General features: G+C 27.6%; 5 protein-coding genes across 7 annotated transcripts; 3 read left to right on the top strand and 2 right to left on the bottom strand.

The window, feature by feature from the left end:
• The first annotated feature begins 19,338 nt into the window (after window positions 1-19,338).
• On the top strand, window positions 19,339-37,067 carry LOC113552900 (SEC14-like protein 2). Its single transcript, XM_026955916.1, has 9 exons — window positions 19,339-19,572; window positions 28,924-28,996; window positions 30,835-30,878; window positions 31,428-31,755; window positions 33,138-33,218; window positions 33,355-33,554; window positions 34,506-34,654; window positions 35,548-35,699; window positions 36,004-37,067. The coding sequence occupies exons 1-9, from the start codon at window positions 19,516-19,518 to the stop codon at window positions 36,132-36,134; spliced, it is 1,215 nt and encodes a 404-aa protein (XP_026811717.1). The 5' UTR covers window positions 19,339-19,515; the 3' UTR covers window positions 36,135-37,067.
• Window positions 37,068-41,031: 3,964 nt separating this feature from the next.
• Window positions 41,032-44,821, top strand: LOC113552899 (probable cytochrome P450 6a13). Its single transcript, XM_026955915.1, has 4 exons — window positions 41,032-42,002; window positions 42,072-42,296; window positions 44,182-44,433; window positions 44,576-44,821. Exons 1-4 carry the CDS (start codon window positions 41,111-41,113, stop codon window positions 44,746-44,748), a joined length of 1,542 nt encoding a protein of 513 aa, XP_026811716.1. The 5' UTR covers window positions 41,032-41,110; the 3' UTR covers window positions 44,749-44,821.
• A 2,221-nt stretch (window positions 44,822-47,042) lies between these two features.
• LOC113551353 (probable cytochrome P450 6a13) lies at window positions 47,043-51,472 on the bottom strand. The gene is made up of 4 exons (XM_026953554.1): window positions 49,380-51,472; window positions 47,812-48,036; window positions 47,423-47,674; window positions 47,043-47,360 (listed from the first exon to the last, which is right to left on the bottom strand). The coding sequence occupies exons 1-4, from the start codon at window positions 50,269-50,271 to the stop codon at window positions 47,191-47,193; spliced, it is 1,539 nt and encodes a 512-aa protein (XP_026809355.1). The 5' UTR covers window positions 50,272-51,472; the 3' UTR covers window positions 47,043-47,190.
• A 1,069-nt stretch (window positions 51,473-52,541) lies between these two features.
• Window positions 52,542-54,472, bottom strand: LOC113553465 (thioredoxin domain-containing protein 17-like). The gene is made up of 3 exons (XM_026956802.1): window positions 54,074-54,472; window positions 53,863-53,953; window positions 52,542-52,800 (listed from the first exon to the last, which is right to left on the bottom strand). Exons 1-3 carry the CDS (start codon window positions 54,216-54,218, stop codon window positions 52,635-52,637), a joined length of 402 nt encoding a protein of 133 aa, XP_026812603.1. The 5' UTR covers window positions 54,219-54,472; the 3' UTR covers window positions 52,542-52,634.
• Window positions 54,473-54,729: 257 nt separating this feature from the next.
• On the top strand, window positions 54,730-57,538 carry LOC113553464 (calcium release-activated calcium channel protein 1). Of its 3 annotated transcripts, XM_026956799.1 has the most exons (5): window positions 54,730-54,918; window positions 54,998-55,148; window positions 55,258-55,477; window positions 56,133-56,282; window positions 56,346-57,538. In XM_026956799.1, exons 3-5 carry the CDS (start codon window positions 55,364-55,366, stop codon window positions 56,868-56,870), a joined length of 789 nt encoding a protein of 262 aa, XP_026812600.1. In that variant the 5' UTR covers window positions 54,730-54,918; window positions 54,998-55,148; window positions 55,258-55,363; the 3' UTR covers window positions 56,871-57,538. The 3 variants fall into 3 exon arrangements, with proteins under 3 accessions (XP_026812600.1, XP_026812602.1, XP_026812601.1); XM_026956801.1 differs by lacking the exon at window positions 55,258-55,477 and having other exon boundaries at window positions 56,346-57,537; XM_026956800.1 differs by lacking the exons at window positions 54,998-55,148; window positions 55,258-55,477 and having other exon boundaries at window positions 56,346-57,537.
• The last annotated feature ends 1,741 nt before the right edge of the window (window positions 57,539-59,279 follow it).

The following is a 59,279-nucleotide window of genomic DNA, read 5'->3' as shown; positions in this document are numbered from 1 at the left end:
TACTAAATTATTTTTAATTTTATTAACTTTTTTTAACAACAAAAATAGTTTTTTTGAAAAAATTCAAAGTAAAATGTATAAATATTTACAAATATTGGCATTTTTATAAACAAATACAAAATATGGCTCAAGGGTTCAGACAATATTTCAGACTATCATTATTCGAGCGATGTCCAGAACTGGCTGTCGATTGGTAGCCTGTAAATACATATTCACTTGTAATTTATGCCTATTAAATCCTGTTAAGTACTTAATTTTTTTTATCTATTTGCAGGTGTTCCAACTTAGTGATGTATCATATGTTGCCTATGCTTGGCGCGACGAGGTCATCATTTGTCGATAAAATAAAATATCAGAAAGGTACTCTTACATTCTTTAATCACCTGCGTATCTTAACATTATTTTATAAAAAATATATTTAGACAATTTTCCCTGAGTAAATTCAATTCCAAACAAATAAGTTCAACATTTTTTATATTTAGTTAATTCATTCAATTTCTTTATTGGTATAAGAACTAGGAACGTAAGCCTAAATAGCCTGTTATGTCAATAATAATAATAATAATTTTATTTTGTATTTATTTAAAATTTTGAAAAATGTATTCGTTTGAAATTAAATTTCAATTATAATGATAGACGAACTACTGATTTTTAAAAAAACGAATTAATATTAAATTGCACAGAATTAACAAGGAAATACATTATAAATAATTTTTTTAAAACTGCTTACCTTTAATGTATATATATATATATTAACTGTCTAACAATGTAGATATACTAAGGGTGATATATGGCCCTATAGGGAGTTGTGATGTATAGTATTATATGTTATCCTTTTATAATGCTGTATATATTAAAGAATGGGCCTTTTTTATGTAAAAAGTTTCTAATGATACTACTAAACTTGTTTTAAATTGTTTTCAATAGAAAGGAATATTTTATACAGATTTTTCGGTTTATCTACAGTGCGGTTTTTAGATTATTCCAAGATTTTTGTTCATTACATAGGTGTTGAGAATACCTTTCCCTGTACCGATGTATTACAGTCAACCTATTTTAAATTTTTGACCTGGGATGTACGATATACTTATATATTTCAGTATACCAGAATTCAGTGAGTCATAATTTTAATGATTACATGATTTTTTTATTTTGTATTTTGTAATACTTTCTTCAATTGAAGCCTACAGTGGACTGCTGATTTTTTAGCATATTATTTAGTATATAGTATATCATTGCATATCGTGTAATTTATTAAACGTACCATAAAGAATATTCACCTCCTACCATATTATAAAGAACAAAGCCGGATAATTTATATAAAACTATACAAGGTAATTTACCGAACATACTTCCATTTTTAATAATGAATTTATTCGCATTCCGATTTCTCAATTTTTAAATATAATATAGCTGATTTATAGGGCAGGAAGTGACATACGAATTTTGAGAATTGGAAATTACATGATATATAGGTAAGTAGTGGCTAACTACGGTTTGTTTTATAATTTACCGTTACTTTTGGTGTTTTATTAAATAAAGTTCTTATGGTATAGGTATAATATTAGGTAAATCAATTAGCTTTGTGATTCTGATATATATAACATGTATAATAAAATAAAAAGACTACAGGACGTTTGCCACTCTCGCGCATCCAGTTTACGCTGTTATGCTTGAGGGTATGCGGCAATTCAATTTTCTCAATAAATATTTTGCAAACCATTATTATATTATTATGTAATTCGGCGAAATTCGTAAACTATATTATAAGCACTCAGTTAATAGACTAGAATATCTCTATAACCTATAAGTGATAATAAAATAATGATTATATACTATAAGCAGTAAGCACAAACAATGTTGAAGAATAAACCTAAACCTAGTAAGTCGTAAACTTGTAACTCTTATAAAAATCTAATTGTTCATTTTATATATACACATATGATGTATAATATTTATACAGTTTTGTAAAATGAGCATTTGTGGTTTTAAAGGTGACATAAATATCTTCAAGAAAAGCCGCTTACTGGTGGAACTTCACATTTCTCAGGAATATATTTTATTTTATAAGAATCTATACATTTATTTATTATTATTTCTACGTACATGACAATATATTGTTTCAGTTACTATATGTAACGTTTTTAAGGACTATACGAAAATTGTATTCTAACAAATAGATTTTTATATTTTTAAAATGACTAAGTAGAATAAAGTATTATACTACCGACTATACTATAGGTCTGCACTTTGCAGCCCCCATAGCTAATTAAATACTCTTTTGAATAACTATAAATACATTAAAAATAGTAAATACTTTATCTTTATTATTTAAAACCAATTTTCTATGTCGTCTATATAAGCTTGAAGAACTACGACAGTGAATACTTACTAAATAATTTATTAATTTATTATCCTTTTAACAAGCAAATCGAAACGAAGTAGGTAAAATTGTCGCCTATACATAAAAGTATAATAAAAATAAAAATAATTAATTATATAAAAGTATAATCGATTATATAGCATACTACATAGCTGCCATTGGAAACTAAAACCATAATGGTATTTCCAGGTAAAATGTTTGCTAAAATATAATCAATAGAAATTGTCATTAATATGTTTAGTTTTTTAAAATATATTATCTTCAAAGCTAAATTTCTTCATTGTGCCATAAAACGTATCTCATCTTATTTCCTAATTTCCCGTTTCCTGTAAATTATATTTGTACAAATTTGCTTATAAATATTGACGTACAGTGAAAACAAGTATATGTGTGTGCGCGTGTGTATGCGTACATAATACATAGTATAATTTGGAACGAATCCTATAAACCTAAACCTAAATATCACGGCATATACGTAATATAATAAGTAGGTATAAACATGATAGATGAGCAATTTAAAACATTTCGTAAACGCGCTGAAAGTTCAAACCTTCTGAAAGACTTTATAAAAACGGTAAATGATACACGTCAATAACATCAGTACACGCGTGTAATAATGATAATAATATATATAATATGTATAAGTATATATCGCGTGGCTACAGCAGCACCGGATCCTGCAGTTGCCCTGAAGGATCTATAGTCTATACGAATATGTCGAAATCGTGTTGCTAATATACGGCATAAAAAACGTATGCGTCGAGTAGCATATTATGTATATATGTAGCTGGTAGTTGCGATAGGATTTATTTTCTATTATTATTATTATTATTATTACGTGTACGCACACATCTGCGAAAAAAAAAAAATAATCGAAAGTAGGTGCTTGTCTAATATATTTTTTTTTTATTTACCTGTCGCTGGTTTAATATAATTTTGACTCGATTATTTTTTACTTTAAGACCACGGATTGTTTCGTATTGTACTTGACGACGTATCTACAGAGTACAGTGTTTTGTCTGTTTTTTTTACAGAGATCAATTAGAGAATAAATTCTTATCATAAATATGCTACTAGATAATCTATATACATAAAATAATAAAGTACATACAAAAATACAAGATAATAGAGCAATTGTATCCCGTGTATTTAATTTATTAACATTGTGTATCATGATCTCTTTATCGTACAACGAACACTGAAATTACGGCGTTATATTCAATACTACATAATATGTGGCAAACTTTACATAAAAATGATCAGAACTAGGTGATAATACATGTCTGAGAAAAAGTTGGGTGTCTTTTGCTATTTTTCTCATGTGGTTTGTGGTTAATATCATACTATAATTATAGGTATTAACTTATAAAATATTATGAAAACCGATTAAAAAATGCCGTTTCCCACCCTTATATTCGCTGACTGGACACTTGAACGAAATTAAATTCTAATACCTATTTAGTTTTCCGTGATATCTTAAGTCGTTAAAGTTCATCGGTTCACAGTTATTGGCAAAAAAAAAAAAAATGAAATTTTATTAGCGATGGCAGTGTCGGTTTAGACAGTTTAGATTTTTAAAATGTTTCTAATTTTATACACAGATTACATGTCTACATAACGGTAATTTATTGAAATATATTTCATTTAAAATATTATTGATATCCGTTCAAAATAGTGATGATAGTGATTAACAGAAAAAGTGATCGATAACTATATTAAATATACATCACGTACAACAAATACATGTAAGGAACATATTCTTCGTGCAGATTACGCTGAATTGAATCGGGATTTTTTTGAAAGGCCTCAATACACATTTATGTCAGATCATTTAGAATTGTTAATATAATTTATTGTCATTACATTTTTCTATTACTTATAGTATTTGTTGTACAGTATATATTTATTTTAGTGTTTAAGCGCTGACATGTGGGTGAATGGGTCATTGGTATCGAAATATATTTGTTAAACATACATTTCGAAAAATATATCATCTAGCTGTGATGTGTAATAATAATTACACTAATTAATACCTAGCTATAATGTTATTGAACATCAAAACTTTTAAAAAAAAAAAAAAATAATAAATTAACAAAAAAGACGAGTGAATTATTGTTTTTAAGCATTTTTCATATAATATCCAGTCATTCCAGTCTTTAAATGTATCTAAATCGTTTTTTAAATCGTTTAATTACAACGAGTATGTGTCAAGCAACAAATATGTACTGGCGCACTGCAGAATTCGTGTGCTTAAGCCGTAAGACAGATATACAATCGAATTGTTTTCCCCTCGAGCCTTTAAAGCGGATAATGCTAAGTATATAGTCTATTAGGTAAATTAAATGATTATATCTTTTAAATTATTTGTGTCTCATTAAAATTTATTTAATGAGGTAGGTAGCGAGAATATAAGGTCGTCTAAAAAAATAAACTAAAATTGTATAATATTTGTATACACATATGTGAATTAGTGCGTATTACTGTTTCAGTGTGAATGTTTATTTCACCAAAAACCACTACATATCAATATATGCGCACAGTTATATTATTTTTACAGCAAACACTTATTATTCTGTGAAATGTAAATTTTTTAAATGTACGTACAATTTGCTATTATTTGAATCATTTTATCAAAATCAAATTAATTTAAAACAATGACTTATGTTTTAATTAACTCTCCTTTTCAACTATTTTTAGCCGTTTTAACGAATATCATATCGCCTAAGTTTTATATATATATAGTTTAAAATATTTTCCTCCATTAATGATGATCGAATCAAACTCGCACAATTCCATAGTAAAATATAGATTACATTTAAAATGAATTTCAACATGAGAAAAAAAATTCTGCTATTAAAATGTATCAACAATTTCTATCCGTCACGTCTGGGAGATAGTATCATTTATTCTATTATGTGGTCGTACTTATAACTATTATTTTGAAACATTGAAAATTTTCGAAAGTACAATAATATAATTGCGACCAGTTTTGATGATCCACGCGGTTCATTGCAGTTGCGGGTTTACCCATTGATTATATATAGCGAGATATATAATCAATAATATTTTTCAATCTGCTAGACTACACTGATTTTATTTCTTCATAACTCTTGTTTACAAAGTTTGTTTATAATTTTACATAAATATAAGATAACGTACGTTAATACTGTAAACGAAAGGTTGAAATATTTTTCCAATTTGGTTTCAGTAACACTTTTCGAATAATTGTAGACATATTGACTTATATATAGGTAATGATCAGGATGGGTATTATGTTTATCAATTTTTTATTTGCCACTAGCTGTAGAACTTTGAAGTTAACACTAACTTATTTTTCGTTTGAAAATGACCGAGGACTGTACACAAATACACATTATTAAAAAATAAAGTACACTTTACTGTAAATTATAATACAATAAATGCAAGAATCGACGTATTTTTTTATCAATAATTTTTAACACAGAGTGATCAAATTAACGATACATGGCGTACGTTAAAAAATGATTGACTATCATAAGGAAAATAAATTATTTTGTATATTCAAGTGTAATTTACCTGAGATAATTTAGTTGCGTTTTTAATATGAAATTATTAATTTAATTGTACCTGTCGATCAATTATATTGTTTATACGCGATGTTGAAAGTTAAGTACATGATAAATTGCTTAGCTCTTTATTTTATATAAGCGTCGCATAGAATTTAACTTTCGATTTTAAATGAAGAATTTTCTACGTTTGTGGAATTATTTTATATTTTTATACTTTTCTTATCCAGTAATCGTTGCCATTAAACCGATGTTTGCCCATCCCTTTAATAACAATTTTTTTTTTGATATATATTAAATTTTTATGCTATTACCTTTCAATAAAAAATTATAACGTTGATGAAGTTCTTGTTTTTTTTTTCTATCTAATCCATCTCTCTCTCACTATTTTACAAAGTTTTTCTATTTTTACAATAAAGTTTACAATATAATATAAAATGGATAAATGAAAAAAAGATAAATTGTTTATCATTTATAAATACACCTAACTCTATACCGGTCAAGGTCGATGTTTTGTACTGTAATCAATTACAAAAAATCACAAATTGATATATTATACAACTGCACAATATGTAATATACACCTAGCTGTAACACTATGTACATTGTGCACCGCATACACGCAGTAGTTTAAACTATATAATAAAAGATAAATACACTGTTCGATGTCCATCAACATGATAGTTTTGTTCAACCATGCGGCGAATATCATAGGACTCGTATGGTATTTATGCCACAGCTAGAGGTGTACAATTTACTTAACTATACATTGCGTTTTATTATCTACATGCTGCGATATAATTATGTTATGTAGGTATACCTATGCGCGTTTATATAGGTACGTAAATTTAGTGTGCCGTAAAAACACACAGATTGCGTAGTCGCATATTCGTAATTCGCATACATTTAACTATTTTATCATCACTCGAACCCATGATCAGTTTTTTTCAACAGTGACTGAGTTGAAATATTTAAAACAAAATATGAAGACATTTACACGATGAAAAAAAGTTTTCATTGTTTACAATACAACCAGCTCTATTGTTTTGTAAAAATCCAAATTTACACCACGAAATTTTAAACGCGAAATTAATTAGTTATAACAGCTTATGATTATATATTTAAAGTTTTAATGAGTGGACTGTGTTGATACACAGTGGTATCCCGCAAAATTTTGGTTCACTATTTCGCTCTTCTAATAAAAACCAATTACTATGTACCTACTATATTACTATACTATACTAATAATAAATAAGATATATGATAATGTGATACCATTATACTATTAATCATTCTAAATCCGATTTTCATCGTACGTTTTCGTTTAAAAAAGGAAATTTAAAAATTTTAGAAAAAAAAGTTAGTTTTATATGAATAATAGTATAATATGCGTCTACTAGCTCTAAGCTCTGAACTATACAGTATAAATAATATAATGTTTTATGTTTACATAAATCATAATTATAAGTTCCGTGAATAAATGCTACGATTATGAAGGGGGCGAAAATGCGAAATGACCCATTTTTTGCAAACAATACAAAACCGAACGTTCAACGAATATAATATATTTATAAGTAAAATCGACGTTACTGATTAAGTTGAGCAGTCCTCTAATACATATGATATAATTCACTTGTATAATGTATACAGTATACGTGCTTGAAAAAATTTAATATTTTACAGTGAAGTCATAGTCGACGAACCTAACAACTGAACATTTCAAAGATAAGTGAAATCACTACCGACAAATACACGACATTATTGTCAACAAACATACAACAAATATATATATTATTTTTGGCTTCGTGGCAATATTCCATATACATTAAAAATTTCAACTTTTTTTCTCAAATGTATATAAGGAAGTTTACCGCTCGTTTTGATCATACATAAATAATAAATTGCTTGTCACAATATTTATTCATTTAATAATATTCAAAGTACAAAAATTTGTATCTCATATTACGAACATTTTACTTTGCGTTATAGGTTTTTGCAGCTTCCCTTTAAAATGTAATAAAATTGACTTATGTGCGGTTATCATAAAACCGATGATAGGTATACTTGTATTATGTTAATACATTTTTTAATAGCTTTCAAAAAAATGTTTAATATTTGATTTATATTATTTTTGACTGTAATATAACTTTCTCCCCCACCAAAATAAATCAATTTACTTACATCGATATAAATATTGTAGTATACGTATAAATCGTGTATGATTTCCAAGCAAAAATGTTAATTTAAACTATTGGTCATTTTTAGAGCGATGGTCACTTTTATGATTGTAAGGTAAACTCTCCCGGATCAACATTATGTTTACACGAAGGAAATATATAAGCTCTCCCGAATTCTTTTAAATGCACAGAGATGACACTAGCGAAATTAGAAATGGCTGTGTTAAGTGTGTTATATTGTTGGATAAGTTTTCATAAATCCAAATTTAGTTGTGAATATTTATGTATTCATATAAACTGCAATAATGACTCCACAAAATACAAAATTGTTGCTTCGTACTTAGTTCAGATATAAATTGCTAAAGATGCATAATAACCTCCATTTATGTGGGCTTCAGCATCATCGTCAACTTCAAAAAACAATAAATGCTTGTGAATCATTCTATTTGCATTTAAATTTATATTTTTCTAGTAAACATCCATCTCTAGTACCTAGTGGCTAATAGGAATAACGATGCATGTCATTGGTCGAACATAATGCATATAATAACTTGTTATATAAATAATCTTTTGTTAATATACCTATATTTTTAGAAAGAGACCGAAAACTTCACATACTATGCATGTTAGTCCAGTACTGGAATGGTATTTTCGTTCGCGAGAAGAGAGAGATAAAATAATTTAATGTAATGTGATTATATATAATCTTATTTTTATAACCGGCCTACCAATATTACTTACGATAAATCATCGCGTTTAACTCCATTTTCCCGTCATCTAAACACATAATATTATTATCATCAACGATTATACTAGTGTCAATTATTATCCTTATCACAATCGAAATATTATGGTCTTTTTAATATATAAATCATCAGATTTATAATGTTTACACACAGTTAACCGAACGTCAGAGCTCAAAAACATAAAAGTTAAAATAGCATTACAAAAAATTATTAATTCTTGAGATAGGTATATACATACATGCATGTATTTACTTATGTTTATTTATAATTTGTATATATATAATATAAGGAATGAGAAACTTGCATATATTACTATACATATATGCTGTGATGTGTACGTAGACGGCGTAGACGAAAAAAGAGAAAGTATATAAATATAACACTAACTACAGAAGTCTGTACGTGTCATGCATCTGTACATGTGTATATATATAAATATAAATATAAATTTATACAGCCGTTTTTTTGTTAAGAAAAATTGTCCACGAAATCAAATAGGATGACCTGCAACAACACATGTAGTTAGTGCTTTTACTGTAGAGTAAACAATAATACGTATAATATAGATACGCCATACGCATAGTATCCATCGTAATTCTAAGACATTGTAATATAACTAGGTACTCATCGAAATCAAAATTTGTTCGAAGACGATAAATACAAATAAATGAATAGTGTCTTGCAAAAAAAAAAATTGCTGTATAAATGCAGTATAGTAAAAATAATTTAAATAATGCATGTATAGTAACATTTAACAAAAGTAATACAAATAATAATAATAATAATAATAAATCAAATAAGGAATTTTATGTTTAATATAAATGGTCTAAACACGACTTATAAGCCTTCTATAGACTATAGTCAATTCGAAATAATTGTTCTCAAACAATGTTTACTGAAAATAACTGCTCACTGTATACAGTGTAGCTGCACTTACAATGCTGCAGAGGTAGACCATCGTTGTTACATATTTGCATCTTGCATCCTTCATCGAGTTCTTCGAAACTTGAAACTTCAGCACTTTATACACATATATAGGTAAAAGCATGTAAGTAATTTGTACTTTATACTAGTTTATAAGTTATAACACATTTTATTGATTAATTTTGTACATATGGTGCCGTTCTTATACACACAACTATTTGCTTACCTCGTCTTCGCAGTTACGCCAAACACCTATATATAAACCTAATAAACCTTTTATAAAATATGATTTAATAGTAATTTATAATTCACGTGTTAATAAATCTTAATTTATTTTACAAAATTACAAAAATGTTATTCGTACGCATTTTGCGTATATTGTGTAGCAGACTGTGTAAGTATGAACGTTCTTTAACTCAACCTGTCTACTATTAGTAATTTCTATTTTTTTATAAAAATTCATCCATAGCCTTAAAAATAAAATGTATTTATATTTTTTTATTGTACCGATCGCACGAGCTACAATCCTACCAAATAACGCTACTTATTAACCTTTACACACACTCAACACAACGCCACAAATAAGTGTAACTCTGGTTGTCCTCAAATAATAAACACATTTTTGTTTTAAATATAACACAAGAATTATACTTAGTTACGACGTTTTAGAAAAATTTCGTGATTAAAAAATAAATAGTTACCAACAATAACTGCTGTACCTATAACGTCTATAACATAATTACTTATTAATTATTAAATATTTCTAGTATTTTATAATAGGCTGATAATAATCATTTTTATACAAATTCATAACAAAAGGATCTTTTCCCTATACTCAATATTTTCGCCAAGTAAAAAATACATAAAACCGCATTGATACAATTTTGATTCACCACCTCCGCATCCGCCTAAGAAGTGTGCATATGAAAACCGTAATTTTCAAACGATGCGTTGACGTCACCGTGTATAAAGGTCGAACCCATAACCAAAACTTTCAAACTCAGATTCTATTTTATTTGCATCTTCACTCTCTTCTCAATTTTCATATCTGTGACCACAGTTAGATCAAATACCAACATTTTAATCATAAAGGAACATTATGCTCACATTAGTACACTACTCTGCAGAATACATAAACCACTAACTACAAAAAAAGGACAAATTCATTTTTATCGATTTTTATTTTATTTCTAATGTTACATCATTTTGCACCAAGTGCACTTATACATCGGTTACTACAGAAAAGAAACAAATCCTACCCTAAACTGTCTGGTAAACACTTGGAAATGTCAATTTATAATAGAAAAAAGAGACGTCTTAACATGTTTTTTCGTCTCTCCTTAAAAAATTGTATAAAAATTGGACTTAACCCCTTTCTGCAGTTAGCGATTCATGTTGTTTTTCCATTCGTCATTCCTTTATATGCCTGGGCGCAATAACGTGATTTTCCATCATGATATGATAATATCAGGTACGTTTATTGTGATAAAATAAATTAACTAACGCTAATCTGAGTCCATATAAAAATTATCATTATCATTTCCTATTATACGTGTGGAGTTCTATATATAATCTTGTTTCGTTGAAATTCCGTCGCACTGCACAGTGCAGAGCAATACTATTTACGCTCACGTATTTGCAATCATTGACATGAAAACTTTTTGACTGATAATATGATAATAGAATGGGGGAAAATGTCGTTGAGAACCGCATTTTTCTCAAGACTAACATATAACGATGTGGAATAATTTATCGCGGTTACCAGCTCGCAGTACATAAATATATATAGCAAAAGATATAATATTTTCTATTTATCGGGGTCTTAAAAGGATCACTGAGAATTGTGTACAGCACGTCGAACGTGTAGAAAAATGTTCTCGTTTGAGATGATCCATTAACTGTAAGAAATCGAGTATCACGATTACCCTCGTAAACCATACATGACTGTCGCGCAGTGTACTCAAAATTTTAAGCACCGCGCCCACTATATTATTATTACCTTGCTGGTATTTTTTTTAATATTAATTATTAATTTTAAAAAAAAATGAATTTATCTGTATATAACAGGAGGATAATAAAAACTACTTCTTAGTTAAATAGTTTTGGGTTTGCCAAAGCCGCCTCCCCTGACCCTCTAACCACCCTATAAGTTGCACCGCCGCCGGTGATGTGTCTCATCGTGTAATTACATAAAACAGATAAACACAATAATAAGCAAGTACGACAGTCGCGTACTTATCTATCTCAACCACCGGCTCGGTGAAAAGACCAAAAACCAATTTTATAATGCAAGAGAGAGCTCTGTATACGCGTCTCATACGCACGCGCGTGTGCGTTATCCGTACACATATTATTTTAATATTCGAAAACGGAGGTTGTCCACGCATAGTATAATATATCGTATGACGTGTTATACAATACACCATTCACAACAAACGTTTTTGACGGGCACGGGAATACTGTTCGTTCGCCCGCCTGCGGCAGTCGCGGCGGACTACGCGATTGCCGAAGGGTACCTACCTATACTGCCTATGTGCCGCGTGTACACGAGTATGATATTATATACTGCACACGTTTATTTTATCGATACCAGTTATACCTAGGCACTTCTAGCCGCGTTGTACACACCGCGCACATTGGAAAGAGACGAATTAAATACGTAAAATTCATAATATAATGGACGCGTTACACAATTTATTCACCAAACTATACAGATTGTCCGGGCACAGTTCGCCGCGACCTTGCGCCTCGCGTATACTCCCCACACGCTCACCACACGCTCTTGACTATATATATATATATACGTAATACGCGCACATAGCCGTACGTACGTACGCGTAAAGTAAGTACCTTTACGAATAGTTATATAATGCGCGCAATAGTACGATTGTACGACGTACACATAAAAAGGGTATAATATTATTATAATATAGACGCCACACGGTCCGTCCGGCGTTATTGTTCAGATTCGGTAGTTCTGAGAAAAACAACGAAAATGTGCCCGTCGTCCGTGACCTTATAAAAGCGTTAAAAAGTTGGAACGCGTGTCGTTTTATACACGTCCGGTGCGACGTACGCTGTTCTACTGCAGCAACGATAACATGATAATATGCACCGTATATATATAATAATAATATGTGTTCGTGTTATATAATATAATATTGTATTCCGGAAGACATGTCCAGATATTTGAATATGTAGTCGTGTATGACGATTACGATTGTTAGAATTCCGGACTTCTCGCGTTAAAAATCCGTACAATATACGTTCGAATTTTAAAATTAAAATTACAAAAATATGGCAGATTTTTTACCAGGAAAAAGATATAATATATTAAAGCTCTAGAGAATAAAAAATTCAAATACACATATGAAACGTTAAGTATTATTTAAAATACCTATGAATTTGAAAACAATTACAAATAATTTTACCATCGAAATTATTGTACCGTCTGCTTAGACATTATCTTACGATCCAGATATTGAATACACAGTGATTATTATTTATTTTAATATATTTTTGTACGTATTTATGTAGAGAAGTATTGTTTGCGTCCTCTCAAGTAGATAATTGGATACTAACATAATACAATAAGTCGGTAATACTTATATTTTTAGAAAATCCCTCCAAAATTTCTCTGTGTTCGATAATATTTTGAAAAACACGCACTGATGGATTGGAGGCCAACAATATAATATATGTAGTATATTTATATTTATAAAAATAATAAAATTCTAAATCTCACTATAATATGCTAATCGTTTTTAAATATTTTCTTTCCCTAATCGACAAAGATATTACAAAAAATATAGAAGAGTGCAAAACAAAACCTTGTGAGTTTATCTAGTTTATTACTTAAATCAATTAATTTGTACATTACTATAGCATCTTCTATACACATTATAAAATCTATACAAATGCAAGACGATCCGAATACTAATTATGGTATAATACAATTTTCAGGCGCTTATATGTAGATTTTACGAGGAACATCTGATGAATATTACTTATATTATATAATAGTTATCACTCAAACTCTTACACCAATATTATGGCCAAAAAAAAATTGTAACGACGCGTAAGATGGGAAATCTTGATGAAATTTTTTATTTTCTTATCTTTTAATTACAGTTTTTCCTAAGAAAACTTGGACACGTTAATGTTAAGCTTCAAATTATTTGAAATTAAAAACATTTTCACGTCCGAAACAATCAAATTTTGGAAAATACGATGAAAAGTATAAAGTCGCTTGGTTCTTGTGTTTAATAATGAATAATAATAATCACAACTGTTATTTTGAATGTTAGTATGATAATAGACAATATTAATTTTTCCCTCCACCGCTTAGATATTTGAAAAGCACGCATTTTTAGAAAAGTCATAATATAATAATAATTTCTTGAAATAAAATACATAAATAAATAAAATATAAATAAATTTAACGATCTGTAGTCTGTACAATGTACACAGTTATATTACAATAGGCCAAAGATATATATTATTTTTACAAGCATGTAAACGTGATAGAAAGGAATATCCAACAACGGTACTTCAGACTGAACAAACCAATCAAAATTTAAATAATAATATGACTAATGCTATATTCATTATTGTCATAAAACATAGCACTGCTATTAATTCTAAGAAAGCCTGTCTATATGTGGAAAACAAATACGATAGGAATTATCATTTTACATTTTACTTCGCTCATTTTCATGTAGCCTGTAAGATAGTAGGTAGTGTTTTCAAAATGAATACAATATAATATCATAATGCATTTTTATATTTATTTAAAACTTTCAATTATAATTTGTCGCATTTGAGCAAAACTCGATTTACCATATCTGTGCACAGTATATTATTACAGTACTTCATAGATGTTATAACTTTTAACTATACAAAACGCTTTAAAGAAAAAAAATGTATAAAACTCATACGAATGATCTCATATTTAAATTTAAAGTCACTTATATAATATAGTATATTAGTAGGTAACTACAATAATTATATTCTAATAGTACACGAATTAAAAAATCACCATCAACCGCATTACAAATATTAAGAACTATTCTAAACTGGTTTAAATCTTATTTACTTCATTAACGGGCATACGATAATAATTCATAGCACGTATTGAAACTATATAAGTACTGACAAGTAACAATTGTATACTCGATATGACTTTGTGCATAATATATGATGTATATATCATAATGTATGTATATATGTATGTATGTATGTATATTGTGTATAGTATATGAGTGTGTATGAGTAAGTCTACTTTGCTTGTTAAATCACTGTGGTACACGAAAAAATGTGCTTATCATTGCATTTAACCGGAGACTATACGTAAATTTAAAGAGGTAAAAGCTTTAATAACGAACTTGTTCTTGAAAAAATATATCAAAATATGTATAATAATAAATATTAATATAAGTAATCTATGCCCATATAAAATTATTATATAACTTATTAGAATAGTTAGAACACAATGTAAATATTTCGGTCTTACGATTTAATTTTTAAGCTTATTATTTGGTTTACTATACACACATCAAATACAATCCAAAAAAATATAATATAATAAGATATACATAAAAATTATTTTACAAAGTTAGAAACAGAAATTTTATTATTCTATTATGATATTATTTAGTTAGGTTAAAATTTTTGTATTAATTGAGGAAATTTTTGACCTATTTCTTGTATTATGGCTAAAAAAATTAACTTCATTGAAATATAATATAGTTATATCAAGAAATATATAGAACTAATATCAAGTAATATACCAATTAATTTGTTATTTTTATATTACTCGGAAGTTACAAAATAATATGTACCTATAAATTAAATTCTTATACTCTATAGGTTCTACATAATTACCCAAATTATAATATTTATAAATCGCATATAAATTGTTAAGTTAGTTTGAAATAATTACTACTTAGGTATAATAAGTGGTATAACTCATATACAATAATAAATTTGTTAAAAAATAAGATGATTTGATAAGATAACACCTTTTAATATATACTGGTCAATTATATAGTTACATATTAAATAATACGTCATATTTTAACGTATGATTTCCTTACATTGTGTATATCAAATTTTTTGATCCCAAAAATCTTGAATGTGGTATGGTGTAGGAGTTACAATTATTTATTTGTAATTTTCGGAGGTTTTTTAAGTCTTTATAAAAGTGCTAATTCAAGAACGAATAAGTACGCATTCAACACTAATTTATTGTTTACAAGATAAACGACATAATGTAATTTCGTATAATGTTATAGGCGAACCTGTGAATGTTTAAAAATTAAAAAAATATATTTTAAACATTGTTCATACACGGTACACCGACCTATAGGCTAAAATTTGTTAATTTATTCGATTTTGATTTCTATTAAATGCATAATTATTGGTTATTAACATAATAGCATTATTTAATTCGGATTTGGGAAGCAGTGATACAATTTTACAGTCCAAGAATACAACAATATACTACAATTATTATATATGTCATGTTGTACGTCGAGTATAATACCAGGAATTTTCAATGAAAATAATTATATTTTGCTATTTTTAAGATAAAACAACAGTATAGTTTTATAAATAGTGCGCTTTAAAAATGTATTTTTCCATAAAATTGTTTGAGTACAAATTTTACTTTATCTGTAAATACATTTTAATACAAATAATAAATATGAACAACAGTCATACGACATGCAATATACACTTTAATTTTAGAAAAAAATAAAAAAAAACAATAATTAGCCAAGTATGTATGTGTGCCTAGTATATTATGCTAATTTATTCTCCGCTCATGTCTTTTATATGTATATATATATATATATGTGTGTGTGTGTATATGTGTATGTATAATAGTGTATATCATATTATAGATATATTAGCTATATAATGTGTATACAAATCGTTTATTTTTAAAAACTTTAGAAGCGGTGGTGTTATAATGTATATTAACATATTGTATTCTTATTTTTTTTGTTCAGTCTACGTATCATATTATCTTTAATATCGATTTTAAAACGTTCTTGGACATATAAATTATTCAATTAAATTCATGATAACTATTTTTTCAATAATACATACACGTTGTATAATACATATTATCTTAAAACTTGAAAGCATTTTTTCTTATGTATTGCCACCAGGTATAGGTAATATAATCTCTAACCCCACACTAAAATTACATAATGAGAAATAAGATTGCGCAGTTGACATTGAGTATTGGATGCGTGGATCTCGACTTATAGCAAGGCACCCCAAATGAACGCGAATATAATATATACTATAGAATAAGAGTGCGCGTGTGACATGCGACGTACTCAACATATGATAAAGAATGTCATGGGTATTGGTAACATGTTTTACCTATAGAATTCGTTCAGAACATTTTATTAGCTATGATATTTTTGATGATGTAACGTCGACTTATTATTTATGATTAATACATTTTGAACAATATAATAATAATTATTATGTATGTTATACACCTAAAACAGTTTAACAGAGCAAAAAACGTATACATATGACATATAGCGATACGACGTTGAAATTATTTTATAATTTATTTCGATAAATTTGTGTTTACTGTTTAAAAATGCATACCTATACAGATAGTTAAATATTCAAAATAGCATTCGTTTACAAAACTTCAAATCTATAATTTTCTATGTTTTCTACGTTTTTTTTTTTTTTAGCTGATTTACGTTTATATATATAACTAATGAAAATATGTATATACTTGCAGTGACCGTCAATCTCTATTATCCTCATAACATTCTTTACGTAATTGTTCTTACGCGCGTTTCAAGATGAAAACATTGAAAACACAATTAAGTACTCTGGTCTGTAGATACCTTGACCAAAATGGACCTATCATATTACACTATCATAATCATGAAGACTTTATGATTGAACAATACAAAATGTATACAATACTCATAATAGTAATCGCATCATTAGAATGTTGAGATGAACCATTATTATTATTATTATTATACGTAATTTTATTATATACATTCTATATGAATTTTATTCGTCACGGCCATGTTTTGGATTTTACTGTAATTGAAAATATAAAGTATGTACTTAATTAGTTATTAATCAAACCTATATAAGTCTAGGTAAACGGTTTTTTATTTTATATTCTGAAAGTTTTTTGATTAGAAATTACTGAGCTATTAAAACCGTATTGTTTTATATTGAATATCAACTATAAAGTGTTAGGAAATAATATAATAAATTCAATAGATATGTATGAATTAAATGTTTATTATTATCTATGATAACAGTTATCATTTAATAAGATCAATATTTGGTAATTTTCGGCAAAACAAATTAGGCACATATATTATAATTATTCTAATCTTTAGGTTTTTTGCAAGATATTAAGTGCTTACTATTAAAAATGTACACTTGTTGGAAAACAATTTAGAAAGTGGGACATGGTTGAAGTTAGTGTCCAGTGTTAGTGGTGATACCACTTTGGATTTTTTAAACCCAATAAGTCATTTAGACTTAACCTCACTATTAAAACCAATCTCTTCCTCATTTCAATTGTGGCTTTGTGTGTTGAATCTATTTTTATTATTATTATTATTATTAATTTAAAGTGATCCTGACTTACTTGATTATTTAAACATTTATAATAGAAATAGTGATTAACATTGGTATACATATAAATTAGTTTTTTTATTATATATAATAGTATATTATACAAAAAATAACACAAAAATCGAAGCCGGTAAATTCTATATTTAGGCGGTTAAATATTTTTATACATATTTTACATACCAAAAATTTTTTACCGCCGACATTTTACACGCTAAACAATATAGTAATGCGCGTTACATATTATAACTAAAACCAACCGTTATATCGAAGTATGTTATCAATTCTCCTTTATTCATCACTTTTCCACAAGCAATATACGTACCTCTTAATATCGGAATGTATTTTAAATTTTTCATCGACATTGACATTAACGCGATAGAGTTAAATAATATAAAAACTAATAATAAACAAGTAATTACAATACAATATATTATGTTAATATATTTATAAATGTATTATGTACCTACTATAATATTTGCATAGGTAGGTAACATATTTTCCTTATTACTACATGCCCTTCACGCAGAATCTTTTAATGATATTGTAGGTACTTTATATTATTATAGGTAAATTGCAGCACGGACACGACAAATATTACTGGCATTTTAGAATTTTCGATGACTATTTAGTACTTTATTTTTATTTTATATTATCACGAGCCGGTCGTACGAGCACAAGCCATTATTTTCAGTCGTCAATTATTATTATTGTTTTACAATATTACAAAGGAAGCAAATACCCACACAAATACTCATCATTATTGCTGTTAGGCCCATGTCTATAATACGTCTTATGTATTGGCGTTAATATTAGTGCGTTAAGGTCGTCTCGAAAGCGCAGCAGATAGATGATATTATTATTGGCGTACTATGGGTGGTAGGGCGAAATGCCCCTCGTTTGCATTTCCTTTGGTAGGCCGCCGCGGCTGCCGTCGTCGATCGGTCGGCAGTTCGCACAGAGTCCACTCCGTGGTGAATGTGAATAAGGTTCCGTTTTCATTTCATACGCCGTCTCTAGTGTTATATTTTTTTTATAACCATTATCGCTTGTTTTGTGAGACGGCATTCGATTTTATCGTCATCCGACTTCTGCAAACCACACAATATGTCTAGAAGAACCGATTTGGATCTGAGCGATGATCAAAGATTCGCTTTGATGAAGGTATATAATAAATAATAACATTATTTGTTTATTTTATTTATCTTATTCCATAATATAATATCCTCGAAAGGTAATATATTACAGAGTAGTTATACAAAAAAACAATATTACAACACGCGTAAAATTCCAAATTAACAATATTTTTAGAAACGATAAGTACCTAAAATGTGAAATAAATAAATATTAGTTAATTTTCACACCATGAGATTATGAATTGATATAAAAATTAAATATTAGTAGCAACTAAGATTTTTAATCTATAACACGATCATAAAATAAATACAATTTAAGATTTAAACATTAACATGTGGTTTAGTGAGCTGTATACAATGATTTTTTTTTCCTAAATTTGTAATAAATAGTTGTGTATACACTGTAGGTACTTTATAAGCTATTAATTCTAAAAGCTCAGGGTAGTCAATAATTGTGTTGTTTATTTATTCATTATATTTATTCAATACTGCCGTATTCTCTTTAGTTGGAATTTGTTATTTTATAACGACATCATCAATTAATCGGCTTAAATACTACTGCCAATTTTTATGAGCAATTAGTCTTTAAATGTATTCAAATGTCAAATCAAGTTTAATACAATGAAACCAAATCAAATTAAAGTATCTTATTAGGGCTACAACAATTAAAAAATGTATAGGGTTGTTAAACTCAGTACAATTGCTTTTCAATATTATATTCATCTTAGCCACGTCCAACAACGAATGATGATGTATATTATAATATTTTTCTTCGTTTATCTTATTATCGATTAAAATAACTTATTAATTAACGTATATACCTACGCCGATAACTAAATACGATATCACACAATTATTAAATGTACACTGTACAGTTTATTAATTGATTAAAGTCATCTGTTGTATTAATTACTAACCTAACCCGACATACGACATTACGACAATCATCGTAATAATATGATACTATCGCAGTTCTTTAACTAATATTTTTCTTTTTCGTTTTAATCTTTTTCTGGTAAATACCTACCCATAATATTAATCACAACCAAAGTATTGTTTTATTTGAATTTTTCCAAATTAAAATTAATTCATAAAACAGTTAGTAAAAACAAACCGATAGTAAGCCGTACACAAAAATTGTGTTATGTATCTAATATAATATTTATATAAATGAAAATCTAATGATACATCCAAATTGTGAAAGAACTGAATCAAAAATTTATTTTTAACAGTCAAATTTAATCGTTTAGTATTATTGTTGATTTTCTTATTGTGCGATTTGCGTTATTATAAATATTGGCATCCTTGTATATATTATTTATTTATGTGTATTGTATACACGGAAATACGGAATCAGTCTATTTGATCCTTGTAAAGGTTAGGTTAGCACATAATAATGTTATCATAATGCATTCATATACTTATTGATGAATTATTAACGACACGTTTCTATATTATAAGCTAGTCAATGCATCTTATGAATGTAAATTTTGAGATTTTTCTAAACATAATTCTGCCTTACATCTATGATGCGTGTAATATTGTACGGTTTTTATATAACATGAATAAAGTTCAACATTTATATAAGTACTTATAGTCCAATTAAATATGGCGAACTGTAAATTATTATATACGTCGTAATTTCATATTACAATAAACATTGATTGTTTAAAGCTTATTCATAGTTACTTTTTACTCATTAACTATTATAAAGGCTTGGAAGTAATAAGAAACTAAAACCAAGGATAAAATATACACATAAATAACGCAAACAAATTTATTAAAATTCAAATACGCAAAAAAAAATTGTTGATAATAAGTTAAATAATAATATATACTAATATTTAAAATATTATTATTCAAAACTAGATTTCTTACTATGATATTAATAAAATGTGAGAGAAAACTGGTTGGACAAAAAAAAAATTATTTAAATTCATAAAAAAAATATAATTTATAATGTATTAGTTAAATACATAATGGTATAATAAAATGCAAAATATTATGTTTTATTCAAAATAACTATGAAATTAATTATTATTGAAAGGTAGTGGATAAATTATCGGTAAAAATTAATCGTGATACCTAATATACGTTTTCAAGGCGTATACCATAGTAAGTATATAATATTATAAAAAAGTTTTGTTGAAGTGGAAAAATAAGCTTTTTAATAGTTTGTATAAATCTTTAGAAAAATATAACGCCTACGTTAAATAATTAAATATACAATATTTAGATAGTAAAATATGAACGTTATTTTTTTTAATACTACCTATTAAATTTAAATGCGGTATTTACGTTTAGTATTATATGTAATTATTTATATCTCCTATCTAAGTAATTACAGAAAAGTATATAGTCTGCTTTATATTGTGAAATTAAAATATATAAGTTGTTATACTAAAAATAAAATTACAAAAATCGACTGCAAGTGGTTTACATTAAAAAAAATCACCATGTATAATGGCAGATGTTTTAAGTTCAAATCTTGGTGTTTACAAAAATTATCACTGTAAAATACTATTGTATTAACTAATACTAAGATCTCACGCAAACCCGTAATTTTTTTTAGTAGCTTAAGTATTATAAAAACTTAAAAACTATGAACTACAGAAACACATTTTTTTAATGTTCGTTACCGTTTCGAATTTAAAATGATATTAAATCTTTTCCAACGCATAATGGTGTACGAATCAAAATACTATATTACTATATACTAATAACTAATACACACCATTTTTACGTTATCGTTTTGTACCCATTACATTATAGCTGGTAATCGTTGGTAAAAGTTTAAAACCATTAAAATGGTATAGGTACCTACCACCGGCGTTTATTATATTATTATTATTTTATCGTATAGATACGCATATAATATCATAATAATAAATTGTGAGTATTGTGACCTGTGAATGTTCGTACAAGTTTCATAACCCGAGCCGTTTTAATTAGCGCGCGCGCATATAATATACAGTCGTTGCGGTGCGTCTGGTTTCGTTTTTCTTGACACTAATGATGACGGACGCGCGGACAACAACGGCGGTGGCGGAGGTGGCTGCAGCTGCAACACGCTCTCCGTTCATCATAAAACGGTCGTTCTGCCACGAAGCGGTTTAGCGAACCGCAAACCGAAGAACGAAAAGTCCGTGACTGCCGCCTTACGGCTTGCGTTTGCGGTACAATAATATTTTAACTTTATTTAAATTTTTTTTTTTTTTTTTAATAATAATTACTGCACAATAGTTCTTAGCGATTGCAAAAACCGTGAACCAACACTATGGTAAATAATCATATTGTGTAAAAAGTCGGGACGAACTGGTTTTCCGGGAACGGTCTCGATTAATAAAAACATAAAAATCACACGAGTCGCCGCGTTCGTATGTCATGGAAAACTCACCTTTACGCGATAATACCAAGCCCTCTGGAACTATTTGCTATTTAGCCGTACCTTTTCAAACGTTGACGTGTCACGCGGCTACGTGGGACACGATAAAATAAAAACAAACAGATGTGCCACCGTTTTGTACATTATTGTACGGTAACCCTTAGACGGCTTCGATGAGATAAATACGATTGACGTCACCACAAAGCCCCCGGACGAGCAATATTTCGACCTTATTTTTAGATATAATTATTATTTTTATTTACTTCGCGGTTCCGCCTTGTGAAGTTAAATTACCGACTCATATAAATGAGAAAAACATATTTCAAAATCGTGAAACACATAGTAGGTACACTTGTAATAATTATTGTATGCCGAAAAGTATGCCAACTCTAATATTAATTGTTTTCGTAATCTCGTCATTCGTGTTTTCTTAATTATTATGCATTTATGATTAACTGTAATTAAATAGACACACTGCAATTTTGTTAATTATACAATATATTATTTTTATCGTATTGAATCAAACTTAAGTCAATTATGGGTACCAGATAAAAAAATTATAAATAAACATATGTATACAATATTATACACACATACCTATTACAGCGCTACTCCAGTTCAATTCTTGAAGTTTGGGTTTAATATTATTCTACGATTACACAAACAAGTGATTATCTGTTACAAATAATAATAATATGGTTATTTATTATATCATATGCGTGAGAAAATTGCCTATTCAGAAAGCCGTGTTCGAAAATAATCAGTAAATCTAAATAAAATTTAAGTAATTACAATTTTCTGTAAATAATAGAAATTAGATCATTTCGTTTGATTTTAATTCAAAGTAAATGTGGTTTGTGTGTGTATGTAATATTATAGTAACTACATTATATTGTATTTTATACACATACATAGTATAAAGGTTTATAAGGTATATAGGTTTAGTTGTTTGTTAGAAATCTTTCTTGGTATAGTTTTTGCAAAGCAGAATTTATCTCGAAATTATTTTTTTTCTTACTTAATCCCGTATTCGTCGCCACGGCTATTGCACGAAAATCCATTCGTTCTTCAGAATAACAAATAATGATCAGGAAATCAAAATTTTGGCCTTGTGTATTACATAAATCATGATTCCGTAGTCTGATTAATGTTAATACTATAGTGTGGTGCTGCTACAAATTTTCATTAGCGTGAAAATGAAAAGATTTAAATACAATACAAGTAGTAATAATATAATATAACTAATTAATTATTATTATAATTTAAAAGTAATAAATACCATATTATTGACTTTTTGTTTATATAAAATATATGTAACAATTGTAATAATATTGTTTTTGGACAGACGTCAATCTCATACTATATTTAATCAATTATAAATTTATAAAATATTAAATGTTGTCGTACATTTTAATTAAATACAATCTTTGAAACGAAATTAAGTTGTTATAAAATAAAATAATATTTTATTATAATATTGTAATACGATGGTTATTACTTATTATATTTCGAGAATATTTAAATGCAATTATTATTTATTGTTATCGTTCGTTAGACATTTTTACTAAAATCATTAACGTATATTATTAAAATTAACTTCCAATTAAAAATAAACCACACGGCAAAAGTGGAAATTCTATACGATTTGTACGTGTTACAAAGACATATATTAATAATAATATATGTATGTCATTTTTGTTGAATAATTTGTATGAACATTTATGTAACTAATTTAATTATTTTTTTGTTTAATTTAACAATAGAAAGAAAGTATTTATTATGTCCTGAACATACTATATTTTGTTGTTTATTGAGAAGAAGATCATGATATCTAGTAAAGTAATAGACATATTGTGTTATTATCTCATAAGTCATTAACACGCAGTGGTTATTTCGAAATTCTATCAACAGTTCGTCCATTTTTTATTCACGAGAACAACTCATGATTTAGCTGTATTTATATGGTCAAACTACCGAAGTCAAATTTAATTTTAGTTTCTTGAAAGTATGTTTATAAAATGTTTTAGATATTTTATTATCGTTAACATATTATATCCAAAAGTGACGACACACGCTCGGCGCTCGCAATACCTATAGTCTATACATTTAGACAACAAATAATCTCCTAAAGCGGCACAGCTATTTGTCTTCGTTTAGATGTTTTAAAATTATCTTTGCATAATTCAAACCAGATATTTTGCACTTTAATAATGTATTTTAAATATCATTTTTCAGTGTACTGAAAGTATTGCAAACGTTTGGACCGTTTGGTAAATACTCTGTTTCAAGTTAAATTTAATTATTTTTATCCAAATAGCATTTAGTTATATCTCTTGTACATAAAACCTTAGCATAGTTTATCATAACAGTTATCAAATAATATTATCGTAATGCATGCGTTGCGTGCATTTTTCGACTTCTACTGCGAAACATTTGAATGGGTATTTTGCTGACTCAAATCAAAACATAAATATAATGTAGCTAAAAAAATAATATATCATCTATAATAGGTGTTTGTTTAGAGGTTTTGTTATTTTGATAAAAAATTGTTCGTCATTGCCTATCGGGCTTAGGCATTCCCGTTGTGCAAAATTGCGAACCTTTATCATTAAGTTAGTCAAAGTCGTTCATTTTGTCAATATAACACTTACACTGCTACCGACAAACGGGTTAAGGTCATCTAACTTTTTTTCTTTTCTTTCTGTTATGGCACACGTCAATATTGTAAGATTTCAATACGAAATTAAGTAATTATACTTTATTATTATTATTATACACTCGGTATCGCCGCAGCTTGATGTATATTTGTGCACGTTTAAGATATACCACATAATAATATACATATCTATTAGAAGACGTATGATGTATATATGTACGATGCTGGAGGGGCGGGGACCTAAATCGCCGAATGATTTTCGAGAATGATTTACGACGTTGTCGATTGTGTAACAAGTCTCGTCTTTTAAAAAATAAAAAAACAATCCTTGTAACTTTCACCGCCTAAGTTGGTCCACGCGTTTGCAACTGCGGCAGAGGTAACCAACGGGAACTGCTATAGGTACAAACACACACACACACACCCATATTCGTCACTGCTTATGTTATCGTATTGCGTACATTTTTACTTTTTATAAACATTACTATCCACCATCGAACATTATAGCATTGACTTACGTATGATAAATGTATATGTAACTAACGTGCGCGCGCGCGCGCGCACGCCGTCTCAATAGAAGGATAATTTAGAAGGTGAAAACAAATGTGTTCTTTTTTAAATTATTGACAAACTCTACATCGTTATATACTTATGCAACACTATAATACAGTAGGAAATAAGTATAATATAATATTAATATACATAATATGTCATATTTTATAATTGTTTGGTTTTAATTTTTACACAGCCATTATTATAAAGATTAGTTTTTAAGGTTATCGAAATAGTTATCTAACCCGGATTAGGTTCAAGTAAATACCTATGATATGAATTATCTTCAAAAAAAAAAAATTGTCCAATCATCAGTTATGTATACTTCTAAGAATACGTACAGTAACGTTTTGCATAATTGGCTAAAATCAAATAAATAAAGTTAAAATATACAAAATATATCCGTTGGTAACTTTCAAGCATTTCTGTACAAATAACAAATATATCTTGTAATTTTTAAAAATTTCTGTACGGCCAATATGCGATTCGTAAATTAATAGTTACCAATAGTAGTGTTTGCAATATTTTAAAATAATATGTATCAGCGCTAATTAATTAAAAATATTTTGAACAGTGGACAATCACTTAAAAATAAATTCAATTGTACCTTTATAAAATTTGATATTATAGGTTTAGACTGTTTAGAGTACAGAACCTTAACATTCTACCAATTTCCTCAAGATAGTATCTCGTAATATTGATGACTGAGTAATTTATATAATGTAATAATTGTAGATGTGTATATGTTAACGATACATTTTTTAATCCCGAGGTATCATAAAATAAATAAATAAATAATTACAATAATAAAAGGCAATTTTGTAAATTTTAGAAATTTCTGTTCAATAATAATAAAATGTATAATTTTTATAATAGATTTAAAGAACTAACTAACATTTTTCATTTATTTTATATATATTTATATCATATGATATTTAATATTTAAAATACTAGTCGCCGCTTATCGAACTCATTTTTAGACCAAAGTATTTAAGTCCATTGCTCCATTATCCGAATGATTCAATATAAGGCGAAAGGTCCAAGAATAAAGAGATATACAAATTATGTATTTATGCACTGTAATACAAAAATTAAATTTTACTATTTACTTATAAATATTCATTAGATATTACATATTTATTTATTAATTGCATTTCAAATGAGTGTTGTTATTCGCAAAGAAAAAAACCACTAAAGATTATTACGAATATAACGATTAGAATAGAAAATATATTTATTTATTTTTCAAGTGTTTACATTATCTCTTCCAACTATGTAAAAAAAAATATTTTCAAAACTCAAATATTTTTTTATGTGATTGGTCAAGGAAATAGTATTAATCATCAAAATATAATATCTGATGAGTTTTGGAGTTGGACTAAAAATTAACCAATGTAGTCCAATAGACGAATTTTCTCCTAAAGTGTTATAGTATAAATGTAAATCGGAACCCATTTGTTTGATTCCATTAACCATAAGTACTCGAGTCCAATAAACGGCAACTACTGTATATATAATATTATGTAATATACTAATATAACTTAGGTTATAAATTATAACCATAATTTCTTAGATTCGCTTAATACCTGAAAATGTCTACGTATTGGTGATTTCATATTATGATTTATTTTAAGAATTGAACATTTTTTTAATGGATACAATATTTTCGTAGACATTATTTTTTATCTATATTGGCATTATTACGTATAACCAAAAACATATACAGAATTTATTTTGAAGGTTCAAATCGCTTTGCTTTCATTCCCATTTTCTGCTATCAAATGTTAAACGAAAACAATTTTTTCTTATATATTATAAATTATAATTTATAACATTTATTTGTAATTTATATTGATTATGATTTATTCTAACTACCCCTGAAATTAATTTCTGTGTACTTGTCTGCATATATATTATATTATATTTTGCACCATATTTTAAAATATAATTCATTCAAAATCAATAAAAACAGGGGTGTTCCATATGGTATACTACATATACGCCGTATACTCTCAAGATTTTTTTTCAATATCATGGGTATACTGCGTATGCTCTCAATCTCAATTTTTTCCTTATTATTGACAAGGTCTTTACCAGCTTAACTCCTATAGACCATAAGAAAAATATTCTTATTGTATTAAATGTTTATATTTGATGATATAGTATTCTCTCAAAAAATAAATGGGAATACCACTGAATAAAAATTAATTCGTATCGTTCTATAAAAATATAGCCTAAAAAAATATAGATATACTAAATCTACATACTGCAGCAGATAGATCGCATACACATAACACCTTATATTTAACATTATTATTAAATGTTTCTCTACAGAAAAAAAAAATCGTCTTATAATGAGTTGCATGAACAAATGGATAATTTAATGGTTCACTAAAATGTAATTCACCAATTATGTGCCACTAAATCATGTTTAAGGGACTATTAGATCACTATTGATTCTTTAAGTGTTTAGTTATTGTTTATTTAAATCAGCAGAGAGAGTTATAATCAAAAATTTAATGTAATTTAAATGTAATAAAAATAAAATACGCATACACTAATATATTATTTAAATACACTTTAAACAAATTGTATACCAGTATACCTAATATTATATATTAATATATTATTTAAATACACTTTAAACAAATTGTATACCAGTATACCTAATATTATATATTAATATATTATGTTATAATTTAAGTCATCGTTCGACCAATGGCCACAGCTGCCGTGGTGTTATTTGTTTAATAAATAATATTAATATTGCATTTGTGCTGTTTCAGTTGCGAAGAAGCGTTGCAGACTTAAAGTTGGATGATAAATACGACGACTGCTTTTTACTAAGATGGCTTGAAGGTAAAATTATGTTATCTTTTAAACAATTTACAAAACACATGCATACATATTTTCATTAGTTTAGTACTGTATATCATATAGGATTAAAATAGTGCTCAGGCCTATTTTGAAATCAACAGTTTTTGAGTTTTTTTTAAGTGAATGGGCTATTTTATTATACACCATTAACTTCACCGTGTCTTTAATATAACGTGTATCGATTTCTCACGTATTAATAGTTAATACGTATAATAATTTAAAAGGAGAGAAAATTGGTTTTATCAAAAAATTATTCAAAGCTTTATATTTATCCACATCGCACACTATCGAGGGTGGTCAAGGTGGTGAATAACTATTTTTAGTCTATATTATGTTACTATTATAACTTCATATAATTTGTTTCATCATTCAGGGTTCCGGGCTCAATAAAAATTGACTATGATAATCTTGTATCAGTTATATATTTTTTTCATTTATATATTTGTATACATATATGTATACAATAATACTAGTATAAAAATATAATATATTGTATAGTACATTTAGCGAATTACAATTTTTCATCTATACATATATTTAAATTGATACTCTCACGAACTGAGCAAAACAATAGTGTGAATTATATTTATATTAACATCGCTTACCTGAATGTATGACTTTTCATATTTACTGTTTCAATGTTTAATTAAATCATTTAGATGTCGACGTATACATGCCCCATTATTAAAAACAGGTACATCGATCAATACTAAACAATGGAAGCAGTAAAGTTAAACATCATTATATAAGAATCAAAACGCATAAATTATACGTATTTTATATCTAATACCCGTATGAGTGGTATGGCGACCAAACATCACAGCAAAATTACACTGGGCTACTTCATAACCTAATTTATACAATTATTTAGGTAAAAAAATATCCTATACATAGATATATTAAATAAATATATCTAACGCTCTAGTGCAGGGATCGGCAATTTTTTTACCTACACGGACCATAATTTTTTTTCAGTTTTCGTTGAGGACCGCATACAAAATTAAAATATTAAATATATATATTACGATATATACATTATTATATACGATTAGATTACGTTCTCGCTCATAGCTTATCTCATGAGATGTGCACATTATTATATAATAGTCATGATTGAATTGTATTTATATCAATTTTTAAGATATAAAATTTAAATTTTAAACACCATGAAATAATTTGGAATAATTTGGAGGGCCGCAGCAAAAAGTTCCGAGGGCCGCGAGTTGCCGGTGCCTGCTCTAGCGAAAGAAAATATTTTTAAAACATTCTCATTTTAAAAATAGCTCATGCAGGGATTTTTTTCCGCAAACAGAAAGTATATAATGATATACAAATCAAAAAATATTTAATTTTTGTTTGTTGAAACAACATTCCTGCCTCTTTGATTTACGAAAATAAAATATTTATTATAATTGGATATATAGTTTTAAATTTGTAATTAATTTGGTCAAAATTACTCAAATTAATGTATTTTTAGACATACGTATCTGTAGCTTATATATAACGGAGTTTAAGACGGAGAAAATTAACTGTCATTATTTAATTTATAATGGACAACGCTGTGCAGAATCTGCTAATATAAGACATAAGTATTATATAATAATATAATGTTAAACATTAGACATTTTTTGATTTAATATTTTATAGTGTTTTTCAATTTATTAATTTTCACTTATTAATTTATCATGAATAATTCGTGATACATAAGCAATATTAAAAAAACGTTATTAATCTAATTAACTATAGCTAATTTGATGATTTATTTCATATTTTATTAATATTAAATAAACTTGAATTTTAATTTATTTTATATTTTATAGCTCGAAACTTTGATCCAAAAGAAGCAGAAGACATGTTGAGAACAGTAAGTAGTTTTAATATAATAAACGATTCAGAAATATTATTCTGAAACATTCAATGAAGAGTAATAACTGAGTGATGATACAAGCTGCTTAGTGATTTTATTTGATTACAAAAATAAAAAATAACAATACATTTCTCAAATTAAGCAAATTCTTAAAATATTCGGAAAGTTTTGTGTAGATATATATACTGTGAACAGAATGTTCAATAAGTTTGAAAACAGTAATTGGGTTAATTGTAACTAATAAACTATAATAATATGATATAATTATTGAGGTTATTAAATATTTTACTTTATAAATGTACAGCATAGTTGTCTCTTATTACTCCAAATAGTTATTAAAATGTACAAACAGCAATTAAAAGTTTCCAAACTTTTTGAACACCTAGTATAAATATAGTATAGTATCAAAAATATTGGGACTACATAACTCACATTCTGTTTATATTTTGTATAATTTGAATAAATTCATTCATTTAAATTTCAAAAAAAAAAAAAATAATATTTTTCTTAAGTATGATATATACTGTAGATTATATTATATTGTAGTCAATGAAATGGCGGGAAGAGTGGTCAATTAACAAGGACGATGGCTGGCAGCCACCCCAAGTGCTGGTCGACTACATGCCGAGTGGTATCAGCGGCTTCGACAAGGAAGGATCGCCGGTTGTTGTGCTTCCGTTCGCCGGGTTCGACGTGTGTGGCCTGCTTAAGTCAGCACCGCCAAAAGACATGGTCAGGTTTTTAGCACAAAAGCTAGACTCGTACTTAGAAGTGGCTAGGCAATCGTCGCTGAAGCACGGTCCAAAAGCATCGCAAGTGTGCTGCATTGTCGACCTGACCGACTTTAACCTAAGACAATTCACTTGGAAACCAGGTAGATTATTATGCAAGCATCCTTACTATTATCCTTATTAACTTATTGTATTATATTGCATTGTTAATATTATGTTTATATTTACTCACAGTCTTTTGTTGATTTTAAACGTTTATAAAACAAACAAAAATGTTTCAATATTAAACATTTTTATATATGTTTAAATTTTCATAAAATTATACTATACTAGATTAAAAAAATTAAAAAACTGATTAGGTTGTCACTAAAAAAATTAAAAAGGGTACAATTTTAAAATAAGTGCAACATATTAGATATTTTTCCAAAAATAAATTTATTCTAAATCAAATTATTGACTCACCAATATGACTATAGTTTAATACGTAAATATATTATTTAAGTATAATCGACGTAATCGACTCTTAGTAACTCATTGGAGTTTGAATTGTCAAAAATTTTGAATGTCTATGACAAACATTAAAACTTAATTATATGGTTATATTAAAAAAATATTAATATATGATAGCAGTATAACTAGTTTCGATGAGTATTATTTTTATGTAAAATCACCGAGAGTTATTAAACGTGTTTTATTATTATAAATATTAGTAATGATAAAAATAGTACCACTTCTCTCCCAAACAATTATGATTATGATTACGTTATAATTGTCTTAAATAGTGTTATGATATGTCATTCATGTGTCTTTTACATTTTACTGTTTTTATATTATGGTTGTAACTTGAAATATTATCATGCTTTGTAGAATTCATTATTTATGTATTAAACTATACTTCATTTAAGGCACTATAATACTACTTTAGTTACAAAGTAATTGTACAAGTCACTTTATTAAAAACAACAGAACAATTAATAAAAAGTTATGATTTTCTCGAGTGTCACTGAGATTTATGATCGTGTTGTTTTCGTGATTTTGCTTTAATCTTGATGAATTAGATATTTTATATTTAATTCGAACGTGTAAAACTATATTATATTAATATACATATTTTTTTAAATAAACATAAATAAAAACTGGCACATCAAGCATCGTATGTCCTCACATCGAAATAGTTGTCAATTGTCACGGTAAACATTTTAGATAACTATATTATTTAAGTGTCGAACAGGAACTGTTAATAATTGATAGTTTTTCGTGTACGGTTCGTCTAGGACAATATTAAATTACTTAGAGGTCGGTTGAAACGTATTCCGTTTAATATACTATCACATGGATGTCATCACAGTTAATTATTCTGATCAGCTTCTTTATGTTTTAAGTCATTCAAATTCTACCCTAAGATTGATCTTTCGATGATAAATACGTCACTCAACTAATTGCATTTTCCATAATTGTTATGGGACCACTTAAAAATTTAAATAACAGCAATGTGACATTGGAAATTTATTGTTACAATATATAGCGGCCGAAATGATAATCAACTTGTTGCAAATGTACGAGGCCAATTACCCAGAAATATTGAAGGCATGTCACGCGATTAATGGTGAGTATATTTTATGTAAATAATTTATCTAACCAGTAACCACAAATCATTTCCGTAACAAATATATACATATTGTGTAATGATATGCACATATAGGTATATTATGTTACAATGTTATTTGTTTTACGGTTTTCAGCTCCCAAAGTGTTCACTTTTGCATTCAACATACTTAAAAACATACTGACCGGCAACACAATGAACAAATTCATAATATATAAAGCAGACCCGAGTAAGTGGAAACCTGCGTTGGCCAGCGCCATCGACAGCGACCAGTACCCAGCGTTTTTGGGCGGCGATCTGAGGGATCCTGATGGCGACCCTAGATACATCACAAAGGCTAGTCAAAACACGTCTTAATAATTTCTATTTTTTTTTAATTGATATACTATTTGGAAAAACATATTTTGAATTTTAGTTTAGTGTTTGACTTACGTATTTGTATCCTTACGCCACAGATCTTGCGCACCCTTGAAATGAATTATTTCAATGCTCCTGCGTGTAAAAAATGATTATTCAATTTTTTGTTTCCAATTGCGCCACGGAAATGTGTTATAAATGGTCTTCTCTTACCGCATTTTATGATCATCTTCTAAAAAAAAAAAAATTTAAAAAAAACATAATAATAATGTATAATAACTTAATACACTTATATAATATGCTATATATGCTATATCATGTATGGCTTTGTATCCGTCTCCGTGCTTATTCATTCTATTCTTTTATATTTATCGCTACTAATGTAGGATATTCCCAAGTAACTAGTTAAGAATACAAACAACGCAATATTGCACAAAAATTATCGCTTCTCGGTGTAATCTGTATAATACCAAACAGTAATCGAATAAAACGCATTTTGTTTTATTATACGTAATAATAATATATGATAATAGCTGTAAAAAAATATTACAAGTACCAATGTGTTGAGTGCGACGTCAATTGATGGTTTTGACCAAATATAATAAACAGTTCTAAAATGTATTCAACTAAAAAAATATAATGATTTAAAAAAAAAAAGTTTCTAAGTAAACGCCTTCTTTTGAAACGCGACTTTTGCAAAACCCTTTCTTAACGTATATTCATATTATAAAACAAAAGTACTGTCAAGTACCAAGAATACCAAATCGCCAAGTATCTACCTATTATATATAGGTTAGGTTCTACCTATATATAATAGGTATATTATTACGAGTCAAACATAGTTTAATATTCAACAATACTATTTTGAATATTAAAAACATTTTATTTTTTGTTGTTAATTAATCGTAATGTGTTTTTGTATTATTATAGATAAATCAAGGCGGAAAAGTACCAAAGGAATTATACTCAAAAAATGACAAAAAACTTACAAATTCTGATGACATGACATTAGTGAATATAAAAAAAGGCGATAAGTTATACATAAAACATACAGTTACTGTACCACAAAGTTTTCTAAGGTAAATTTTACAATCAAATATGAATTTAATAATATGAATATTTAAATTCTAATTATTTTTCAATTACTGTGATAATATAATTATAAGATATACAATTTACATAGAAAAATAGATTATAATCAAATGTTAAAAAATAAAGGTGGGCAAATAGGTACCGTTCCGCTGTAGGAACAAATAGTAGGTATCAAGTGGATCACTAAAATGGATATATTCAATTTATTTGAATTTAATGATACATCATGATAAACAAAAAACTTACTTATGAATATTGAAAATGTTATACATTTTTAACTAGATATAAAATAAATTTTCTCAATTTCAACAAAATTCAATTCTTACTTCAAACAATTATAAAAATTATTCTAGATTTATGGTCAATTTGCTCTTTTAATTTCAGTATTAAAATATGTTAAGGGACCTTGTATTAAATATTCAAGCATATACATTTTTTAACAAAATTGTTGACATTTATAGAAAAAAAGTCGAGAATTTAATTGTTCATAAATATCTCAAAAAGCGTCAAAATATTTAAGTTCCTTTAGTTATTTATTTTTTAATTATAACAAAATAATAAAATTAATTTTGTCAAAAACTGGCTGAACGTAAAAATTTTTGTTTTTTCTTAATTTCTTTCTTTTATTTTTTTTTCCCGATTACTAAGAAAAATACTGGGAATTTTTAATAAAAACCTCACAAGCATTTTTACTATTCTGCAAATGGTAATAACACATGACAAATAAAGAAATAATAATAAAAATAAAACACACACGTCACACACATATTATCATTGTAAAATCAATGCATTCATCGTTCCGCTAAAAATTTAAATTATACAGAAACAGAATAATTCATTTTTTTTTATAAATTTTTAATGTGTAACTGTTTTACATAAGGTGGCAGTTCAAAACAGAGGGACATGATATCAAATTTGGTATATTAGCAACAGATTCAGAAAATATACAAACAGTAGTGATGCCGATAAAGAAAGTCGCATGCCACGAGTTTGAAGAAATTGGAGTCATCAAATGCAAGCATCCTGGAGAATGTAATTTGTTTTTTCATTATCTATCTATATTTTAAGTTTTAACATGGATATCCAGGCAAAGTTATTTTATTTTCACACAAATCAAACACATTTATGATATATTGATATATATTATATACTATATCAAATGTTGTGTGAATAGTTTGTTTTTATTAATAATGATTTGAAGTTTAATCATTAAATAATCTATACTTATACATAAAGATAGTACAAAATTCGCGTTTAAAATATAAAAATTGCACCGTTTATACGTATCTAAATCGCTAACATCATGTGTATTTGAAAACGATTTATGTTCCAACAGATACGGTAGTATTTGACAACAGCTACAGTTTCATACGTGGCAAAAAACTCGCATACAACATTCGAATCACATTGCCTGTAAAAGAAAAAACCATCGGTACGATCGATCAGATGGTGAATATGGAAGAATAAGTTACATAAGATCGGTGTAAAATTATAATAGCATTTAATGACTAATAATAACCGTAATTATAATTGTATTATACAATACATCTATCGGAACCGTTAGAAATTCAAATCAAATTATATAATATACTTTTATATAAATATAACTGATATTTTAATTGTTTAGGTACCTATACTAATGTATAGTAATGGCCAATACTCACTCATTCTATGCCTGGTATAAACTTATAAATATAAAATAAATTCATGTTTGTCATTCTATGCCATACATTTAACAACGTAGGTCATTAAGCAGTATAATAGGATCAATAAAATAGTCGTGGTGCTAACAAATGATAATAAACACGATTATTGAAATTTGATCAAATTATAACTAGGAGTCCACACTTTGCACGTCTTCTCGTACATCCGTAAATCAAAATTTTTATAATTTTTTAGATATGTTTTAATTTTTTTTTATTCTAATAGAAAATAGGCATACAAACTCGAGAATAATTTGTGTATGTTTTAAAGTACAATAATAATTAAAGCGTCTAACAATATAAAGTATAACTCATAACATTTTCAAAAGATGTGTTAATATATTTTTTTAAATACCAAAATGTTATGGATAATTATTGTTGTCCTTCAATCAAAAACTAGTTGAAATAATTTGTTGTATGTATATTATATTAATATGTTATACATAATCAGATAGGTATATTATTCATGATAACTATAAAACCAAAACAAAAGATCCCTTAAAATACCATAATGATATAGATATAAGTGATACCTAAGTTTCTAATCTAGATAATGTATCTAGGAGCTTTCTATGAACTTTAGTATTAATTATAAATAATTACCATTTTGTTAATGATGTAAGTATAATGTTGTTGAAATTATTTTTCTAAAATGTATATTCTGTTTTTTTTTTTTTTTGAGAATTGTGTTATTAAATTATTGCCTTATAAATATTCATTTTCTGAATGTTTGTATATTTTATTTACATAAAATAATACAAACTATGTAATATTATTATTATTATTGCCTATTATTGATTTATATTTTCAGTTTTATATAATTGTTTTAATTATTCATTAATATTATATATTTACGTATTTTTATTATTATTAATTAAAATAAATTATAAAACATTTAATTTTTAAGCTCTGTATCTTTTCATGCCCAGTAAGTCATAAATAAGTAATAACCTAAATGTGAATTATTATATTATATTTTATTATACTATATAATATGTCTGTATGTCAAAAAAAAAAAATACAATAGTTTTCAATCTGATTTACAATGAGGCCCTAACTATTATATTCATATAATCCCTGCTTAAAACAAAAAAATAAAACTCAAATGTTTAATACAAAAAAAAACCGAAATATGCACCACACCATTGTTGAAAATAAATAACAAAATTATTCACTATCTATTGTAATCACGATATCAAAATTTTCACTTGTCCTGTAACTTACTATGATATGATAATAATTTAATTATATACCCATAAATCTATTTAAAGTAACTAAAAGTAGTGTTGAAATAGTGCGTTTTGTTAGATTAAGTATAATAGATAAAGAAAAGAGCAAAGGATATTTTGAAAAATCAGTTTTGTTTTTTTAATGTAACTCAAAAACGACCCATCGCAAAAACTTGAAATTTTCACCTAATATTTATAATATCATTTTATATTTAATTATCTTAAGGTATAATAGTTCTTCAATTTTTTTAGTATTTTTTTTATAAATTTCAACTAAAAATTATTTGCAGGGTAGAAATGCTTGAAAATTTAATATAAAACACTATATGAGAATGTATATGGCATTATCAAACGTTATTTTTTCTTTGGCTAAAATTAACAAAATTATTATCTAAACATAAATTATCAAACTTTGCATGAAATAGTGAGACTATAGCAACGCTAACACGCTATATTTGTTTAAAGTTTGGTAATAAATTTCTTTATTGGTTATAAATATCATAAAATAAAATATATTGCCATGAACCAAGAACATAATTTCAAAAAAACTAATATTTTATTCGGATTTCATAAATGTATTTATTGTAGTAAAATAAATATGTTTAAACCGGTCTATAAATGCGTGGACTGTGACGACTATTGCCATCGCGTATGCTATAAAGAAAGCATAAGTCCAGCTGAAAATGATAGTAATATAATGATAAGTATAACAAAAAACAAAAAACAGAATATAAATGTAAGCGTCGATAATGAACATCGGATAACAACCATAAAAAACTGCAGCAAGGAAACGATTATTGATGGATTTTTACAACCAATGGCTGTCATGTACTCCACCTTTATACGAAAACGATGTACGATAAACCGTATTCTCGAAGCATTACACAAATTATTCCCAGAAGTAATGCACCCACCATATAACGGGTTCTTTTTTGGAAATTCAAATAATAAAAAATATGGAAAATAAAACCATTAACAAAAATTAATAAACAAACGTCAAAAACTCTTATTAATTAATAGTTTTGCATCGAAATGCCTGTAAAATACACCATTACAGTATTTATATTTTACTATTATAATATACATACATGTACATATATTATATAATATATATTTTTATGCCCTAGGACTTAGACGACTTACGACTAGACACATGTGTCATCTTACATTCATTTTGTATTATTACTAAGGTATCCCCGCCTCATATAGCTTTAACTATATTTTGATTACTTAACAATATATTTAATAATTATTACAATAATACTATAATCTTCTTAAACCGATTACATATTCGTGTGCCGAAGTAGTTTCATCGCTTACTCCGTGTTTTGCTACCAGGTCATCCACTTGATAAAGTAAAATATATTATATCAACATTTTATTTCGACATACGTTAGATTATAATCGGTATAACTAAGTGTCTTATCTAATATTATTGACATCTAAATCCTCTCGTGTTCCTCCGTTTAGTATCAATTTGTACCATTGTACTATATCAGAGATAGGCAACGTTTTACAATAGATAGGAACATAATTCAATATTATTTTTATATAATATAAACATAATTATAAACAAAATAAATTATAAACATAGAATATTGTGTACTCCTAAATTGTAAACACTCGAGTCTCGAATAATAAGTTTATCCACAAGTTTTTACTAAATCAAGGTTCTTACACATATATTGAATAGATATTGTATATATAATATTTTAATCGATTATAATATTCATCGCGTAACAATGAAGACAACGTACTAAAATATAATGCAAAAATAAATAGTAATAATAATTGATCATCTCTCTGAGTGCTGAACCACGTCTCATATACATTATTTTTATGTATTATATTATGTTTAACGCGATAAAATAATTACAGGTTAATATTATAAATATGTGCAATATATTTTTGTTTACTTACTATTTGATTTAAACTTTCAAGTAAACGAATAGAGGTTTGTGCGCGGGAAATTTAACTTTAACCACTTCAACATGTGACTTAATACTTTAATAGCAATGTTATAGGTAACGAAAATAACTTAAAACATAAGTTAAAAGTGACATAATGATATTGCACTTTAGATACATATATTACGCCTATATAGGCAGTATAATAATAAACCTTAAGTGTTATACGTATTGAAATCGCTTATTGAAGACGTTGTTTTATAAAATTAAATATTTCCATTATTCTTTATCTAATAACTGTTTACTAATTTTTCAACAAGTTGTGGACAATTTAAAGTTGTAATTGTTGTCCTGTGATATTTCAAAAATACACAATTTAGTATGGAATATTTTTCTACTTTCAATATGTTTGACGTGAAAATACTTATAGGGATCATGGAAAAAATAATATAAAGCGTGTAGAGAAGTTGGAATTGCCTGTATAAGATCCTAAGGTAGGAAATTTGAGTTTACCCAAATTTTGTGATCAAAAAGATTTTTACATATTAGTAAGATTGTAACTCGTTTAATAGGATTATAATAACCAGTTGTAAAAAAATTTAAAATATTGAACGCGATTGTGACGCACAAATTTATTAAGCACAAGCCACAGAGTAGGTACCGTGTTGAATTATAGAATGCCTAATTTCCATCAACAAGGCGTTTTGGACTCAACTACTCTTGTACATCTGACTATGCTGTGATGGGCGTTTGATTATATATGGCGTTCCCGTTCCTCTTCTCAAAGATCTGAGATCCATGGCTTAGGCCGCGGCTCTGATGTTGCGGCGTCCTTCGAATGTTATTGTTTCTGTAAGTACGATTTGTGTGAGTCTGTGTAATACTAATGACAGGAATTATCAACACTTATGACAAGGCATTATATAATCAATCAATTCGATTATATACTTGCATATCACGATTCATGTTGGCGAGTCCAAAGATTCGCGGTTATTGCGAAACAATAATATTCTTCTTAATTATATTTATAATTTGTAGCAATTCGACAGCCTATTATGGATGTTTTAAATTTAAATTATTTGATAAATCATTGTAAACGAATAACGATTCTTATTTTAAATCAAGTTTTTAAGATGTTTCATAATTTGTTTTAATATTTATATTATACTAATTGCTATATAATGAGTGATTTGTTTTTCAATTATTAAGTGGATAATACGGTAGGTTGAAGTAATTGTCGACATTATTAAAGCATATATTAAATAATATTATATGTCTTAATGTTATTATTAATTGATACAAGTCAATACTAACGTATTTTGGAAAGTATGATAACAATGAAGACAACAACTGAATTTTATAAATATGACATCATTATGATTGTTTTTTATCAGCAAGTACTGAGAGTACTTCAAATATGAAGTTAACAATTGAAATCAGTCAATTAAATAAATAAATTTGTGTTATCTAATATTTTAATGTGTATGTAATTAGGAACGTATAGACCGTATAGTCATTATATTTATAGTGTTTATGAATTTTGTACACAATAGTGCAGTACCTGTGTGTAAAGAACCTTGTGTAATAGCATCTGCATTTTAACGATGATTTCGATTATTTTACACTATTTGTTTGATTATTTTACCTTAGTAAGTACGTCTGTGTTTGTCTTACTACTGTATTATTTTTCAACTTCCACATACGACAAATGGCAAAAAGCGAAAGTACCGCATATGAAGCCCGTGCCGTTATTTGGGAATTTAGTAAAATCACTACTAGGGCTTGAAAACCAAGCAGTGGCATTCGATAGAATTTATAAACAGTTTCCGGATAAAAAAATTTGTGGGTTTTATCAGATGAGGACGCCATATCTAATGATTCTAGATCCAGAATTGATCAATTCAATGCTCATCAAAGACTTTGCGCATTTCACCGACCATGGTTTCTATATGGATCCGTCGATCAATCTTATGTCAAACGGTCTGTTTTTCATGAACGGACAGAGATGGAAGATAATGCGACAAAAGCTCAGCCCTGGGTTCACGTCCGGTAAACTCAAGTTGATGTACGACCAAGTCAAAGCCTGTAGCAAAGAGCTATTAATCTATATCAGTAAAAAATTAGATATGACCAATGAAATTGAGATACACGATTTGTTGGGGAAATACGCCACCGATGTCATTGGGACATGTGCTTTTGGTTTGAAATTAGGTAGTATGACAGACGAAGACAGTGAATTTCGGAAATACGGACGACAATTATTCAAAACGACATACAGGCAGCTCATCATCACCATGTTGGGTATGATTTCGCCAAAACTTCCAAATATGTTGCAAATTCAACAATTTTTACCGGAAGTAATCGAATTTTTCAATTCGACATTTAAAGAAGTAATTACGTATAGGGAAACGAATGACGTGAAAAGAAACGATGTGGCACAAACATTGATGCAAGCTAGAAAAGAGCTTGTGTTGAATAACGATTCATTCCCTGAAGGTACAAAATATTACTTGATTACGGTTTATAAATAATAATAATTGTTGACGCGATTATTTATTTTTGCAGAAAAATTCACAGATATGGACATTATTGCAAATGCAATTTTACTGTTTGTTGCCGGTGCTGAACCTATATCCGATACGTTAGCATTTTGTTTTTATGAATTGGCGTTGAATAAACCAATCCAAGACAAACTGCGTCAACATATTTTCGAGACAAGAGAAAAGCATGGTGGAGAATTCAATCACAATTACTTGGCGGATCTACATTACGCCGATATGGTTTTATTGGGTAAATGTTCGACAATTCTAGAAAACGATTGAATACAAAATCATGACCACATTCTAGTTCGTTTGTGTAGTTTTTTTATACACTCGTTTTGGTAAAAAATAACTGTGGAAATTCAGTAGGTGCGGATCCAGAATTTGTACAAGATAGGAGGAGGACACTAAATATCTCGGGATATTTGATGGCACCCCCTTATTTTAATCATTTTATTTTTATAAGATATCACATCGATACTCCCTCTTGGAACTTTATATATTAATTATTATTAATCTTCTATTCACGCATTAAAAATTGGTTCATTTTTTGCATCATAACGATAACTAAGAAATTATGCAATGGCTTTCTTATGTTTATTTAATAACAATTTTCGTATTAATAATTACACTATGAATTACCTAAGTACTATTTGGTATAATTATGTAAGTACCTGTAGGAGGAATTTCAATTTAAATATTATACAAATATACAATACGAATATAAATAAAATTTCAATAAATTTTAAGTATAATGTCTTATATTTATTTTAACCTGTGTAGTACTTTTGAGTATTTGTAATAACTTACTATTTTTCATTAATATTAAAATAAAAAAGGGAGAGTGGGTAATCACTAGTCGTCTAATCGTTCTTAGGTACAATAGTTGATGAATGTACCTCATCGTTGAATAAGTCACTATAATATATGTAATAATTTTTATTTAAATAATAAATCGACAAATCGCATAGGAACAACATTTACGATCTTCAGCCTATGCATTATTAAATTTATTTTATGATATTATATGTATTTATATTAATACTTTTTTAAACCGTAGGTTGAATAAATAAATAATTTTATTATTCATATTTAATTATTAAAACAGTGAACATTTATATAATTTATTATTAGCTATATTGTTATTAACTTTTGAGTCCATACTAACTTTCCGTAAAACGGTGTGAATAATAATAGGTTTTTAGTATAAATATACAATAGAATGTAATTATTTTACGTCTCATAAATTCTAATGTGAATATTCAGTAAAAAAAAAAGTCCCTACAGTTATTTATTTTTAAACTACAACAAAAAAACGAAATCGATTTTGTCGAAAACTGGTGTCATTTTTTTTAATTTCTCCCAGTGATTTTGAGAATTATAAGGATTTTTATTTTTGACCCCTTCCCCCATGTAACAACTAGATTCAATTTTTTACCAGATTCTATCCCCAAAATTCAAAGTATTTTTACTGCTCCTAAAAGATGGCACACAAAAATAACAATAAATAAAAGTAAGAAAACGCAATATATCATTAGAAATTCAAAATTTCAAAATTTAATCCATCCACTCAACATCTAAAATGTATTTAAAATTGATTAATTATATAACAATAAAAAAATTATATTAATATTAGTTTTTTAATGCCTTTGTAGTTTTTAAGTATTAGGCCCCTAAAAATAAACCTCCAGGGGCCTTTACGAATGTGCCTTTCCGACACTAGCTCCGACCTTTGTTGTCTCTTTTGTGTTAATTAACGCACATTCTAATATATCTTTCTCTCTACGATTCTACCTATATCTAAATTCTAAATAATAATATAAATCATTTTATATAACAACAGTAGTAGTGATAACAAATTATAACAAATAAAACCACTGTGGAAAAATGTTTCTAGGTAAAAAAAACTATTTTATCTCCACCTGAAATTCAGCTGATACGTTTAAATGTTGTTGTCGTTTATAAAATGTATTATCCATGATTATACAGGTAATATTATTATTCAGGTGTAAGCTAAAAACTGTATACCCACAGACTGTTACTTCATATTTAATGTTTACTCTTGGTTTGACTATATTTAAATTAAATCGTATATAACTTATACTGTATTTAATATAATATGTGAACTGTTATAGAAACAATGCGCAAACATAGTGGAGTTATTGTTCTATTAAGAGAAGCGACTAAGGCTTATCAAGTACCCGACCAGTCACTAGTTATCGAAAAAGGACAAAAGATAATAATACCAATTTATAGTATTCATCACGATCCCAAGTATTATCCTAATCCAGACGTTTTCGATCCAGAAAGATTTTCTCCTGAGGAAAAATCAAAACGGCCTAATGGCACTGAATTGTTTTTCGGTGATGGACCTCGTTTTTGTATAGGTATCCACCTCTCTTTCTCTCTCTCTCTCTCTCTGTATATAATTATTATATATATAGTATATATTAAATACATTAATATACTCAAATAAATTACTATCAATATTTGATTAGTTAAAATAATGAATAAAATGTTGATTTGCAGGAAAACGTTTGGCTGAATTGGAATTAAAATTAGGTTTATCAGAAATAATTTCTAACTTTGAACTTTCACCATGCAGCAAAACTGAAAATCCAATACAACTTTTAGCAAAAGGAATGGCTATAAAACCAAAGAATGGCATTTGGTTGACTCTAAAACCAATCATTACATCATAACAGGTCTATTAATGATGATCATATTCATGTGCCTTTATAGTGTATAATAATAATATATTTTTTACACTTGAATTTTATTATTTTTAATGAATGAAAAGTAATGTTTTATAAAGATAATTAACAAACTACTATAGTATTAAAAGTCAAATTAGGTATAAATATTTATAAAAAAAATCATTTTGAGTACGCTCCTATGTCAAAATTATTATTTTTTTTATTTCCTATACTCTTAAAATATATACAAGCACAATTTAATTATTTAATAATATCTAGGAAACAGAATTTATTGTACAAACATATTAAATTTTTATTGGAATGAGAAATTTTTAATCTGAATAAAATGTGTATGATTTAGATTATTCTTACTCCAATAAACACAATTTTTTTTTTTTACATATTTTTACATATTTGGTAAATCAGTTCATATTTTGTAAATAAAATAAGTATATTTAATATATTTGTTTGTAATTTTTGATTTATTTCGAATTTTTGTCGATTTTCAACATTAATAAAAATATTTTACGAAACCTACAAAATATAAATAGCTAATAATTTAATTGGAAATATTTCAAAAATAATTGCTAAAATTTGTTGTTGTTTTTTTTATTTTGTTCATATGATTAAACATTTATAAACCCGAAATACGCCCTTATCAGATGGCTCTATAATTTATAATGATTGTTGAAGAAGCACAAGGTCACATAGAAAATTTAGCTAAAAATAATGTTGCATATATTGTATCCAGAAAAATAATAGACTAAAAATGTGAAATAATTAGAAATACCTATATCAAGAAATAAATCCCAAAGAATATTATTATTGGACTTTGATGAAATAGCTAATAATATTATGATGTATACCACCTAAACTAAACCTATTTTTATATTTTTTATTATTACATTAAAATCCATTCCCTTTAGACTAGGGATACTCATCAATACCTATTTTAAGGACAATAAGGATGGTTTTTGTTATAGATTATGTCATCGAACTGCATAATATTAAAATAACTGCACTAAACATAATAATCTGTAACGCTTTATGTATCGCAGGGGACTGTAGTCGTAATAAGTCGATTGTGTCGTTCGTTTGGCGTCGTATATAAACAACTGAATTTACTCAAAATCAGTTTATTAATACACCGTTCTCTGTCACTAAATCATAGTTAAAAATAAAAAACCGTTATTACTGATCCCATTGCACTAAATTGTGTTTTCTATGTTTTCATCGATTTGAGAAATTTTGCACTATGTACCTTTAGAGTAGTCATGAACGACAAGAACAAACCTGTTCAATAAAATTATAGAGAATATTATTCGATATTAATTCGATTTAATTGGTTTATCCTTGGTGGTTACTTGGTGGTCAATATAAATATACGCAATACGATAAACCTATTCACATTATTTACAGTATGCAATTTTCATATTACATATATACTATAGACGTATGTTAAACTTTTTTTTTTAATGCATTTTAAATTTCAATCGTACAAATTCTTATATAGCTAAACCACATTAAGGCATAGCCAGGCCCAGCTCAAGGGATAGGCGGCATAAGCCCACGCCTATAGGGCGGCATTTTTCAGAGACAGCATTTAACATTTTTGTATTATAGATTTGATGTAGTATTTACATATAAGGAGCGGCCAAACTCAAGTTTGCCTAGATGTGTTTAAACACTTGAGCCGAACCTGGGTATAGCGTTCAATACGACTCCATGTTATATCTAAAATTAAAATACTATACACAAAATTATATAGTTATTGATTGGCTTCTATATTGTTAATGGATTTGTTTATTGATACTTTTTATTATATTAGATTCTGAACGAAGCGATGAATTTATTGAATTTTTTCAATAATATGTGTTCCATTCGTATCTAAAAACAATTTTCCTAGTAAAAAATTGTTCAAATCATCAACTTCAGTAGAGGTTTTGAATAGGGAATTTTATTTAGTTTGTATACTTTGGTGTGCCAAAATCAACAAAAATAACACGAACATTTCTTAACATTTTAACACTATTATTGTTGTTTTTCATATTAATAGTTGACAGTTACTTACTAGCTGTGTGGTAACCTTGATTAATAATAACATATAAAAAATTTCTTTGTATATACTTATATTTTCAATTTTAAATATTATTGTTAGCATTTTAAAAATGTAATAATACAACACATAATAAATTATTTAATTAATTCATAATAGTATGGTATTTTCATAAAACGTTCACACAAAAATGAGAAATCATAAAAATATATAAAATAATTTATATGAATATTAAAAACCATTAGCATTAACCATCATTATTGATTCAAAAATAATCAAGCATATTCAAATATTTATCATCGAGTATACTAAATAAATATTTATAAAATTCTGATAAATTGAACAATGCAAACAAAACTGTATTCGAAATACTATATCATTAAATAACACCATTAAACAACGATTGGTTTTAGACATAACCAAATTCCATTTTTTGGTTTAATAGCACCTCCAGCCTTCGCCAATTTAATAGGATTTTCAGTTTTTACACACGGTAATATTTCAAATTTCGAAATTATTTCTGAGAGACCTAATTTCATTTCCAATTCAGCTAAGCGTTTACCTGAAAACCAAAATATTAATACAACAAAAAATTGAATACCAAGCATAAAAATATAATATTACCAATACAAAATCGAGGTCCGTCGCCAAACAACAATTCAGTGCCACTAGGTCGTTTGGATTTTTCTTCCAGAGAAAACCTTTCCGGATCAAAAACGTCAGGATTAGGATAATATTTTGGATCATGGTGAATGCTGTAATTCGGTATTATTATTTGTTGACCTTTTTCAATTACTAATGACGAGTTTGGGATTTGGTAAGTCTTAGTAGCTATTCTAAACAAAATAATAGTTCCGTTGACTTTACGCAATGTTTCTGAAATATAATTGAAAATATTACATTTTAACAAAATTGAATCTCACAGCTCTCTATTTTATTTAGGAATATTTGCCTAAAAAATCAATATTTTATAACACGTTTTAGATTTGCTAGAAAGTAGTAAAAATAGTTACCTGTTATAACCATGTCAGCGTAATGAAGATCCATCAGATAATCGTTACTAAATTCATCACCGTGTTTTTCTTTTGTCTTGTTAATATGTTCACGCAATTTGTTTTGTACATGTTTATTCATCGCTAACTCGTATAAACAAAAAGCCAACGTATCGGATACCGGTTCGGCACCAGCCAAATACATTAAAATCGCATTTGAAATTATATCCATTTCTGTAAATTTCTCTGCCGAAAAAAAAATTAAATTATAATTTTAAATAAAACATTGAACAATCGCAGTATAATGTATATACGCAGGGGCGTAAACATGATTTCTGAAAGGGAGGATAAAAAAAAAGCTAAATGGGAGGGGAAAATTGAAAAATCCTCCGCCCTACCAAAACGTTTTACTTTGGTAGTAAAATATAGGAATAAATGAGGAACAAGAATATAATTTGAATTAATTCAAAATTCACATTAAATACAATATGGAAATTTGTTAACTCCAATACTCCATATAGTCAAAACTTTCGTATTATAAAATATTACACCATTAAATGTATAAATAAAATAAATAATAATTAAATTAACAAATCTATTATATAGTTTTCTCTATTTTTTTTTTTTTTTTGCTATTTAGTCTAAAACTTCTGCTGTGATTAAATATTTCTATAAACTGGCATAAGTGTTAGGCTATTTAACCGTTCCTGTAATAAATTACATACTATATTCATACAAAATACATTTTCACACATTTTCAGCAATCCCGTGAGTGCTTTTTTTTTGATTTTAGATAAATAAATGGTAGATACGTACTATGTACTAATGCAGTGGTTCCCAATTAGCATTGAGCCACGGACCCCCAGCTAAAACTTAAATTGTGTTTAATTATATCATTAATTGTCGACCTTTTTCGCAATAATCGAGTTTATCTATCTATTTATTAATAATACCTGTAATTTCAAACCACTACGTGTTTAATAATTCCACTAAAATAAAATAAAAATATCACTTCAATACTACGTAACCACGGATCCCCTAATATCAGCACGCGGACCCCTGGACCACCAATTGGGAACCACTGTACTAGAGTACTACGTTTACGCGGTGAACTAACCCTGTAGCGATAATTATCTAATTAGTCATTTCTCATCATTTAATAACAGCGATAATATCTGATAACATTTTAAACACAGCCTCACAATGGAAGCATAGCCCTTTTAGTCGAGCCTGCATACATATTATTATATATAAAGTATTGTCTCTATAAATAATAAGATAAGCTATAATAAAGTATAAGCATAGTCGTCATTGACCATTTCGACTAAATAAAAATTACTTTGCTACAAATAAATAAAATTAAATTATAATGGCAGGTATTTAGTATTGACAAAATTGTCAAAATTCAATAGCTCGATAGATCATAATATCACAAAATATTACATTATAGTGCATACTGCATAATGTAAGCAAAAACAAAAAAATAATAAAAAGCCAATTGGGGGGATCTGAACCTCCCTCCCCACGTCCCCCCTAGTATACGCCACTGTCAATACGTAAGTTGTATATTATAATCCTCATTTTTTCACCTTCGGGATACGAGATATTATTTAGTACAAGTTCTTTTCTAGCTTGAATAAGTGTCTGTGCCACATCGTTCCTATTCACATTGTTCTTTTCTCTATATTCGATTACACCTCTAAATGTTGAATTAAAATAGTCCATAGCTTCCGGTGAGTGGAATCCTATTTTTAAAATGCTCGCAAGTTTCGGTGAAACCATTTGCAACAGGTTGGCAACAATCATTCTAAACGACGATTTAAATATTAATTTCGTACACTTTCGAAATTCGTTGTCTTCGTCTATCATACTATTTAATTTCAAACCGAAAGCACACGTCCCTATGACGTCGGTGGCGTATTTATTCATGATATCGTGCACGTCGAACTGATCAGTCGTCTTCGATTTCTCGTCGATATAGTCAATCATGTCTTTGCTGCATTTTTTAACCTGACTGTGCATCAGCTTGAGTTTACCGGATGTAAATCCCGGGCTCATCTTTTGTCTCATGATCTTCCACTTCTGGCCATTCGTGAAAAACAAACTGCTCGCCAAAATGTTCACGGACGGGTCCATTTTGAATCCGTGGTCCGTGAAGTGCGCAAAGTCTTTGATGAGCACGTTGTTTATGAGTTCCGGGTCTCGAATCATCAAGTACGGCGTCCTCATCTGGTACAAACCGCAAATTTTTTTATCCGGAAATTGTTTGTAAATTTTATCGAACGTCTCATTTTCACTTTCGAGCCCCAGCGTCGTTCTGAACAAGTTGCCGAACAACGGTACCGGTCTCGCGTGCGGCACGTTTGCTCTCCTCCATTTGCCGTGCGTGGACGTCGAATAATAATAAAACAGTACACCGATCACAGTAGTGCATATGACAGTAAACGAATCGGATAGACAGTTGATGGTCCACGAAATCATCTTCGCGAGATTCTTGAGTAATCGCGCGTATTGTTCCCGGTTCTGCGATCACGCACTTGATACGCGCGAATGCACGACTGAGAGGAATTGCATCCACTCACGGCGTTTATGTTATTTTTTTAGCGTTATATAGAACGCGCTTCTCGGTATTGTTAACTATTCGTTATTACTATAACGCAGATTACGTCATATACCGTACAGAGTTTCGCTTCGAGTACGGCCGTCACGTTTATATATTATGTATATGATGTATAGGTTTATTTTAAATTTTTATATTTTTTTAAGTACCTTATTGATATTTCGAGTATTTTTGGATTTGAAAACAGTTAATGAGTTGATGTTGATTACATATAAAGCCTTCTTCGTTTACACTCTCTGTAGGCATATATTTTATAAATATCGTTATTTTCTTATCATATAAAAAATTATTTTTAATTTATCATCATCAATATTACAGGCCATCGGGTATTTGAGGTATTTCTATCAAGTTATTATCTTCAATTCTTGTTTATTGTTGTTAAGTAGGTATATTAGATTGTCATCTTAAATTATTTATGCAAAAATTATAATAGATAATCCTATTACATCACGCGCAGATAAATATTGTTTTGCAGTATAGGGTCAATTGTTAATAAAATCAACCTTTTTTAGTTGGCCCGCGCTACATTTTCAATTTACATCATACAATTCCAAAGTCAATCGTCTATACTCTATTATGCTACGTCTATGCTAAATTAAAATGTATATTTTGAATGACTTTTTTTTGCTCTCTATACTCTGGCCCACTAAATTTTAATTTTTTAAAAATTGGCCCACTAATTACTTTCAGTTGCCCATCTCTGCTCTATATTATACACATTTACTTATAGGACCTATATTTTGCTACTACCATTAATTATATAGGATAGACCGCTGGTCTCCAACCTTTTTTTCTCAACCCCTAAACTAAATATTTTGCATGATTGTACATTTTGTACCCCTCATTACAACTTTTAAACTCAGATAATAACAAATTCAACATTTTTCCGCCATCACCCATTTTTTTTCACGTAACCGGGGTACGGTTGGAATCGACTAGTCTTCAATCAATGCTATAATTTAGTATCATATCGCTCATAATGAGTAACACCCGCCTTCTCATCATATACGTACTCCAAGTTAATATGACCTTCAACCAAAATTCATTTTAGCTGATACTATCAACTTATAATGAGGTATTATATTATACACGTTTATCGTTTTATACGTCCGTTCCTTTTAATACCTCATCGACTTAGCACTTATGTATTATGTATAGCCTATATAAGCGCCTGTCTAACACAAACGTCAACCGATTATTTTAATTTATTAATAATTATTATAAAAAATATAATGTAAATCTATATATTTACGCCTATGTAAATAAATAGGTTTTATAGCATACTGAAATTACTGAATATACCAAGGTAAATTAAATATTATAACTCAGAATCACTAGAAATACAAAATCCAAGTCTTAACCAATTTGTTTTCAATGCTTAGTTTTCCATCTCAATCTAATTTATCCATACTTAGATATTCCATAATAATCTTTTGAGTCACAGACCTCTAGAATCCTATAGATGTAGGCATGTGGCACCATATAGTACATACTCAACCCATATTAACTCATTACAATTCCCTACTTTGAATCAAATTCGGAATTGAAAAGAATTTGGGGGCTAATCTTCCACAAATATCATAGGTTCATATTGATATTTAAAATGTTAGCCACCACTGGAATTTTTGTGGATTTCCGCCTTTGCTTTAAATTCATTTTGTTTCTATAACAACATTTACAGGTTTATTGTTCGCAGTAATGGGATATTACATTTTTTAAATCTTTTCAATAGTACCATTTTTGAACAAAGTAGTTTTGTTAATATCGGTTTATTTTCAACTGGAATATTTTTGAGCAAGTTCAGAGCCGTGCCATAGGGGGGGGGGGGGGGCTAGGGGGCATGCGCCCGAGCGCATGGTTTAAAGGCGCCAAAAAAAATTGAAATGCATAATGATAAATAATCATAATAAAATAGGGGCGAATATTTTTAATTTTGCCTTGGCGCAAATCTTAACAGCATGGCTCTGAGCAAGTTATTTTCAGATAAAATATGAGTGTGATTATTCTTTAGATAATATATTTTAGCAACATTTTTTTCTTAAATTATTTTCTGCTATATGATTTTTGAATAAAATTGTTATTTTATCATGTGAAATATAACCTTTTGTAGTCAAATAATATACAAATAGAATTAATTACATAATATTACATATTATTATAAAATACAATGTATTTAATTAAAAAATGTCTATTATTGTTATCAAATTTTTTTTTTTATAGTAATTTAAGAATCATCTTCTGTGTCTTCAAAGATCATATTAAGTAAATCAGGTTTTAAACATTCTTCTACTTGAAGTTTATGCAATGTACCCCACTTAAGCAGCGTAGGTAAGAATTGCAACCGTATTCTTTTGTCCAATTTAAATGGATTGTCATTGTTATTTTTCCATCTGTAAGAAAAATAACACTCATAATTCATTATTGACATTTCAATTAAACTATTGAAAAAAATGTATTTATTTTATTTATGTACACCAAAGTATTCATTTTTATTCAAGGTGCCAAATAAACATTAATTTATTTTTTGTTATTTTATATCACGCTTATATATTATGTGCAATTAACAATTGCACAGGAGTTAAAGGCAAAAGATCTTCTAATTTGAATTAAGCTTTTATATGCATTAACTATTTAGTAAAATGGATGAAATTGAATTTACTCTAATGATTGCATATAAATAAAAAATAAACATAGTAATATTTCTTATTTTACCATGTACCAATACTATTTTACTAATTCAATATTTAATTTCCCTAAAAGTCTAATAACATGCACATTAAAATTAAATTAACTTTATTAACAGTTAATAACAATGTTACTTTTTTTTATATATATAATTTTTTAACTTTTTAATAAGAAATTTAAAAAAAAAATAGCTGTTAAAGCTATAATATAATATAATATAATATAATAACTAATAAGTTATTATTTTTTCAGAATACAACTATTAAATGTTTCTTAATTTCTTGAATTCCATACATTTTCCATTTCTTTAAGGTTTTCTAATCAAGCAATTATTAAACATACATTTAACTTACTTTATAATTTTTATAATTATATTAACAATTATAACAACCAATAAGACATACCTACCTACAGAATTGTAGTTATTATAAGACAATTAAAATAAAAATGTTTATGCCTATAAATTTCTTTTTATTCCTAAAACATAATATATTATCCATTTATACAAAATTCAAAATAATAGATTTTTTCAATTCTTTGTAACAATTTGATTATTGGTTTAAAATGCATAGTTATGTACCAAAATCTAAGCATAAATAAAACTTAATTATTAATTTTAACAATATTTAGAAATTTCATTCTAAACACTTTTTTTATATAGTTTATCCTTTTTCTATTCTATAGGTACTATTTTATAATTATATTGGCAGGTCATTTTGTTGTAATGAGTATAATTTTAAGCGAAAATTTACTTGTTTAGAACTTACTCTTCTCTTTTGCCAACTTGGGCGTATACAATATTTGTGTCACTTAGATATTCTTCATTGTGTTCAATCTGTTTCTTGATAACTGGATCAGCTAGAACAATTAAATAATTGTTAAATAAAAAATACTAAATGTTAGGTCAATCAATAAGACTTGTTGCTTTACAATCATGCCCGACAATAAACATGTATACAATAATGACCGATCAGTTACCTTCAACGCAGTCTGAACACCAACTTTCACCACTCTCGTTTGGCGTGCCGGTGAAAATTACAAAAATCTGCTGTTTGGATTCCTCAAGTGTTTTCATGAGCACAGTAAACTCTTCATAGTTCTTTGTATGGTGCAAGAGGACCATATTCAATATTTCAAATATATTGATGTAATATTTCACACGTAAAACCTACAGCTAAACGACACGACTATATAGTATGTGGGCGTATCATCAATCGACAATTATTATGAATGTTATGATATTATAACGACTAATATTATTATTATTATTTAATTAAAGTAATACAAGCGTTATCGACACAGTATCACGAACTCACACTACTCGACTGTCGTGTCAGAACCGAGATAGGGTATCAGGTATAGGTATGTGAGGTATAAATAATTATGAATATCTTCGGAATCATCGACGTTTGTAATCACCGGCAAGCAGGTGGTTCATCTAATACAAGTATTAGGTGTATACTGTATACATACAATATTACGTTACAAATTACAATATTCAGCGTAATTTGTTGTTGTTATTGTTTTCGTCGTTATCTCCCGTGGTGATAGCGGCGACTTAGTGGGGAGCCATAAAGTGTTGTTAAGACCTTGGGAATGTTTGGATTACTGTGTGTTTCCCCCGTGTGTTGGCGACTGGGGTTATCAAAAAATTTTCGTACAAGAGAGAGACGACTGCGAAATTTTCTCTCCTCGCCCCTTAACATCCAGACATCAGTAGCCGTTTGTTCGTGAGTGTGCGTGTGATAACGTTCACTTCACACTGCGTCCAGCGGTGTACCAGTTTTTTTTTTTGCAGATCTACATATGTTCTTTACGAACCCGTGAGTAATTAAAATTTATTGTTGATATTGTTTAATTAAATTTTTTTTTAATTGGAAATCACATATATTAATGCAATAGATTTTTAATCACACTCGATAATTGATTCCACATTACCCGAGACCCGACAGACCTCATAGCGCAACAATGTTATAACGTTATATTGTTATAATACCAGAGTACTATTGTATCATCATTCGTCATTATTTTTACGAATCACCAGTGAATACACGTAGGTGAATTTTAATGGTTTATTCCTTCTACTTCTCTTCAGTCACGTCTGCATTAATTCACATTGCATCAGTTTTTTAAGATTTTTTTTTTATTATTGTTTACATTAGACTACCGTAATTTGTTGTTCAAAATATTATATGTAGATAATATATATATATATATATATTTAAAATATATACATATTTGAGTACACGGCACTTAGCTCAGTTCTTGATGTCATCATTCTCAATCAGTTCCGGTCGCCACACGTTGTATGGTACCAAAGACAACTTGGTGGACCAAGACTTTAATTGGCATTGTTATAATAACTTTAACAACCATCAAAAGGTTCGTTATATACAACTGGAAATGCAAAATTGTCTTAGGCATTAACATTTTAATCTAACATATGTTGGTAATGATTTCTACAGTTCTTGAGACTTGATGTGCTTCGAAATTGGATATGTTGTAGCCTAATTTTCTTCATGCATGAATGGATTGATTTCAGTTGGTTTATGATAAATAATATTAGGTCTTATGCCGCAAAAAAACAACTATTTATTGATTGTTGGAGTATTTTTTTTAACACATAATATATATAAATACATATTTAGTTAACAACATAGAAATTTAAAAACAATATTTGAGGTGTGGTTAACTCGTACCAAATACCTACCTACATAACCATGGTCAGTGAGTTATTTTAAACTAATTTTTAACTACAATCAATTTATTATATAAACAATTTCAGGTGGTCTTCTCAAACCTGTTGTTGTTAAAATGTTTTTCTAATCAATATCTAAGTATCTAAATTAAAAAAAAATAATCTCTAAATTAGACTAAGTGACTAATAAACTAGTTCTAAAATGTTTTCAGACATTTTAATGCATTAGTAGTTTCTTATTACTGAATATAATACCTACGGTGTTGGTATTTAAATATACATAAGTTTATTGACATTTAAAAATTAATAGTGAAATAACTTCATATATTTTATTTTTAGAAGTGCAATAACATGTCGCAGTGCGACGTTACAGAAGCTGGTGTCCCACTTAACTCTCCTGCTTTTCTTTCTTGGCGTAAACTTCAATTAAGTAGAGCTAAGCTCAAGGCGTCTAGCAAAACATCAGCACTTTTATCAGGTTTTGCTATGGTATGTCAAAATATAAATTGATTAAAAACTTTTAATTATTATTAATAAAATAATTTTCTATAGGTGGCTATGGTAGAGATGCAAATTAGCGATGATTCTAAAGTACCAGAAGGAATGCTTGTTGCATTTGCTGTATGTACCACTCTACTAGTTGCTGTTCATATGTTGGCTCTAATGATAAGTACATGTATTTTACCAAACATTGATGCTGTATGTAATCTCCATTCAGTAAGTCTCGTACATGAAGCTCCACATGAACGTCTACATTGGTACATAGAAACTGCATGGGCATTTTCAACACTTCTTGGTCTTCTATTGTTCCTAGCAGAAATCGCCATACTATGTTGGGTCAAATTTTATGATATATCTAAATATGCAGCATGGTCCGCTGTTATTATGTTAATTCCAGTTCTAGTGATATTTTTAGCATTTGCTATACACTTCTACCAATCGATGGTAGCCCATAAATATGAAGTGACTGTGAGTGGCATTAGACAATTAGAACTTCTAAAAGAACAAATTGAAGCTGGAGACTTGGAACGCACAAATGGATTGTTACTGAATACACCAGGCACACAAATTGTTTGACAGTGCCATTAAATGAGACAAAAGTCCTAAGTAACCGTTTAGTTCTTAAAATACAATTTATAATGGTGCTTTATTAAAAAAATTTTTAAAAAATGTTCACTTGATGATTTACAATATTTGACTTATTATCTTGACTGTTGATCTACTCATTTTTTTTTTTTTTTACTATTTGCCATATTTCTTACCTATCCTATAAATTAATTTTGTTATTATAAAGTTTTAATGAATACAAGTTACACATAGCATATATTATATTTTATATTATATTTCATTATGCCGCTCAATGTTTCCTAGACTAATAATGAAGTTTTAAGTTTTTTATTAAATTGTAAATATTTTACATTATTTGTAATATAATTTTTATTGCCAGTCTACAAATTAAACATTATTTAGTAACTATGTTATTATGTCTTCTATAACTTACTATTTACAGTCATTGGCCTTTGATCAAGTATGTTACATGAAAATAAAGAATATTATAACCATACTAATTCACTAAAAGGCTACCCATAGGAATTAGTTGTACTATATTATTATGCTAATTTTATACAATTTAATAAGTTTTATAAGAACTTCAGATTGGATTAGTATGTTTAATTATAACATAATATATTAGGTAAAGCATAATTTCAGTCTGTATTTTTTACCGTGTATTTTTATTATCATTATTTATCAATGGATATTTTTTGATCACGTCTTCTACACAAAAAAAAGATTTATAGCATTTTTTTTTTCATTATTCAACTTGTAATAATTTTTTTTTTATTATTGTTATTATTATTTTTTTACTTATACATTGTTTTTATTTTCATGTGATTTTATTATTTTACTTACAATATTATAATATTGTTCAGATAGTTTTCTGTTAAATTATATGTGCATAATATATATTTATTTATAAGAAAAACAATGATTTTGAATTGTTCCATTTGTTAAAATTATCCACAACAAATCTATACTTGAATCTAACGTTGCTGATGTTAATGGAAATATTGCTTAATGCATGTATTATATATGTACTTACTAGAACTTTGTACACTTCAAGATTGTTATGTATTTTTGTATGCAAACGGTAAGCAATAATAAATATGAAAATTATAGCTGTTTTATTGTGAAGAGTACAACCTTGATAGGTTATGCTATATATATGATATGACGCGATATTAATAAATAATAACACTTTATGAAATTGTTTTTATTTCAATTATTAAAAATATATAAAAATTTCTTTTTTTGTACTAAACTGGTATTTTATATAGAGTGACACATTAAAGTAACTATTCTAATTATTATATTTTGTTTATCAACTATTAGAAAAATTATTCTTTTTTCCATGTTTGGAAGCACAATGTTTTTCTAAAAGTGTTGTCGCTTATATAATTATATTTATAAATTTTGGAAGAAGATAAAGACTAATAAAATAAAAGGATACCTGGAAAAATGTAGTCTATTGTCTAATACTCTATTAATGTCTTAAAAATTAAAACGCTTGTTTACGAGGAAACGATATAATGTATATATTTATAAAGATAAATAGAATTTATTCGCCATCCAACTTTAATATAACATCTTAATTTTCAGAAAAGTATAATTCTTCTTACTATGAAAAAAAATATATATTATCGTTATAAAAATTACAAATCACTGTCCATTGATAAAAATAATAAAATAATTACTTGTGTTGCATTATGTTGAAAATATAAAATAGTTAACGCTTCAACCGCACGAAAATCTACCAAGGCAATTATTACTTATTAGCATAGCCAGTTAAATAGATTATCCCGTACGCATGTTTGTTATTTCCAAAGAACCTACCAACATTTATTTTAATCGCATTCACGTTTATTTTTTTCAATTATTATCCCCAATGATTTCAATTGGTCCGCACGACAGCGTTGATTCGTCATGAATTGATGTAAATAAATTATAATATATTGTGGGCGCATGTTGTTTTAGTTTACTTAGGTTATGAAAAAATAAGCAGATCAGTTTTGTCTCGACGTAATATGTAAGAATATAAACCTTGTTAGTAACTATTGTTGTAGAAAGAATAGTAGTTGGCACTAATAATTGCTAGTAACCACGCGTATTACGTCAATACTGTGTAATTAATCACATTTTCAGAAAAACTTTAGATATTAGGTTGTTGTACCGCTCGTACAATATTTTTTCCCATCATGAAAACTATTTGTTTTTGACGTTTTTGTTGTCCGTTGATAAACGTCGCGAGTCGTGACTTGTGACTAAAGTACGATACATTTCTCGACAATCTCGAGTCTTGACTGCCTACAGCGAGTCACGTGCTTGTTTTAATGTTACAGACATTTGATGTATTAAAATCGTCGTTTTTATATTATTTCTAACCTTATTAGTTATCGTTGTCGTGTTCGTAATATAATCATACGCCAT

The sequence above is a fragment of the Rhopalosiphum maidis genome, chromosome 2, assembly GCF_003676215.2.
Source record: "Rhopalosiphum maidis isolate BTI-1 chromosome 2, ASM367621v3, whole genome shotgun sequence".
In the NCBI taxonomy this organism is placed as follows: Eukaryota; Metazoa; Arthropoda; class Insecta; order Hemiptera; family Aphididae; genus Rhopalosiphum; species Rhopalosiphum maidis.
The sequence above is the reverse complement of the archived record's forward strand: the minus strand, read 5'-3'. Positions and strand labels throughout refer to the sequence as shown.

Bases quoted from the DNA above. Each gene is read 5' to 3' on its own strand.
- LOC113552899 (XM_026955915.1), top strand. From the start codon at position 41,111: ATGATTTCGATTATTTTACACTATTTGTTTGATTATTTTACCTTAGTA. The intron at 42,297-44,181 runs GTAAATGTTCGA...GAACTGTTATAG, and splicing joins CGCCGATATGGTTTTATTGG to AAACAATGCGCAAACATAGT. The intron at 44,434-44,575 runs GTATCCACCTCT...GTTGATTTGCAG, and splicing joins TGGACCTCGTTTTTGTATAG to GAAAACGTTTGGCTGAATTG.
- LOC113553464 (XM_026956799.1), top strand. From the start codon at position 55,364: ATGTCATCATTCTCAATCAGTTCCGGTCGCCACACGTTGTATGGTACC. The intron at 55,478-56,132 runs GTTCGTTATATA...TTTTATTTTTAG, and splicing joins ACTTTAACAACCATCAAAAG to AAGTGCAATAACATGTCGCA. The intron at 56,283-56,345 runs GTATGTCAAAAT...AATTTTCTATAG, and splicing joins TTTTATCAGGTTTTGCTATG to GTGGCTATGGTAGAGATGCA.
- LOC113553465 (XM_026956802.1), bottom strand. From the start codon at position 54,218: ATGGTCCTCTTGCACCATACAAAGAACTATGAAGAGTTTACTGTGCTC. The intron at 53,954-54,073 runs GTAACTGATCGG...TAATTGTTCTAG, and splicing joins GTGTTCAGACTGCGTTGAAG to CTGATCCAGTTATCAAGAAA. The intron at 52,801-53,862 runs GTAAGTTCTAAA...TTTTTCTTACAG, and splicing joins CAAGTTGGCAAAAGAGAAGA to ATGGAAAAATAACAATGACA.
- LOC113551353 (XM_026953554.1), bottom strand. From the start codon at position 50,271: ATGATTTCGTGGACCATCAACTGTCTATCCGATTCGTTTACTGTCATA. The intron at 48,037-49,379 runs GTGAAAAAATGA...TTTTTTCGGCAG, and splicing joins TAATATCTCGTATCCCGAAG to AGAAATTTACAGAAATGGAT. The intron at 47,675-47,811 runs GTAACTATTTTT...ATTATATTTCAG, and splicing joins CGCTGACATGGTTATAACAG to AAACATTGCGTAAAGTCAAC.
- LOC113552900 (XM_026955916.1), top strand. From the start codon at position 19,516: ATGTCTAGAAGAACCGATTTGGATCTGAGCGATGATCAAAGATTCGCT. The intron at 28,997-30,834 runs GTAAAATTATGT...TATATTTTATAG, and splicing joins TTTACTAAGATGGCTTGAAG to CTCGAAACTTTGATCCAAAA. The intron at 33,555-34,505 runs GCTAGTCAAAAC...GTATTATTATAG, and splicing joins ACCCTAGATACATCACAAAG to ATAAATCAAGGCGGAAAAGT.